Source organism: Ciconia boyciana, chromosome 1, assembly GCF_034638445.1.
Source record: "Ciconia boyciana chromosome 1, ASM3463844v1, whole genome shotgun sequence".
NCBI classification, from domain to species: Eukaryota; Metazoa; Chordata; class Aves; order Ciconiiformes; family Ciconiidae; genus Ciconia; species Ciconia boyciana.
In genome coordinates this window covers 103,379,610-103,451,098 of record NC_132934.1, presented here as the reverse complement: position 1 = coordinate 103,451,098, position 71,489 = coordinate 103,379,610, and the positions used below count along the sequence as shown (strand labels likewise).

Here is a 71,489-nt window from a genome sequence, read left to right as displayed (position 1 = left end):
AGTTGGGATCATTTCACCTTCCTGCCTGGGGAGTTTTAGCCCGCTAACCTCTATGGAATTATTACAGTGGGAAAGGGGGAGTCCTTAAATATAAGGACCGTGACAGAAATCACCTGTGAGACTTGTGATTTTATAAAACCAATCATAAGCTCTATCTTCAGAAAAGAGAGAAAGAGAGATCAATCGATCTTCTTACCTTTGACATACACAATTATCCAGGATATCATGACCACAGCCCACATCTTCTCCAGCCCAGAATCCACCCTCAGAGCTTTGTTCTGTTGCAGGTCACCCTCTCTCCTCTCTGTGGTATTGACAATGCTCACACCTGATACAATGATGACCAACATGCAAATAGAGGTCTGCAGAACTTCATCTTTCTTTACCTAAAACTTAGTGGCAAAAAGGTGACTACAGGTGTAATTTTTATTTCATTTTTAGTCAAAATATGTTGGAGGAAACTTTAAGAACATCTTAACAAAGCTGGGAGAACAGCTTGGAAGGAATACGAGCTGGTTTCTCATCCTGCCTCTGATCAGAACCAACCAACAAAGCTCTAGTAGCTCACCACCACCACAACCACCAGATGAGAACCTCGGCTAGTTAGGCCAAATAGATATTCCCTTCCGCTGGAGGCTTGGAGCTGAAGTCACTTGGCACAAGTAGAGGACACCATCCCATACGATCAGTTAAGTCCTGTGTAGAAATGGTTGCACAGGAGCACTGCCACTGTATGTTTCAGCCCTGCCAGCCTTTCTGCACAATAGTTTTCTCTTCTACGTAATGAAGCAAGAGGAAAAAAAAAGTCACCTCAATAAGAACAAAATGTTCACAGTGGTGGCTGCTGTATCTCAGGTCCCGCTCCCTCTAAGCACCAATCCTCCCTGAGGTCTACATACACTACAATGAATTCAAGAGGCGATAAGGCTAGACTGTTTCCATACACAAAGGTCTCCATTTAAGAAAATACATAGATCTCCATTTTAGAGAAAATAACTTTACCGCCTGTGAATGTAGCTATGGCTATAAACCCAGAACAGGTGCTAGATGAACTGGAGCAGACCTGTGTCTAACCCGAGACTAACATACATTTTCCCACACTGCTTTTTCCACCCAATTCCTTTCAGCTCTGGTAACAGTGCTCGGAGTAGAAATCCCATGGGAAACTATTCCCATTAGCTCAGAGAGATCTGAGCTACACACAGCCAATCTAAAACAAATCCCCAACATTTTTCACATGTCAGTCTTGCATTTAGCATGCATAGATGAAGAGACAGAGGAGTATGAAACTTATTCCACATGTCACAGTGTGGCAGCAATCATTTTTGGTTTCACACCCTAGGAGGAGAAGATACATCTTCATGAACACAGTTTTTATCATGCAGAAATTTCACTTCAGAGACAACCATGTGGTCTCCCAACTCCTCTGAAAGAAAGCTCCTGGACACACAGAGCTTACCTGTTACATTCACGTTAATGAAGTGGCCCACGGCAGTTAGGACAGTATTCTTTATTTTGGCCCTGCACTGATAGCGGCCGCTGTCTGACTGGTTGACTTTCTGAATTTGCAGAAGCAGAAAGGACGTGACTTTCGCCTTGGGGTCTGAGTTTCGCGAGAGGTGCAAGCTTTCCACCTCCTTCCCAAACCCAGTCTCATTTTGCTGCTTTGCTTTTTTATACCAGTGAGCCTCCATTTGTGACACCTGATCCTGTTGATGCCTGATGAGGCAATTCAAATTCAGCGTCTGTCCTTCTTCCAGGTACTTCATGGTAGATGCATAAATGATTTCCAGCATACTGTGTTCTGTGGTGGAAGAGGGCAGACATTAACTGAACTGACCTTTGTGCCAGGCCAACTCCCCCTCCCTCACCATACTTCTCCATTTGTTTAAGCAGGGGCTCTCTCATGCTCCAGATGTGCCCAGAGCACCCAGGATAACAGGTACCACAATAAAAACCAATACTTCTTCCCTCATGTGAGAGGAAGAAAGATCTGTTTCCTACCGTAGATCTTGCAGCAAAGGCATTCTGCAAACAGAATATTCTCTATAAGCTTTGCTGTTTTCATAAAAATGGAAGATGAGAAGAGCGTCCTTTCTTCAAAAAAGAAGGTTAAAGCATCAGGGGAGAGGGGTATCTGGGGAGTTTGTTTTTTTCTCTTCAACTTGAAGAGAAAATTTGCTTTCATCTAATATTGAACTATTCCATGGAAAGATAATATAAAAATACTGATTGGCTCAAAATACTCCTCTTTCAGGATCAGATTTCACCTCCTGGCTCCCTGAGCATAATTCAGCATGGAGAAAACGAAAGGCTGAAAAACATCATGCAGAGCATGCCCCGCTGGAGGCTTATTGCAACAGATATTCTTTCTTTCCCATAACCCGGGCAGCATCTCTCAACCACACCAAGTAACTCCTAAACAGGATTAACAAAATGCCAACAGCATGCTTTTCCGTGCCAGGGCTCCTCCTTACCTGATACCAGCATTGCCAGAGCTGCCATTTGGAACACCAGAACGGGGCTGCTGCCTCCAGCCCTAGGGAGGAACCCTGCGATCAGAGTCATCTTCTGCACTGAAAAAGGAAAGAGAAGAAAAAAATCACAGGCAGTTATCCGTGAGTTCTTCTCATGGTACAGAGGAGAGCTAGTATAACTTAGCTGGGTACCGCAAGCCTGTCCTAGCACTTAGAGAGCAGTGAAAAGTGTGCAGGCTTTCCTCTGAAGCGATGAGCTGGTAAATGACAAAGAAACCCTCTGCATTTAAATAAGAGACATGAAAGCACATCTCACCTTTCTAAAAAAAGAAAAAAAAAAAACCAACCAACCAACCAACAAGACAACAGACCCCACAAACCAGAACACCCACACACAATCTATAAACTCAAGTTGCAGGCAACAGGCTTATTGAGGCCCAGAAGGCACTAGCTAAAACAGCTGAAAGTTAGGACTCAGACCGCAATCACACAGTTATTGCTGCAGTCTACAGTGAACTGAACAACTGTCAACAGATTCCTAAAAGCTAGCAAAATTCCTCTGTAATTGTTTCTCCTCCTCCAGAGGGCACCTGCATCAAATTATTTAGCTAGCACAGGCAAGAGCCTGGCTCCCAGCAAACTGTCTCAGGTCATTAAAATGAACGTACAGAACAACAGGCTACTGGCATCTCTTTTTCAATAATGAAAAAAAAAAAAATCAATTCTTGTTACTAATGTTACTGTATTTGTACTCTGAGTAGAAGAATTTTGATGTGGGCATCAGGAAAAAACAGAAATTCTGAAGAAAAAGAAAAATAATGCTTACCACTACATCCTCCTGTTTCAGTCTAGTATTAAGAGGCAGGAGAGGTTCTTTCTTTACCTCAGAATATAGATTTTCCTTTTCCCTAGAAAAACAAAGCTGTCTTTTAGAAATGTCTTTTAAGTGCCAGACCAGCAAGTAGAGTCTGACACGCTGCTGGGAAGGAGAAAAGCAAGAGTGGTTTGCTTGGCCTCCATTTTCCAAATGGGCAGGTGCCTTGAAAGGTTCTGAGGTTAAATAAGTAACCAAAAATCAAAAGCTTTGGGTTTTTTTGCTTGGTTTTGTTTGGTTTTTTTTTCCCTTCTCACCTACCACCTTAGACCAAGATACGGATGAAAGCCATGGCAGGACTTCTGGTTGTTCCACATTGTCCAGTACTTGTAATCTGTGTACTTGTGTGAGTTAAATCAGTTCTTTTGGGTGTGCTCGGATCTTCTTGTTGGTAGGGGAGGACAGCAAAATGGTGGGAGTGAAAATGACAGCCAAGCATTTATCTGCACTTTTCTATCCTGCAAAGAAATTCCTGTGTAGGCTGTACTTGCAAGAAGTTGAACGTCTGGTTGGTTTCTGTGTTATTTTAATGACAATATCTATTCTTCACTTATTCTTATCTTTCAGCTATTTATTGGCTTCCTAAAAGGGTCCCCATACACTTTCTGGTGTCAAGCTTTCAGTTATGGGTCAGCTACCCAGGACCAGGAGATTTTATTGGCTTTTACCAGCTAAGGCCAGCTTAGCTAACATTTCCTTCTCTTAGATGGCTCAGTAATTTTCGGACACTTAAAAGACTCAGAAGAGGTTTCATTTCCAGAGTGCAGACAAGAAGCATGAGTTCAGTTGCTCTTTTAACAGTTTTTGACATGCGCAGAGCGTAGTGGTTAATGTAAGGGGAATAATCAGAGCTGCCAGTTCACAGCCTCTGAAACTCATTAAAGCAATCAAAATCTTTGCTATTAGCAGAAAGTAGTTCAGTGTCCCAGACACATTTACTGAAAATGTATCCTCTCTGTGCTGCAAAGCCATTAGTTTCCAGAGTTGCTTCCAAACTTCCTTAAGACGACACCACATCCGTGAAAGGTGCTGAGAGCTCAGACACAAACATCAGCCATTCACAAAGCATGCACAATTCAGAGAGCAAAGCAAGATTTTTTTTTTCTCTTCTCCTTCCACTTTCTCTCACATCTCAGGCCAATGCCAAAGCAATGACTTCTCCTGCAGAGCAAGCAATGTGTTCTTTGAAGTCCATTCCGCACCAGGTCTGTCAGCGGAGCGTGATCCCAGTTACTCAGCCTTCACAGTGGAGCCTGTGGATACATATTCACGAGCAAACAAGCAAACTTGTCTCTGAGGTTTCTCCTCAGAAATAGGGCAGTGAACAGCCTTTTTATCAGAGAAAGGCCGAGGGAGGCTTTAAGCCAGCACCATGAGCTGTGCCTACATTCTCAACAGGCATCTGAGATTAGTAATACTGGAAAATACTCAGGGTGCAAGGGAACACCCCCTAGCACACCCACCATGTTAACTTCAAACAGGGCTTAAAAGAGGAAAAAAATCCCCTATTTCAACCATACAAACAAACAAAAAAAAAGCAAGTAGCAAAGTTCTGCTTGCTGAGTAAATCTGAATAGATCTCCATGTGTTTTAAGGCAAGTGAGATCTCGGATGTCTCAGCGTTAGTAAATCCATCAGATTCAATACAACAGTTAACAAATTTTCATTACAAGATTACAAGGCAAGGATATATCAGGGCTAGGAAAAACAGATCACAAGATCAGACAATATATTCTCTGGTGTCCTCATGCATCCTATGTATTTCCTGCTTTAGGAACCGACCTCCTCATGAAAGAAGGAAAAAAAAAATGCTATCAGCTCTTGTGTGTGATTATATTAAATCAAAAGATAAAACCAGTGATAGATTTCAGCTATTGCAATTTTTTGAAATATGAAATATTTTCATCCTACTTTGTTTAACTAAAAAAAAAAGGCAACATGGGAGAAATACATACCCTAAAAAAATGTGTCCTGAGGCAGCTTCGGACTATCACCTTCATGTATACATACCCATGATAATGAAAGAAAAATTTCAAACAAGGCAAATTCCAGGATTTGTCTTAGTGGTATGCAAATCATATTCAGATAGCAAGAGAGAAAGTAAAGTTCAGTTTCACCTAAATCATCTGTTACAAATGAAAAACAGTACAGTCATGAGGAAAAACATACACAGAAGATAACCAAGTCAGATTAAGCACTTCACAGCAACTGACCTATAACTAGATAACACCATATTCTGTATTTGCAACAGAGGTTCCAAAAATGCATTTCAGAGGACCTACCAAGCTTTCCTAGAACCAAATCCTGACAGCTCCAGCTGGACAGCTCTGTAAACGAGATGGTGGGAAAGCCTGGTCCTCATCAGATCTGTGAAGGATGTATCCTCTCAGTGGTCTGGAGCCGCTCTTTCACCACTTTGGACACCAGTGCACCGGGAACAGGCACGACACAGCTGTGCACCAGCCGCTCTGGATTTCTCATAGTCCTCCTCGTAATCTGTACTGGATACCTGTCTTTGCCCTGATCATACGGCAGGACTGCATTTTGGATGCATTGGTCTACAAGTCAATGATGACCAAAAGGCACCCTTTTACCCTCCCTTTTACCTCAGTTTAAGACCTAGTTTGCTGGGTTTGCTTTTGTAGAATACCACTTCATCATTACACATCTTATACATTGGCTTCTATAAATGACAAATGGGCTGTCATTTTTACTTTCTTATATCTAGAATAAATTTAAAAAAAAACAACCAAAACCCAAAACATTAAAACCCAAGAGTTCTATACTGAATTAAAACATAAGGTTTTTTCCGTAGTGATCATTATTTTTACTAATCATGCTGTGAAGCAATTTAGAACTAATTTTGAAGAGAACACAAAGAGCTTACAAATTTTGTACCTCAAGATATACATATTCCGTAAAGAGAATAGGTCCAGGTACCAATTAGTGAAAAGATGTACCTTCTTTTTTTGTTGTTTAAAAATCAAAATAATAAAATTAATAACGTCAATCAAATAACACAAAAGCAAGCAAACCTTAAGAAATCAACGCTCCGCTGTTATCTAGGCTGGTTAAATATGTAACTTCACAGTATTACAGTGAATCAACAGACTAACATAGTCAAGTGATCAAACCCTCAAACTAATATAACAGATTATCACCACTCACAAAGTTATCCCTAGGAGAATTTAAGACAATGACAACATCCTTCAGTTTCAATCCCTTACTTAATATAAATGCCTACCTGATTTAAGTGTCCATTAACTACTTTTTGCTTACACCTTACTGTCACTAAACACCATTACGGAGGGTTCTTATTCCATCATCCTGTTCTTCAAAAGGACACAGCGGGCTTTAAAGAAGGTCTGACAGCTAAAGCACGTAGCAGCAGCTTAAAATACAACCATTAACACAAGAGAATCTGACTCAGTGACAAGTTGTGATTTAAGTTTAGGAAATCATCAAAGGACTCTGTTGGGAATCTCTCATGTGCACAGACAAATGAAAACCAAGAGATAACGGTATAACTCCCTCCCGCAAAGGCGAAACAAAAAGCACAAGAGAGTAGAATAAACTACTTCTGCTTAACTTCTTGTTGTTGGCTATATGGACTCAATACTCAAATACTCAATACAGTGGAGCTTACTGTCACACACACAAGTTTAATTCAGGCTTATGCTGGCTTCCCCAGTGACATAAATCTTTAAATTCTTCCTCCTCTCGATGACCTGCCCAAGGAACAGCTTAACGTAACTTCAGCTATGTCTGTGGATAACAGAATTTTTCTTTTTCTTTCTCAGGTCTTTACATCCTGAGAAGGCATGTCCTGCTTGCTCCAGCTCTGAACCCAGTTCAGCATTTCAGGATCACTTAGTTTTTTAGGCCCTGATATAGTCATGTTACTCAGGATGATCTTCAAGACAGGCAATAAGCTAAGATGTAGGTGGATATTTCCTAGAAAGTTTGAGTGTCATCTCCCAGCTGAAATCAGGGACACAAGCTCTGCCGTCACCAAAACCAGTTTTACTCTTACAACCAAGCCAACCTTATTTCCATGTACGCATTTTATGGAGATTTATTCTGTCCTTAGTACTTAGGCATAGATTTCTGGTAGGATCTGTTGCTTGTTTGGAGGGGATTTTAAACAAATAAATATAAGCTCATAACCGACGCTACTGGCTTTCGCACCATATTAACATAATTTATTTTTATACTAAATTTGTTTTCTCATATTAATCTTGGGTTCAAATAGTGTCTAGTTTTATATTCCTCCCAAAGCTTATAACAATAGTTTTCAATAGTTACACAGGAAAAGGACTGCATTCTGCATTTCTTCAGTGCCAAGCATAGCAGTAGCCGCTTCCTTTTTGTGATAACAGATTACAAGCCTTTCAAAGCCACGAAGTGACAAGAAGTAATAAAGAGCAGGCATTATCCACCCCCACGTTTCTATTAACAGTTCTATAAGCATCATCAGAGCAGAACACAATAGTTCCCCCGACACAAAAGCAAATATACAGTGACCGAGAAGACAGAAACTTCTACAGGAAGTTTGTATTTCTCTTTGCCTTCAAGGCTACGTTCAGACTTTCCATTATGATCACTGATCTCAGAAAGAGAGCTAAATGAATATTATTCCAATTTAAATCCTTCTTGTAGCAAATTTGAAGAAAAAGTTAGGTCCTTGGCATACAGAAGAGAGTCAAAATAATTTTCGCGGATTCTGTGAAGCAACATCATTTATATTTGCTGAGGCTAATGCACCTTACCCCTCCAGACATCAGTTCAGCCTGAGCTTAGGGTAATTAAATGTCAGAATAGTATCTTTACTGACAAAGTGAAATTAAATACTCAATAATATAGAGGTTAATACAGAAATTAGGGACATTTCCTGCATAGATTACAGACTTGGGGAGGAGGGGATGGGATGAGATGAGACGGGACGCAGGCAGCAGGAAGAGGAACGGAAGATGGGAAGAGAAAGAGCTTCACACTTGCTGCTGTCAAAGCCTTGGGCCTGGATACTTCCTGTCTCACAGAGCCGTATTTTGGGAGGAAGAGTATATGCTTTCTATAGCGATTGTATAAGCATCTCTTCCTCATGCTCCTTGAAGAAAATAGTGAAGTAGACATAGTACTTATTATTTATACATTCCAAAAAGCTTAAAAGAAAAGGGACGCAGTCTACTGTCAAATTCAGAAATCCATCTCCAGAGGGCAAGAAACACACATGCAACTGAGATTTAAGTAACTTATTCTGTTCTTTCACAGATCAGAAAAAAACAGTTTTATAAGGGTATATACCCTAGGAAAAAGAAAGCTCCATGTGCTGAATGGAAAAAGCCAGGCTAGTAGATTTATAACATTATTTTTTATGTGTCAGCATCTTGCATGTCCAAAGACTACTGAACGATACAGCAATTAAAAGGCAGAACCGAAGAAATACGTGTCCAGAGAATGCCCAACAGAAGGAGCTGGAAAGAAAAGTCTTCCCACATGCTATGAGCGCCAGAGGGAAGATGAGAATTCCAAACGCATTGCCATTTGAGCAGCATTAATCAAACCAACTTCAGCTGCTCTTATCCAAACAGTCCTGCAGACAGCCCGATTGCTGTGCATGCATGTGAATATATATACATGCATACAGGCATTTACTATGAACAAACACACAGCTCCACCGAAAAGTCTACTTAGCTCACATAATTCTTCATTTTTAAGACCTTTAAATTTTGGCTTCAACAGAAATTTCCAGTTTTTAACGTTGATTTCAGCCCGACATCACAGCAAAAGAAGCTGCACAGACACACCTCACAGTTAACTCTGTAAAAAATTCTGCATCTAAAAACCCAAATTCATGATCAATACAGAATATTTGTTGACTAGCTAAAGAAGAAAGCATTGTTTGTAGCTTATATTCACCAGTAAAAAGGTCACTAGGGAAGACAATTCAATACTTAAAGCACAAAGAGCAAAGCCTGGGGGAAGAGGACTGCCACTATAATTCCTTACTGGCAGGTCTGGGGATAACAGAATACCTTTCTTTGCTGCAAACACAAGGACAGCAAATGAATTTTTTTTTCCCCTCCCCCATTTTTTAGGAAGACATAAGCCCAAAATGCTAGAAGGAAGGGTATTCTCCCCTTCCTCTGCAAGCCTGCAAACCAGCAGGATTGCAACGTCATTCCTGTTTGCTTCCCCCTTTTTTTTCCCTGACTCTCTTTACCGTATCAGGAGCATGTGGTCACCAGAAGAGAAAGAATTAATTACCACTTGGCTATGTGCAGGATGACTGATGAATATTCATTTGGTAGCTCAAATGGACTTTGCCTCATAATTAAGGAGGACTTCAGTGAACCAAATATTTCTATTACCAAATCACATGGTGCTTTATATAATACCTGCCAAACTGGAGTGGAAAAAAACATCACTGGCAAAATAAGGGGCAAAGGGAAAGGGCTGTAGTGATTTTGAACAGCTAAAATACAAGAGCAAATAAAATACGCCTTCGTATTACTCTGCTGAAGGAGACCTTAAAACAGTCCAAGGCTCTGATTCACAGTCCCTGTCAGACTTAGCTGTGGAAGGGAAGACATAGCTGAAGAGGCCGCTGCCCCCTCGGATGGGAACAGCAACTTCTTCAGGGAGCATATCTCTACCTAACAGAGGCTGTGAATCACAGCCTTCAGCCATCGCAGTTCACAGCCTTGCATATTAATATAAATTGAAAGTGACGTTGCCTCTTGTTAATACATTGGGTTGCGGTGGCTTAGACCAGGTGTACCACCTTTCTGGAACTCAGCTGCAGGGGCGTCATTTTCTGCAGGGAGTAGGGGACAGCTTTACAATTGTCCCAGCTGGAGTCAGCAGAGGACACGAATAAGCCTGTGTTCTCCCAACACGCTGCATTTGAAAATGAATTTTCATTAACTACTTTGTTATGAATCCAAGAAAAGGATGGCAGTGCAAGGAGACTAGGGAGCTTGTGGCCAGCAAGGATACAGTAAGCGATATAGGTAAAAAACCACTACTTAGAAATCCTCATTACATCGATTTTTAAGGGATGTACGTGCGTCCGGGCAAGAAAGCTCAGCTGTGATCGGTATAGTCACCGTCATAAAGATTTAAGAGAGGGAATATTTTTACAGCAAAATGTCCACATAAAACTTTTGTCAATAGAACAATGCTGGCAGTGATACATATCATTTGAGCACAACTTTATTTTCAGAATCAAGCAGATGAACTATATTCATTCAAATTTAGGGTTGCACTCCTTGTACAACTGTGTTAATAACAAAAGGCACATTTTTAGTCCACTGACCTTTGTAACTTTACGCTTGTATTATAAACATTAAAGATCTACTTCACCAATCTTTCATTAACAGCTCTGTTTTTTACTCTTCTCATCCAGTGGAACAGCCATGAAAGCGGTTTCTTCACCATCTCTTAACACAACCTCGGTGAGTCACAATTTAAAAAAAAAAAAAAAAACCAAAACCGCTTATAAAAAAAAAAATTAGAAGCGATCCAGAGGCTAGCTACATCATTTTTTTTCTTTTTTTTTTTTTTTTTTTTAAACTCAGACACAAATCTGTATAAACCTGCAGATGTGAATAACTAAGTTAAATAAGGGCCATCATCCTGGCACCAGTGGGCACACACTCTCCTCATGTCTGTGTCCAAAACAGGGCCAGGAAGTGACCTGGGCCACATGCTTCCCGGCAAAGAGCGAGACTTTGGTAAATAGCACTTACTGAAACCATGCCCTGGCACAACACCAACTGCGCCAGGTTTGGCTCTCTCCACTCTGCAGCACTCTGCCAGCACTGTGAGCCTCTGGAACAAGCCACAGCTTCAGGCTACTAGAACGTGTGCAGCACAGCTCTCACCTTATTGCAAAGGCTAAGTAGGAAAAATACCACTACCTTTACTGTCACCATTGCCCATTTGCCAGCAGAGGACACATTTACCCTTCCTTGAAGTTAGGCAGCTCTTCAGGTTGTTGAAGAATGTGTGGACAAGGGTGCTGAGGCATTTTCTCTTACTGCTATGTGCTCAAGTCAACTTCTTTGAAAGCTTTCCAGAGGATCAAAGTAAGGTACCTCGGACAGACAATACCAAAACGTCTCTACAGTCAGTGCTACTATTCCAGGTGGCCTGCTGGAAGCACTAGCAAGTGAGAAGTTTTTGCTTTGGGGGAAGGAGGCTAGGACTTACCAAAACCTGTGAATTTACTAAAGCCAGAGATCCTAGCAAGGACCACAGTTAAGAACACAGGTGCTTCTCTCCATTTACCAACATGCTGAGGAAACCACATGATCACTTACAACTACTAGAAAATGCTTATTTCTGATAATTTTTGGTCACACAGGTAAGTAACACAGAATTTCTTCTAACTGAACATCAGAAAAGCTTTGGCAAAAAGAATGATTGAAAATATTTTGTAAATGTTAACCCACAGGAGAATGCAATGAGGATAGGAACAAAGGTCCTTATATTACTACAACTGGACTATAGACAAAAAGGGACATACCTTGGGGAAAGCAGACCCCCTAAGTCTATTCCCTGTGCTAAAAGAACCACACCACCTAAGTCACTGTGCCAAACTCCTGCAATATAATACTATGAATTCAGAGGTTTTCCCAGGTTTTATCACTTTTCCCAAAGTGTTAAAAGGTAAAATCTTTTTTAGTTAGGTTCCTCATTTTTGTAGCTGTATGAATATGCTTAAGAACACTCTTCCAAAAGGCTCAAGAACCAGAAGAGGAGACATTGCAAGCTGCCTTTACTGTGATCCATTCTGAAATAGTTTTCATTCTGCTGGTGGAAGGATATGAGAATTTCTGAGTTTTTGGCCTCAAGGGCTTGTCAGCATTGGATGCATTAGTATACCTTCCATACAATTTACACCTCAGCCCCACAGATGCAAAGATCAGCTCCAAGACATGCGGGGTCCTGTTCTTGAGCACACATGGAGATACATCCTCCTTGCACCTCGTCATCAGCATCCCCATTCAACCTCCTGTCATGGCCCTAGGGCTAACCACCAGCCTCAACTCAAAGAACCTTCCCCTTGCCATTCGTATTTACTAACATTTCATAATTCACCACGCCAGAAGCTTAAGTAGTCTGTTGACTGCTAGACCTTTCTCCCTCAACTTTCTTTTCAAAGCCTTTTGAAACTGCTGCACAGCCTCTACCTCCTTCCCTTTTGGAACATGACGATACTTTCCCTTCTAGAAACACAGAATGTTTCTGTGTTTCGCTAACATTTTACATTTGTGTAGCACCTTATTCTTGAAAAATCTTGTCTGGACCCAAAATGACCTCAAGTGACTATCACAGTGGCACTACAATTAAAAAAATACATCTTGCTTCAAGTGCTGTGTTGCTTCCTTGTATGCTGACCCAAGATCCTTGTATGTGTTCCCTTCTGCACTGTGCTTAGCTGCAAAGCTATAAGCCACCGTGACTCCCCTTCTCTATGTCCCTCCTCATCCAGTCTTTGTCTTACTTGTCTGAAAGACTGCAAGCAGAGGACAGGGCAGGGTCTGACTTCTCTAGTGCTTACAACATTGCGGCTCACTTCAGTTTTTAGATTGTATGTTATACAAAGAGGAACAACTCCTAGTCACAACAGGCTTGCAAATCCACTTAGAGTAAGTGGATTACAGTAAGGCATTTATAACATCGATGACTGTTCTGTTGCAGCACATTTAGGTTATGCTTATTTCTATTACCTTTCCTTTGACTTAAACAGTTGGAGCAGACAGCCAAGGAAAACACAGGTATTATTTCTAATAATCCAATTCCACAGCAAGTTAATGAGGGAAATAAGTCATTTTAAAGCTTTCTAAAATTGAATGAGATTTTTTAACACGACCTTCACACGGTCAATTCATTAAGTATCTTGGTACACCAAGATCTCAAATTTGAAGGCTTCCCCCCTCATTAGAAACAACATTAGTTCAGTCTTGTCTATAAGCATATCCTGCAGATGCTTTTGGCCAGCGGATAGGATATGCCCTTGCGGTGGGTTGACCCCAACCAACAGCCAAACAGTCACCCTGACTCCCTCTCACTCCTCTCCTGCAGGATGGGGAAAAAATAAAAGGCAAGAAGACTCGTAGATTGAGATAATGACCGTTTGATAGGGAAAGGAAAGCTGCACATGCAAGCAAAGAAAAACAGGAATTCATTCACTACTTCCCATCACCAGGCAGATCTTTAGCTACTTCACGGGAAGCAGCACCTCAACATCCACAACAGTTGCTTGGGAAGACCGCCATAACCACAAACATCTGCCCTTCCTCCTCCTTTCACCGAGCTTTTAATGCTGAGCACAACATCAAATGGTATGGAATATCCCTTTGGTCAGTTCGGGCCAGCTGTCTCAGCTCTGTCTGCTCCCAACCTCATGTTCATCCCCAGCCTACTCACTTGGGAGGGCATGGGGAAGAGAAAGCCTTGAGAGAAAGCAAACACTGTTCAACAACAGCCAAAAAAGTGGTGTGTTATCAACACTGTCTTAGCCACAAATGCAAAGCACAGCACCATGCAGGCTGCCATGAAGAAAGTTAATTCCATCCCAGCCAGACCCAGTACAGTCTCAACCCCTTATTCCATACCATTCACAACATGCTCAGGTCATACGTTAACTGATACATCTAAGTGTCCTCTGTCCCATTCATACATTGTTTAATTTCTATACCCTACTCGAACATTTTCATTCTATCTATTTCTGATTCCTGAAATTCCTTCTTACCAACACTTACAACTTATACTACATACTTAAACCAACTCTACATCCAATAGTCAGGTTTATACATCCTCATTAACCACTATACCTTGTCCCTTGACATACAGACAGATATTATCCTTGCATTCCATGCTCCCCCTCCCCCAAATGTCCATAAGAACAGTCAATGACTTTGGTCCTATCTGTCGAGGAGATCACTCAGGACAGGAGAAGCAGCACGTTGGATTGTTGAGCACCAACACTGCTTGGGCTGGTTCAGCGCTGCACTCATATGGTTACTTGTGAGGCTCATTCTCCATTGGTTCAGGTGATTCCTGCTGTATTACTTCCTATATCATACAAGTCAAATCATGGATTATTTTCCCCCAGGGATAAATCTCCTTGAGGTATACACCAGATTTCCACTTCGTTCTGCACTACCCACCAAGTGCACCTGGGTCCTTGAGCAAAGACAATCCCACAAATGGGCTTTCTTTTTCCCAAGGGAGAGAAACCCACACTGCCTTTCCCAGCCACTTACCTGTATTTACTACGGGGACCTCATCTCCTCCCACAGCACACAGGGCCTTTGTTTGGGCAGAACCAGGGCAGTTAGTAGGTCATCTGGTGTTAACCAGCCAAGTGGCTTCTACTAAATGTATGTCCCACTGCTTCCATTCTCCAGCACCCTATGCTCTCAGCATAGTCTTTAACAGTCCATTGTATCGTTCAGTCTTTCCAGAGGCCTGCAGGTGGTGGGTTACATGATGCACCAAATCAATGCCGTGTTTCTTGGCCCAGGAGTGTATGAGGTTACTTCAGAAACGAGTTGCACTGTCTGACTCAATTCTTTTTGGGGTACCATGACACAGAACTTGACTTTCAAGGCTCAGGATGGCATTTCAAGCAATGGCATGGTTTACAGGGTATGTCTCCAATCACCCAGTAGACGCTTCCACCATGGTAAACACATAGCACTTGCCTTGGCAGGTTCAGAGCAGTGGTCCAGTATAGCAAATTTGCCAGACCTCACCATACTGATATCCCAGCCACCTCCCTCCCTCTATTCCAGGGAGACTTTACTCACATAAGTCACTTGATTGCAGTGCATGTTTCACATATGTGATGGCCTCAACAGTCAGGGCCACCCCTCAATCATGAGCCCATTTTTTCATTGTATCTCTCCCAGTTACTGTCCTTATCTTGAATTCTTCCAGCTTTTTCGTCCTATTTTCTCCCCCTGTCCTGTAGAGGAGGGGAGTGAGAGCAGCTAGGTGGGCATCTGGCTGCCAGCCAAGGTTAACCCATCAGAGTCCTTTTTTTTGGCATCCAACATGGGGTGCACAGATATGAACCGGTAACCTCTTGACCTGCAGTCAAATGCTGCTGGCCCAGGTCAATCCACCACAATGCAAACCTGTTCCCTTTAAGACATTTCTTATAGCTGGACAAGGCTGTTGCCGAGAGCAAAGATTAGCCTTGCACTGGATGACCTACTTGACTGAGTTTTTGAGTATAATTATCAGTAGAACAAAATTCAAAGCTGCTGAGAAATGCATGTGATTAGCACTTCTGCAGGCAAGGACAAGGCAGCTTATCAAGGTGTTGAATGTCTTCAGTGAAACTTGGTTAAATAAATCATCTTTTAAATCAACCTTTGCCCAGTTAAAGTCCAGCCTTACTTATAGGTACAGCCACAGGAGGGGCAGCAAAAGAATTCCTGTGAAGGCTGCTCCACACAGACATACAGGTAAGAAATTCCCTTTTTGCTAATCCCTCTTCCCTTAGAAAACTCCTTTTTATGATCCCAATAATTTTGCTTGTAAAGCTTTCATGGATTTCAAGGAGTAGTATGCAGTGCACTGTAACCTTCCGTCCATTTTATAAAAGCCTACTGTTTCTTCAGCTTTGTGTACCACTGGTTTTGCATGTTAACTTCAGGAATTAGCACAGATTCCCAGTGTTTGTCAAGAACTGCTTTGAGTTGTAGTTGTGATCAGCGTAGTCTGATGTGTTCCAAACAATGTCCAAATAATAGGGCAGTCCTTCCCTATAGGGACTTAGTCCCAGTGCAACTACACAGAGACTGCAAAAAGCACCAGGCACCTGACCAAGGGGAACAAGTGAATCATAATCTGCAGGCTTCCTATCCCTGCATGCTGAAATTCCCCGTATTCTCCAGCTTCAGTGACATCTGTGCCAAACCCCCCCAGATATCCATACTGTTCTATATGCTGCCCAACTAACCTCAACATTGCACTTTCAGCTTCAATAGCAAACAGTCTGTAGCATGCGTAGCTACAGAGGGGGTTCTGCAGTAGGCTATCATGGAAGGATTTGACTGCCACCTACTTCTAAAAAAAGGAAAAGAAAAAAAAAAAGGCCAATTCCCACATACATTAGTCACACAGGTGATATAAAGAGAAGAAAAACCACAGAGTTGCAAAGAAATCTTTACATGCAAACAGATGAATTTTCTTAGTATTTATTAGGCTATAATTAATGCCTAATCTCTGCAACACAACTTTGGCCTTTTGACAGACTTCTGCCAGTGGAGAGAGGTAGACCAGCAAAATACAAATCAAGTTTGCTAATTACCTGGACTTTCCAACTGGAGGAAGTTGTCTTCATTCATTTTGTTCCTCTACCATCATGGATCTTTGGCAGGAGTTCCTAAGACAACTATCTTTGGAGTTGTTCCCTGGTCACAACTATTTCTTACTTTCAGTACATAGTATTCCTGCTGATGATATGCATCACCCAAACCAGAGTTTCATTACACCATAAAAGCATAGAAGAGTTTAGGTTGGAAGAGACTTCTGGAGGTCATCTGGTCCAATGCCCCATACAAAACAGGGCCAAATTAGATCAGGTTGCTCAGGGCCCCATCCAGGTAAGTATCTCCAAGGACGGAGATTCCACGGCCTCTCTGGGCACCTGTTCTATTATCTGACAGCCCCCAAGATGAAAAGCTGTCCTTATGGCTGTCTAATTGGAATTTCCCTTGCTGCAGCCTGTGTCTGTTGCCTCTCATCCTACCACTGTTAACTTCCAAGAAGAGTCTGGCTCTGTGTTCTCTACACAATCCAGTTAGGCAGTTGAAGACATCAATAAGACCTTCTCTTTACTTTCTCTTCCCAAGACTGAATAAACCCAGCTCTCTCAGTCTCCTTAAACATTATGTGCTCCAAAACCTAAATCACCTCAGTGGACTAGCTCCAATATGTCAGTTACTTGGGGAGCTCAAAACTGGAGACAGTAGTCACATGTGGTCTCACAAGTGCCAAAGAGAGGGGAACAATCCCTTCCACTGACCTGCTGGCTACATTCGGATACCACCCAGCATACAGTTGACCTTCTTCACCACAAAGGTACACCATTGACTCATGTTCAACTTGGGCACTTGAGTGCTGTCCAGCGATGCTGCCTTCTGGCCAGCCAGCAGTCAGGCTGTATTGTTGTGCATGGTCTAGACAGAGATTTTTTTTCACTTTTCTTTGCTGAACTTCATGAGGTTCCTGTCAGCCCATTTCTCCAGCCTGCTGCGATCCCTCTAAATAGCAACCCTAACCTCCAGCCTCTTGACTGCTCCCCCTCAATTTGGTATCATCTGTGAGCTTGTTGAGGATGTATTCTGTCTCACTGTCCATTTCATAAATAAAGATGTTAAACAGTATCAGCCCCAGTACCAACTCTAAAGAATGCCACTAATAACCAGTCAACAGTTGGATTATATACCACTGATCAAATGCCTCTGAACCTAGTGGCCCAGCCAATTTTCTGCATCATCTAGTAGTCTGCTTACCCAGTACATATGTCACCAAATTGGCTACACTGACTGTACTAGAGACTGTATCAAAGTCATTGCAAAATGTAAAGTGAACAGCATCCACTGCTCTCTGTCCGTCACAGAGCCAGTCCACTCATCATGTAAAGTTATCGGGCTCATCAGGTATCATAAAAATCAGTAAGTCCATACTGTCTGATCCCAAACAGCTTCCTGTCCTTGGCATATGTGCCTTGACACAGCTTCCAGGAGGATTTGCTCCAAAACCTCCAGAAGACAAAGGTCACTGCATAATAGCAATCTGGTAGCAATCCCCAGCACCAAGTATACTCTTCAACCAGCTGGCCTCAAATTCTCTGGGGAAATAACACAGCACCCTGGAGACTCTGACTGGAAATTCTGCTCCAGTTGTCACAAACGCATTGAGATATCATTTGAATCAAACTACTGCAGTTACTTCAGCAGCCTGTCATTTCTAAACCAATTTAATTTCTTACCTTTCTCACACAACATCACATTTTTATATTGATTACATCTCATGTCACTGGTAAAGTCATCAGGGTCGGAGGGTGTTGCGGTTTAGCCCCAGCCAGCAGCTAAGCACCACGCAGCCGCTCGCTCACTTCCCCCCGGTGGGATGGGGGAGAGAATCGGAAGAGCAAAAGTAAGAAAACTCGTGGGTTGAGATAAGAACAGTTTAATAATTGGAACAAAATAATAATAATAATAATAATAATAATAATAATAATAATAATGAATTATAATGAGAAGGAATACAATGAGAGAGAAAGAGGAACAAAACCCAAGGGAGGGAAAAAAGGGGGGGAAAAAAAAAATAAATATACAACCGCTCACCACCCGCCAACCTACGCCCAGCCAGTCCCCGAGCAGCGATCACTACCCCCCGGCCAACTCCCCCAGTTTATATACTGGGCATGACATCATATGGTATGGAATAGCCCTTTGGTCAGTTTGGATCAACTATCCTGGCTGTGCCCCCTCCCATTTCTTGGGTACCTGGCAGAGCAGGGGGAACTGAAGGGAGAAAAAAAAGTCCTTGACCAATGTAAATACCACTTAGCGACAGCCAAAACATCAGTGTGTTATCAATATCACTCATACTAAAATCCAAAGCACAGCACTATACCAGCTACTAGGAAGAAAATTAACTCTATCCCAGCCGAAACCAGGACAGTATCCACCCCTTATTCTATACCATTTACGTCATGCCCAGGTTCTACCCTTTCTAATACAATTAATCACCACCACTTTTCCTGTCTTGCGAGAGATAGAGATATATATATATATATATATGTACACACAGTTATCATTCCCTTGGTTTATGGGCCATCCTTCTAAAATGTTTATTAAGTTCATTTAGTCCATGACTTTGGGCTCCATCTGTCATAATAGTCCTTCATGGCAGAAGAGATGGTGTGTGGTGTTGGATTGTTGCATGCTGAAGCCAGTTCTGGTTCCATCACCACTGCACTTTGCTTGCTTTCACCGAAGTTAATTCTTCACTAATCTGGGTGATCCTTATTGAAATACCATTGATATGGTATATAGTAACCATAAAAGTGATGACACACAGTATTATATAGCAGTTAACATCATACCATTTAGTTCATTGGCTATTCTCACCCAAAATCAAATCCCCTTGAGGTACACATCGGACTTCCCCATCCTTTCGCATTACCCACCAAGTGTACCCGGGTCCTTGAGCAAAAGCAATCCCATGAATGGGCTTGCCTTTGCCCAAGGCAGGAGTAACCCAGACTGTCTTCCCCAGCATGTTTTTCATGTGCACTAGAGCGACTTTATCTCCTTTGACAGTGCATAAAAGTTTTGATTGGGCAGGCCCAGCTTGACTGGCAGATCCCCTGGTGTTGACTAACCAGGTGGCCTTTGCTAAATGTGTATCCCAATGTTTGAATGTCCCACCACCCATTGCTCTCAGTGTACTCTTTAACAGTCCATTGTCTCGCTCAATTTTCCCAGAGGCTGGTGCATGACAGGGGATGTCATCTACCCACTCAATGCCATGCTCTTTGGCCCACGTGTCTATGAGACTGTTTCGAAAATGTGTTCCATTGTCTGACTCAGTTCTTTCTGGGGTGCCATGTCACCACAGGACTTGCTTTTCAAGGCCCAGGATAGTGTTCCGGGCAGTGGCATGGGGCACGGGATATGTTTCCAGCCATCCGGTGGTTGCTTCCACCATTGTAAGAACATAGCGCTTGCCTTGGCGGGCTTGTGGGAGCGTGATATAATCGATCTGCCAGGCCTCCCCATATTTATATTTCAGCCATCGCCCTCCATACCACAGAGGCTTTAACCGCTTGGCTTGTTTAATTGCAGCGCATGTTTCACATTCATGGATAACCTGCGCAATAGTGTCCATGGTTAAGTCCACCCCTCGATCACGAGCCCATCTATATGTTGCATCTCTTCCTTGATGGCCTGAGGTGTCATGGGCCCACCAAGCTATAAATAATTCATCCTTATGTTGCCAGTCCAGATCCACCTGAGCCACTTCAATCTTAGCAGCCTGATCCACCTGCTGGTTGTTTTGATGTTCCTCAGTGGCCCGACTCTTGGGTACGTGAGCATCTACGTGACATACTTTTACAACCAGGTTCTCTACTCGGGCAGCAATATCTTGCCACAATGCTGCAGCCCAGATGGGTTTTCCTCTGCGCTGCCAGTTGCTCTGCTTCCATTGCTGTAACCATCCCCACAGGGCATTTGCCACCATCCATGAGTCAGTATAGAGATAGAGCACTGGCCACTTTTCTCATTCACCAATGTCTAAAGCCAGCTGGATGGCCTTTACTTCTGCAAATTGGCTCGATTCACCTTCTCCTTCAGCAGTTTCTACCACTTGTCGTATAGGACTCCATACAGCAGCCTTCCACCTCCGATGCTTTCCTACAATACAACAGGACCCATCAGTGAACAGGGCATATTGCTTCTCATTTTCTGGTAATTTATTGTACAGTGGGGCCTCCTCAGCACGCGTCACCTCCTCCTCTGGTGATATTCTGAAATCTTTGCCTTCTGGCCAGTCCATAATTACTTCCAAGATTCCTGGGCGATTGGGGTTTCCTATCCAAGCCCGTTGTGTGATCAGTGCAACCCACTTACTCCACGTAGCATCAGTTGCATGATGTGTAGAGGGGACCCTCCCTTTGAACATCCAGCCCAGCACCAGCAGTCAGGGTGCCAAGAGGAGCTGTGCTTCAGTACCAACCACTTCCGAAGCAGCTCGAACCCCTTCATATGCTGCCAATATCTCTTTTTCAGTTGGAGTATAGCAGGCCTCGGATCCTCTGTATCCCCGACTCTAAAACCCTAGGGGTTGACCTCGAGTCTCCCCTGGTGCTTTCTGCCAGAGGCTCCAGGTAGGGCCATTCTCCCCGCCTGCGGTGTAGAGCACATTTTTTACGTCTTGCCCTGCCCGGACTGGCCCAAGGGCTACTGCATGAACTATCTCCCGTTTAATTTGTTCAAAGGCTTGTCGTTGCTCAGGGCCTCATTTGAAATCGTTCTTCTTCCGGGTCACTTGGTAGAGAGGACTTACGATCGGACTGTAATTTGGAATATGCATTCTCCAAAAACCCACAACAGCTAAGAAAGCTTGTGTTTCCTTTTTGCTAGTTGGTGGAGACATGGCTGTTATTTTGTTAATCACATCCATTGGGATCTGATGACGTCCATCTTGCCATTTTATTCCTAAAAACTGGATCTCCTGTGCAGGTCCCTTGACCTTACTTTGTTTTATGGCAAAACCGGCTTTCAGGAGGATCTGGACTATTTCCTTCCCTTTCTCAAAAATTTCTTCTGCTGTATTGCCCCACACAATAATGTCATCAATGTATTGCAGATGTTCTGGAGCTTCGCCCTGTTCCAGTGCAGTCTGGATCAGTCCATGGCAAATGGCAGGGCTGTGTTTCCACCCCTGGGGCAGTCGATTCCAGGTGTACTGAACACCCCTCCAAGTGAAAGCAAACTGTGGCCTGCACTCTGCTGCCAAAGGGATTGAGAAAAATGCATTAGCAATATCAATTGTAGCATACCATTTGGCTGCTTTTGACTCCAGTTCGTATTGCAGTTCCAGCATGTCCGGCACAGCAGCACTCAGTGGCGGCATGACTTCATTCAGGCCACAATAGTCTACTGTCAGTCTCCACTCTCCATTAGACTTTCCCACTGGCCATATAGGACTGTTAAAAGGTGAATGAGTCTTACTGATCACTCCTTGGCTCTCCAGTCGATGAATCAGCTCATGGATGGGAATCAGGGAGTCTCTGTTGGTGCGATATTGTCTCCGGTGCACCGTTGTGGTAGCAATTGGCACCTGTTGTTCTTCAACCCTCAGCAACCCCACAACAGAATGGTCCTCCGAGAGACCGGGTAAGGCAGACAGCTGTTTAATTTCCTCCGTCTCCAAGGCAGCTATACCAAAAGCATACTGGTACCATTTTGGGTCCTTGAAATACCCTCTCCTGAGGTAGTCTATGCCAAGGATGCACGGAGCCTCTGGGCCGGTCACAATGGGGTGCTTTTGCCATCCATTCTGAGTTAGGCTCACTTCAGCCTCCAAAACAGTTAGCTGTTGGGATCCCCCTGTCACTCCACAAACAGATGGCTTCTGCCCCGATATAGCTTGATGGCATTAGGGTACACTGTGCACCGGTGTCTACTAGAGCCTTATACTCCTGTGGGTCTGATGTGCCAGGCCATTGAATCCACACAGTCCAGTAAACCCGGTTGTCCCTTTCCTCTACCTGGCTGGAGGCAGGGCCCCCCTAATCCTGGTCATAATATTCATTACCCATTTCTTGTGTATATGAGTCAGGAGGTTCTTCATTAAAATCAGAAGTAAGATCAGCCCTTTTACTCTGTCTGGGGAACTGTCCACTGGAAACCGGAGCAGCAATTTTCCTGGAAGAACCCCCTTTGGTGATTGTTTTTCCTTGCAGCTCACGTACCCGTGCCTCTAGGGTTGAGGTAGGTTTTCCATCCCACTTCCTCATGTCCTCTCTGTGGTCACGCAAGTAAAACCATAGGGTGCCCCGTGGTGTGTACCCTCTATATCCTCTCTCTTGAGCAGAAGAACGCTGACTCCCAATAGCTGAGACACTGGTCCGTATAGGTGGGGAGTAGGACATATCTTCTTTGAACCGTTGGAACTCCCAGGACAGTTTCTCCACAGCTGAGACAAGGGAGGAAGAGATACTTTCTTCATATTCCCGGAGGTTACTAGCAGCTTCATTCACTGTTGGACCGTCTCCATCTTTCCAGGTCAGTATTGCCAATGAGTTGGCACACGACGGTGGTGTGTTTCGTACCAACTTCCGCCACATAGGTCTTGTGCACTGGACCTCGTCTGGATCTGTGGGTGACCGCACGTCGTCCAGGTCACCATAAATCACTTCCAGCACAGCTAATTCCCTCAGGTACTGGATACCTTTCTCCATGGTGGTCCATTTCCTGGGGCGATATACAACATCTTCCTTGAAGGGATATCTTTCTTTTATAGCTGACAGGAGTCGCCTCCAGAGGCTGCGGGCTGGTTCCCCTTTTCCAATTGCTTTGTCAACGCCCCCTTCCCTAGAAATAGATCCCAGCTGCTTGGCTTCCTTACCCTCCAATTCCAGGCTACTGGCCCCGCTATCCCAGCATCGGAGCAGCCAGGTGACAATGTGCTCCCCTGGACGACGGCTGAAATCTTTTCGCATATTTCGCAGCTCACTCAGGGATAGGGATCGGGTGGTTTCCGTCTCATTTACGAGTTCTTCATCTTCCTCTCCCTGTGATGGCCCTGCTCTTTCATCTTCCCTTTCTAAACGAGCTGACTTTCGCTTCCAGGATTTCTTTTTATGTATAGGGGTGACTGATACTGGCACGGGTTCATTCCCTGTTTGAACCGCAATGCTTGTAACGGAGTTGTCCGGAGCAGCTGCAGCCGCAGTGCCTGTCGCAGGCGGGGCTGGAGCAGCCGCAGTGCCTGTCGTAGGGGTAATCAGAACAGCCGCAGTGCCTGTCGTAGAGGTAATCGGAACAGACGCAGTGCCTGTCGCAGGGGTAATTGGAACAGCTGCAGTGCCTGTCGCAGGCAGGGCTGGAGCAGCCGCAGTGCTTGTCGCAGGGGTAATCGGAACAGCCGCAGTGCCTGTCATTTTGTCACCAGATCCTTGAGGGTTCTGAATAGTGTTGAACAGGGCTCGGTAGGCATGGGCCAGACCCCAGCACATTGCAGTGATTTGTGTCTCCCTAGAATTGCCAGGGTGACAGCATACTTTTTCCAAATATTCTACTAATTTTTCAGGATTCTGCACTTGTTCAGGGGTGAAGTTCCAAAACACTGGAGGTGCCCACCGTCCTAGGCATTTGCCCATGCTATCCCACACACCCTGCCACTCATAACTATCCAGCCTTGGGGCAGATCTCTGAATGATATTCTTAAATTGCTTACTAACCTTGGACAAGATCAAAACAATATTCCCAAGCAATACCAATAGAAGTATCTTAACTACCCGAGGTTGTTCAAAATACTGAAAAGTTATTGTAATGAAGGAGGAAGCATTGTAGAAGAAAGTAGTGAAGGTACAATTCTGCATTTCCTCCATAAAAAACCTCTCAGAGGAAGAGGTATAATTGCGAATTGTCTCCATAAGATGATACCCGACATACAATAACGGTTTCAGTACAGCACTTAGATACCAAAATAAACCCAAGGTCACTGTTTTAATAACAAATCTCACAGGCAAAACATCACCAATTAAAGCAGAGCACAGCAAACTGCAAAAACCAACACTGATCTTTAACATGTACAGCAAAAAAATGAGCATGGTGCAGATCAGGTAAACCAATGCTAGGAACAGATGGATCAATATCACGTCCCCCAACTACTAACAGATCTGAATTCCTTAATACGCTCTGGTTAATCTGTTATTATCTCAAACCCTTTGTGCCTCACGTTGGGCACCAAAAAGGACTGTCGTGGTTTAGCCCCAGCCGGCAGCTAAGCACCATGCAGCCGCTCGCTCACTTCCCCCCAGTGGGATGGGGGAGAGAATCGGAAGAGCAAAAGTAAGAAAACTCGTGGGTTGAGATAAGAACAGTTTAATAATTGGAACAAAATAATAATAATAATAATAATAATGAATTATAAGGAGAAGGAAAACAACGAGAGAGAGAGAGAGAGAGAGAGGAACAAAACCCAAGGGAGGGAAAAAGGGGGGGGGGGGGGGGAAGATACAACCGCTCACCACCCGCCGACCAACGCCCAGCCAGTCCCCGAGCAGCAATCGCTACACCCCGGCCAACTCCCCCAGTTTATATACTGGGCATGACATCATATGGTATGGAATAGCCCTTTGGTCAGTTTGGATCAACTATCCTGGCTGTGCCCCCTCCCATTTCTTGGGCACCTGGCAGAGCATGGGGAGCTGAAGGAAAAAAAAGTCCTTGACCAATGTAAATACTGCTTAGCGACAGCCAAAACATCAGCATGTTATCAATATTATTCTCATACTAAAATCCAAAGCACAGCACTATACCAGCTACTAGGAAGAAAATTAACTCTATCCCAGCTGAAACCAGGACAGAGAGGAAGTTTTAGTCAGGCAGCAAACTGAGGCTTTATGGTCATTTCAGGATTCACGTGAGAATCGCAAGATAAGCATACTGTCTCAGCTCCTCTGTTTTGTTCCACACAGACCAGGCAGTATGAAATTACCTCTCCTGCAAGTGATTACCTGATGGCACATTCACATTGTCAGTAGGTGTATGCTTGAATATTCCACACTTTTGTTAGACCTCATAATACCTGCATTCGTATCTTACCCAAGTCTCACATATAATGATATACCAAAGTGAAATAACTCTGTTAGCTCCTCTTCATAACAGAATCAAAGAGTGCTTAATTAGGATTCAGAGGAAAACATGGACAGCTCCAAGAACTTTGACTCTACCAGTAACTTCTAAAGGACACAGAAATAAAGCAAGTGCACCATTTTGTATGAAAACTGAGATGTAGAGATATTGAACCCAGCTAGAAGAAAAAAAGCTTTGTAAGTAGAGACAAGGGTCTTCCTCGTTCCTTTATAGTCCTTGCTTTCCACCCTCCAATGCAAACCCTGCACTCATTAACAGTAACACTCCAGTTACAATGTCTTTTCCTGAAACTTAATTTTGTTTAGCTAAAAATAACTAAGAACAGAAAAGCCTAGTTAGGACAATGAGGTCCTTCCTTGATCACACCTGTTCGTCCATCTGCACAGGTTGCCCAGAGAAACTGTAGAGTCTCCATCCTTGGAGATATTCAAAAGGCTGAGAGAGCTGGGACTGTTCAGCCTGGAAAAGCGAAGGCTCAGGGGAAACTTAGCAATGCGTAAAAGTACCTGAAGGGAGGGTGCAAAGAACATGCAGCCAGGCTCTTTTCAGCAGTGCCCAGTGACAGGACAAGAGGCAATGGGCACAAACTGAAACACAGGAAGCTCCATCTGAATATAAGGACACTTTTTTACTATGAGAGTGACTGAGCACTGGCACAGGTTGCCCAGAGAGGTAATGGAGCCTCCCTCCTTGGAGATATTCAACAGCTGTCTGGACTTGGCCCTGGGGAACTGGCTCTAGGTGGCCCTGCTTGAGCTGGGAGGTTGGGCCACATGACCTCCAGAGGTCCCTTCCAACATTGACCATTCTGCAATTCTGTGAAATCTCATTTTGTCACATAACTTTCCTATAGTGTTCCAGTATTTTTGTGCTGCCGTTATTTTCCTCTGTAAGACTTAATTCTGGTATTAAATCCCCACCTCAATTTTCACTATGTTATCACAGGCAGACAACTTCTTTCTTCCAGTTCTGCATCTTGCTTAACTTCATTTGAAATAGGGAGACAAGAAAAGTGAGGAGGGAGAGGGAAGAGGGTTTGGTTTCTTCTCCCTAGCCTTGTTAACTGGCTTCAGCTTTGCACAGCTGGATTTCCTGGGAAACAAAAACCCAAGAATTCTGAAGCAAACTGTCTCAATAAGTATTTAGAGGGAACATGTCTAGGTAAGCTTACTGTTTTTACTCACACGTATCTTTTCCATCCTGTCTGGTAGAGATGACTTCTGTTCTCCAGCCCCGAGAATGTAAAGTGACCAAAAAGCCCCAAAAGAGCTACGGATTCTACCTGCGTATTGAGAAAGACACAGCAGGGCATCTCATCCGGAACGTGGAAAAGGACAGTCCAGCTGAAAAGGCTGGCTTGAAGGATGGAGACAGAGTCCTCAGGGTTAATGGTGTGTTTGTAGACAAGGAGGAACATGCACAGGTACATCTCTGTTTAGTCTGGAATCCACACCACTCCCCCATTACCCAGACCCACTGCCACTATGTGAGGCTTTCTCTTTGAGTTTTTATGGCATCTTCGGCTAGGAAATACAAGAGCTAAGTCAACTGTTCCGAGTATCTCCCTGCATCATTCATTACCCACCATGGGCATGAACTGTCTTTGAGGTGCCTCCATAGTGCATAAGGAGAGGGATGAGACAACAAAAGCAGTAGACAGTGCAACCCTTCCTGGGGAGAGCTTTTAGGTCAATCACTCTAGCACCTGCTTGCCATTTCACCTTGTCCACTACAGGTGGTGGAGATTGTCAAAAACAGCGGGAATTCTGTTGTACTTCTTGTTCTGGATGATGCATCCTATCAAAAGGCAGAAAAGGAGGGAGTGAACTTGGAAGAGCTGGGTCAGAAGGTGTCAAGAGGACAGCAGCAGGAGCAGCAGCTCCCACTGCCCATGGCCAATGGAGCAATCGCTGCAGTTCCACAACCCCGGCTCTGCTACCTAGTGAAGGAGAAGAAAGGCTATGGCTTCTCTCTGAAAACCACAGAAGGTAAGAGCCAGGGGAGAAGAGATGGTGTGTGTGCATGTGTGTATGTATATATATATATATATATATGGCAGCCAGCAGCAGGAACAGAGGCAACCACAGTTCACATGTGGGGGCCAATGGGGACACACAAACTGCTCTTGCTAACAGAAAGAAAGCGAGAAGCAGCAAGATGAGTTCAGATCTCTCTCTAGTCCATTTCTGTACAGCATATGCAGTGCACGGTTTTCTGAGGACCACATTTCTTATGGGGTGGAGAAAAGATTAAAAAAAAAAAAAGATAAAAAGAACAAGCTATTTTCTGCTTGTTATTTAAGACCACTTACCAAAACCAAATTTGCACTCCCTGCTCAAATAGCAGATACACACTCAAGATGCTACATTAAGTCCTGTTCCATTCTTCCAAATCACCTCAGCAATCAGCACACAAGGTTCTAGACAGCTGTAATAAACCATTTGCCTGAATTGTAAGTTATTTCATTTAGAAAGCAAGGTATTTTGAACCTCTTCTCATATGCCTTTCTTCCAAGGGCGGTCAACAGAATAGGGAAGTCTTCTCGAAAGCATCACCTCTAGAGAGGGTATTTTGGAATGCAATATAACTGAAAGACCAAACATGGAAGCCTTCCAAACACAGGAAATTATGAAATGTATAAAACAACAATAAAAGTAGTTCCTCACTTCAAATTGGTGGGGGCGGGGGAGAGGGGGCAGGAATCAAATCCCTTTCAGCTATCTTAATCAGCCCCTTTAGCACTCTTGGTAGAGAATTAAAAGATTGTTTGAGCTGCAGATAGTGAACAAATGCCTCCCTCTCCCACAGAAGTGATTTTTTCAGGACAGAATAAGAGATAGAGGTGTGTCTATGTGGAAGGTTTGTGGTGGCACTGTAATCTGCACATAAGCAAAGACCAAGAGTCTCTAAGGACATCAGTGCTGTGTTTCCTTAACCATTAAATTCAGGCATATTTCAGTGACTTATCCTGTGTAATGAGTTTTCATTTATTTTAGGACAGAAGGGGTTGTTCATAGTAGAGCTTTCATCACAAGGAGCAGCTGCAAAGGCTGGTGTCCAAAATAACGATCGCCTGATTGAAATCAATGGAAAAAATGTGGAAAATGACACACATGAGGAAGTGGTAGAAAAGGTATTTGTTTGTATACTGATTCATCTTCTGTTCTGGCCCACTTTCACAGCAACCTATCAGGGTTACTGAGGAGGCAGGTCTGGCTGATTTGAATGCTTCACAGTAAATCTTGGAAGCTACTGTTCATGTATCATCAACATGGCAGAGTACCCCTCTGCTTTGGCTCTGTTGTCAAGCAGCCTCTTGAACTGACTCTGAATGAATACTGCCATCAAGACAGGCCAAAGAATTTTAAATAACAGAAGTATACTGCTGCCAGGAACCCTATTAAATAAATCATGCTCTGTTCCTAGAAGCCCTGGAAATACTCCTAATGGTAAGAGGGCAAGTCATCAAATGTGGTTTGCAGGGCAGGAAGAGGGGGAACTCTCTGATGATACAGTTAGCATGGAACTGGGAAAACAAATGATCTTAGACAGTAGTTCCTTTCTCCTGTTACGATTACTGTGCAAGTAATTTCACTACCTGGCCTCAGCTGCAAAGAACATTGCTAATGAGGCTTCCAGCTTTCCACTACTGGCTCTGCTAAAACGCAGCTGGAGCTGAAGAGATTTCAGAGAGCCATGAGACAGGCAGTACATGCTCCGGCATTCCAGCATCACAGTTCAGTGCACACTACTATGGAACTGTGCAACACCTGTGTTTTGTTGAGCTGCTATAACATCAGCAGCAGAGTGACATTGGTTAAGATGAGTAAAGAGGGCACCCATTAGACTAGAAAGGAATAAGAGAAGGATGGACTCGGAGAGGTTGAACAGAAAAAAAAACCCAAAACCTCAGAATCAGTAATACAGGGAGAGTAATACGGGGAGATGGAAGAGGACCAAGAGCAACAGAAACTTGACTCTTGTCACTGTAATCGAAAATAGTGGTATAGATGGCATGATATGTCTATATTGTAGAGTTCCACATCTAGATAAGCCAAGCACTATCTACTGAGGCTCACTGGATTCTACTGGCACTGTATGCCACCCTCATGGCACTCTACAGCTAATTCCCTAGAGGTCAGCAACACAGTATGAAATACAGAAAATTTCCTCATATATATGCTGGATCTTACATGCTTGAGATCTTGCCATGGTCCAAATTTCTGACTGGAGGGACAAAAAAAAAAATCAACTTATAGTAGCATGGCCTACACCTTATGGCTTATTCATCAACAGCACCCACACACCACTATGTATCAGTTACCCAAGTATCTACAATTCCCACGTGTTGTTGAAGGGGTGACATCTGAGACTGTACATTACTATCACAGGTAAAGAAGTCTGAAAATCATGTTATGTTTCTACTTTCAAATGAAGAAACAGACCACTATTACACAAGCCAGAAGATGGTACTGAGCAAAGAGAGCGCCAACCTAAGATTGCTTCCCCTCAAACCACGACTTACTGAGATCCTGAAAGGAAAAAACGGTTATGGCTTTTATTTACAGATGGAACAAAATACTGGTGGTAAGAACCAAGTTAACACACAGACCATTACATTTGCTATACAGTTTCTTCCTGTACAAGGTTTACAGACCTCATTCTCTATGGCTTCTTACTGGTCATCTACAAGAAGTCCTCTATAGCTGTGTTGCAAACAGGGCTACATGATGGAAATGGTCTCAACCTGAAGTGCAATTCCGACAATTAGCCTTTGCCATGCATTTTAGTATCTTTAAACTTACCAAGCATACACCTTCACATCAATCTTTTTTCCCTTCTGATCTTAGATCATGTAATCAAGGATGTTGATTCTGGGAGCCCAGCAGCCAAGGCAGGTCTCAAACACAACGATATCTTAGTAGCTGTCAATGGTGAGCAAGTGGATGGTCTGGATTATGAAAGCGTAGTGGAAAAAATTAAGCAGTCTGAGGCAAAAACCACACTATTGGTAGTGGATAAGGAGACTGACGCCATGTATAAACTGGTAAGAAAATGCAAACTACTGCTAAGAATTGATAATTTCTCATTATGAAGATATGTATACAGCAATGAAACAGCGAGTCTACTCTGACAGACACTTCTTCAACTTGCAGGAAATGTCTAAGATACACCCATATTTCAGCAACTCTCCTTGCACTTGTACAGCAAGTCACTAAACACCCATATTTTTGGCCTCTTCCAGATTTTTATAGGCACTATTGGAACAATTCTAAATTTAAACACACCACCAGAAAGTTTAAGACAGCAAATTCAGAGCTATACAGCTGTGTAGCCATGTATGAACAAAATGAGTAACAAAACTCCGTTCTCACATAGATCAACACTGTAGTTTTCTGCTCAGCCAGAAATTAAAAGCAAAGAGTTCTTCACTGCAGCTCAAGTCTGAGTCATTAAAAAGGTTTCAAACAAAACATGTTGAGCGTGAAAGCCTAATACAGATTTCACAACAGAAGTTTTTATGTTAACAAAGTTTTAATTGTCACTTTTTTCAGGCTCAAATTTCCCCCTTCTCATACTACTACAAAGCACAAGATCCAACTCCAGCTAAAATGGAGGAAAGAGTGGAGTTACACACTGAGCAGAAAGCGAACCACAAGCCAAAAATCTGCAAGATGGTGAAAGGGCCTACTGGATTTGGCTTCAGTTTAAACATGATCAAGAACAAGCCTGGACTGTTCATCAATGAGGTACTAACGTAGAATGACGAACAAGGAAAAGCTCAAGTAGTCTGTCAGACAGCTTCCTCCCTTCCATCCTGCAAATACATTCAAGAAAAGCCACAGAAGACAAGTCTCTTCTCCAGTGCTCTCAGATAAGAGCTGTAACTGTTAAAGTCAGACTGACATTGTAGGACTGAGATAAAAAATAAGCACCAGAAAACATTCCTCATTCTGTTAGATGTCTAGAGGGAAGGGGAATCCAGCTTTTGCATCATTTTTCCTTTTATTCATGAGGCTGGCATGCCAAAATTAGTATTGTAAATAGATTTATTTTTTTACTGTAGAACATCCTAAATGTGAGACAGACACCTTTGCCCCACTCTACCCCCATTCTCTGAATTCCACAGCTGGTAAAAGTCAAACTGCTACTGTCTCAAATTATGTCTGTGCCTTTAGCATTCTTGAGAGGAGGGGTTCCACTCACTGCTAAGGAATACGTGAAATGTAGTAAAGTTAACGTTAAAGTTACTGGACAGGGACCTGCAAATAATAAGAAAATTGGTTTTCCACCTGTCTTCATGATTCTACCATGCCACATTTCTATAATGAAAGTCTATCAAAATCAAGATGCATCATAAATCTCAAACTGATGGGTTCCATGTTTATTATGTCTAGGCCTATTGCCTCTCCCAATTCATTTCTGCCCCACAAATCTCCCCTTCCCCATGCTTATTTTGCCGTCTTGTAAGGAAAGCAGTAACACAATAGTCCAGCTAACCATCAGTTGTTAATGCATCTTTCCAAGTTTTATGCTAATATCACAGTTTGAACTTGCCTTTGCAGGTAAAAAACCATGGGCCAGCTGACACAGCAGGTGTAGAAAATAACGACTTTTTGGTGGAAGTGAACGGGGTGAATGTGATGAATGAATCCTATGACAAAGTGGTGGCAAGAATCCAAGACAGTGGTGACAGACTAACACTCCTGGTGTGCAGCAAAGATGCTTACAAATACTTCCAGGGCCAGAACATTCCCATCACAGCCTCTATGGCAGATCCAGTCCATGACACTTCTGAATCTCCTGCTTATACAGAAAACCATCTGTCAGAGCCAGAGAGAAACTCACCTGAACCAAGGGAAAGGGTGAGTAATACTGCATTAAGTAGATGTTGAGGGATCATCTAGGGGACAGGAAAATAACTTTTTTCAGCTAGGATGTATTCCTGAGCTAGGATTTTTAACTTGAGCCTGGATTTTTACAAGTCAGTCTATGTTATTAAAAGAGAAACAGTGGTCTGATTATCATAAACAACTCTTCCTTTTCCCATACATAATACAGGCGAGTATCTTTAATGCAAGATTAAATCACAGAAAGGATGCACATACAAGAGATTTCATGGAACAAGATAATCCAAATATGGTAATCCTTAATGAAGATGGGAAACAGGCAATACAATTCTGAAAGTGCAGGGAAAAAAGTGCTTAAATATACCAAAAAGCATAAACCACTTTTGAGGAAATCAGGTGAAATATTTCAAAACTGATGATTTTGTAGAAGGAAGGTCAACTGATAGGTTATGATGACATTTTCTAGGAAATGTGCTGATTTGAAATTATTTTACTCACTTCATGCCATTAGAAAGAATCTGAAGCATGACAGAAGTCAGAAAAGCAGGAAGGTATTTCTTCTTGAAACAGTCATTTTAAACCCTCTGGGTGGTCAGCCTTAAATATTTAAATGCTTCTTTTCTGATCATGCAAGAGAGACAGACAAGGAAGAATAAGATAAATGCTGTCTCCTATTCATTTTTCATTAGCCTTGTCTGCAAATGTCCAGCTGCAAGTTTTTTCAAAAGCTTGTTAGTCACCAAGCTGCATTTTGCAGATCTGAAGTCAGCACCACTTTTGTGTGCAAATTCAGCAGGTATGGGAATTAAACAATAGGAAAACTCTATTGAACAAATTTATCTCTAAATGTACTTAACCAAAAAGCATTTCAACAACAAAAATCACATTTGTTGGCTCATTCTTGCCATCCAAACAAGTACATGATTAGTGCAGATGAAAAAAGGAGTCCTTCGTAACACTGCAGACTATCAAGCATGTCTACAAACTAAAAATAATCAGAATGTATTTGTTACTCCTCTGCAGGCAAGCTCCTCCTCCTCTTCACAATCAGCTGCCTCTACAAGAGCAGACAGTGACAACAATGACGACACAAAGTTGTGAGGAGACAAACTATGCCAAGAACAAAAAAGAAACCTTCCAAATCCTCTTTCTTCAATCATTCTTTGCTACTACACCTCCCAGAACTTGACTATTCCTAGGAGTGCCATACCTGTAAAGGACTACAATCTCTTGCTGAAATGCAGCTGCCTGAAATAAACACTTCAGTGTAACTTCCATTCATTTAACACACTGCAATTGTACTTCATTGGCTTTCTGCCTTGTAAAGCGGGCAGTTAGTCACTTACTTCTGTAAAGGCTTAAATAACTAGAAGTATATAATTAAGTATACTGCAGCAGAAGGCAGAAACTTTTTATAGATTCGTAAGCATCTTAGCCTTTTAAGGATAAGCTCTTAATAAAGAGCAACTGACTTCTCCCCATCTCCCAGGAGAGGCAGTTCTCCCCCTAATCCAAGTCCATCAACTCAATCTCTGTGGCGACTCTTCTCTGCTGTACTTCGAACAGTACAACTGTTGTGAAATGGCATAAGCCAACGTACTCTGTGCATTACGCTCCCTTCTCCTGCTAACATTGCAGAAGTTTCTTTCAAACATTAAGCTAAGTTCATAATTCATAACTCAAGATGTTTAAGCCCTATTCCCGCTCCTCTGCATACAGTTGTGGATCATGGTAGTTAGAACAGCGTACACAATTCAGTCATGCAGGTTTGTCTAACTCCAAGTCAACACCACATTGTCTTGAATTAGACTTAAATGGCTCTGTAATACTGCCGCTGTATACTTTGCCTCCTTGCTGTACACTGAAGACAACACAGAAATAAATTGTTTAGAGTGGCTATTTCCCCCCGCCCAGGTCTTACTCTTACCACCTATGATTTATGTTCCAGAACACTTTTAAAACAAATAAAGCCTAGGAGAGTGGCTATGGGAAGCTACAAGTTTAAGTCACATTAATAAAATTTACTTTTACGCCTTGAATTACATCAAGAAGGGGAAATGGGCTACCGTAGAAGAATACACAGGTTGTGGGGAGCAATTAAATTTACAGCATATAAAGTAAACAATTTTGTAACATATAAGGTAAACAAGGCATAGCTGTGGTCTTTGACTTCACACTGAACTCTAGCAAAGAATCCAAAACCTCAGTTCCATTTATGCAGGGAGAGAAAACAAAGTTGAGACTTGAGACAGCAACAGAAAGCTTATCTCCAGCTCCTAAAGACAGCAGGTACTAGTGATACACACTAGCATACAGTCCATACAGAAATGGAGTGAAATTCTCTCCACCTCACTTCCAGCAGGCAGTAAATCCTCTAGCTCACTTCCAGACAAATCTTTGGGGCTGACAAAAAACAACTGTGATGTTTGCATGAGATATAACAAAAGCTTATTTAATTCCACAGACTCAAACATTCAACTCCAGAATTGCTGTCCTCTGAATCCCAATTATGAGTTGATTTTCAAAAGAAAAATCACATTTCCTTGGTGCCTTCTATGAAGATGTTCTTCTAACAGTAAGAGGTCTTACCTCAGACAGCCTACTATACAAGTTCCGATGCCCCTTGATATTGGTGTACCAAGGAGTGCCCTTATTCCTTGGCAATTAACTCTCTCACATTCAATACATGCATCCCCTCTCCTTCAAGCTGTGGCACCTTAACAAAATGAGCCACAGAGCTTGATGATGACACATGTGGAAGTCCAAAGAGCCAGTTACACTGCTGGAACACATAGAATAGTCCTGGCCCTCTTCAAGTTCTGCAGTCCACAGGAGTTGCAGCAGTGCAGCTGAAAGGACAGAGAGCAGTGCATGACTGCAGTCCTTACTTAGAGAGCCATATGCTTTTCTGGGGCTTGTTTGTGTGCTAAGTAGAGAAAGAGGATACTGGACAGCGCACTAACTAGGAATATCACATCAAACCAACGATGATAAAAGTTGAACTGGAGCTCTCCCAGGACTTCTGTAATAATAGTGCGATACTCTAGAGGCATACTCATCCGTATCAGGAGCACTGATGACACGAAGTACATACCCTGTAAATTAAAAAAGAAAAAGTAGTTACTGTTTCACAATTGGCTATGTGGCTAACATGGGTCAGCATACAAAGATTTTATATGTGTATATGTACACACACAAATACGTATGCATGCATAAATATATACAGGCATGCCCATGGTTCTACATACTCACCATTATTTGTGCTAAAAGCAGAACAATGACATTGGAGGACTTGCTGCTGGAAATGGCATAGAAGAACTTAGAGGGGGGGAAAAAAAAAAGCACTGGTCAGGTAAGTCTGATGTGCCTTAGGACAGCATGAAAGGTACATACCATTCAATACTTTTTCATTTAAAAAAAACAATAAAAAGCATACTTTCTGGAGTGGTGCCTGTACCCTACTTTCAGAAACCTGCAGTCTTAGTCTTAAACATTAATCTCCCTAAGCCAGTGGCACCATGTGGTAAAAGTCATATAACGATATATATTGAAGTTTAAGCTTAGGTACCAAAAGCCAGGTCAAGACAATGAGTCATGTCTCTTGAGTTAATGCCTTTCCAGTCCTAGCAGCAGTTCAAATTAAGCAGTCTAAATTCTTTTAATCACCATCTCATCAACCTTACTAATAAGCCCTGGCTACAGCATCATTTTGAACCCTTGCTTACATTTAACATCTCATTTAACTCTACATCTCTTCCTGACAGTAATAACAATAGAGACTGAGTGGGGAAATATACTGCAGAAGGTATTTTTCCTCCCTTCCTCCCTCTGCAAGTATTTCTATTCAGATATTTAAAACATAAACGTGTATTGAAAGTTTATACAGTATTTGTCCCATCTAAAGTTAAAAGATCCGATAACAGCTTTCCTGGTCCAAAACCAAACAAGAGTCCTGGCTCTTACCTTTGTAAGCGTGATTAACAATCCTCTGATAGAGGTAACAATGATTATTCCAACAAGAATAAAGGAAATGTGCTGAGACCAGAATTTCACCTGTATCAACAAGAAGAATACAGTTAAATCTCTAACGCTAACCCCATTTACACCACATTGTATAGCTGCCAATTCTTCAGGGTCTTTATATTTTCTAACTGTACAGGTATCCATTGTAGACAGGTTTATATAACAGACATTTTCACAAATATATTAGTAATTGTTTACTCCAAACTCACGAGAAAAACAGATTTAGCTTACACCAATCACAAAGAACCCTGTATTCACAGGGATGTATTTAAAAAGTGTAAATGACAGAACACCTATGTGCATGGGCAAACATAATTACTCTGTAGTTAAATGTATTAATCTAAGCAAATTGACTAATGTGTTTCCATTTGCCCAAAAACAAACAAGCAAATCACTGCCTCTCTGGCAAGACCACATTACCATCCCAGCATAAAATCAGTGTGAAAGCAAAGTTCATGGTGCGTTTTCCCTTCCTCCTCAGTAAGTCAAAAGTCAAAGACACATTCTCTCCCTATCAGCAGTATGATTTTATTTACATAAGATAGGAATTGCTGAAAATGCTACAAGAATTAATAAAGTCTCACATCAAACTGGATTCCCAGATAATTTACAGTGATCTCAATTCCTCTTGTGACTGGATCAGTCTTCCCCACACGGTCAAATACAATATTGATGGTTGCCTGCAAGAGAGAGATGGATTTACATTCAAACAAGAAAACAAAAGCATACCTTGCTGTTACACGTGAGACACTTACATGACTCTTACTTTGTATCACCAAGGAAAGGGGCAGGGGGCAGTCGGATTGTTTAAGAAGGTACAAAATGCATACATGTAAGAATTGCCTTTCTAATGCTCTATACAAAAAGAAAGATCCAGAGGTTTATTTCAACTGAGGGCCAGTTTCTTTCAGAATTTCCAGAGGCAGGATTTTAAGGAATCTGGAGCATTACTTGATGAACTGCATGTATAGCGTAACCTATGCAGGGTATGACATTTGCATATATCCACATAAAACACATTATAACATTTACATACCATGAAGATTTTCCAGACACAATAGATGGAGAAAAAATAACCCAAAAAATTAAAGTATTTTCCCTGGAAAGTTTTGGAGTACTCTATTCTCTCCTGGAAATACAAAAGGAGGGAGGGGGAACAGAACACAAAAAAAAGTATCATTTCCACAGTCACCCAAAACACAACATTTTAATGGAGCACCAATAGCAGCAAACACTGCTTTATCCTTCTACACCTCTTAATTCAAATGCTTCTGAACTTGAAAGTTTTAATCCAAAAGTTCCTGAACAGCTTTAGGGACATGGGGCATACTCCAGTATGTATCTGAACTGGAAGGAACCTGCCATCTAGACCCCAAATTAAAGAAACAGATCCTCACTTCACCGCATCACAACATTTCAACAGTTACCTGCTGAACAGCTTTCAATTTCTTGTAACATACATTCTCTTTCAAACTACTCTGGCCTCCCAACACCCATCTGGGCAGTTATTTTACTATGTACCTTTGTTGCATGCAAGTCAGCAGTTTCCAGAAAAAGCTGCCGACTCAGCTCTTCTAGGGCATCCACTTCTTGCTGGATAAGGGACAGATCTGGCAAACCAGCATAGTCAAGGCTAGAATACATCACAAATTCTTAATTAAAAACAAAACATTCCCTACCTTCAGCCCAAGGACCACACCTAATGGTTTGACCACTTTTTTGATCCAGATCAGTTTTTTGATTCAGTCTTAATGGTCCCGGTTAATACTGCACCCAAAGAAATTGCAAGGATACGTATACTGCACACTACTCCATTTTAAGAAGGCAGGCAGTACACAGTATTTAGGCAGTCACGCAACAAGCTCTTTATTCCTCTGCCCGTGGAACACATCGCAGAATAGAACCAGAGCTCTCGAAGACTGCTGCTCCGCTTTGATCAGTGTCCCTGGTCACTGAAGTGCATCATCGTATGTCACTCTCACATCATCTTCATAAACAAAACTGCTGAGTAACTGCTCCAAGACATTAGTGAGTATTATGAAAAGTCTAGTCAAATAGCCAAATTCCAATTTTAAGAGCTAGTGGGAAAGGGGAGGAAGAAGAGTCCTCAGCCTTAAATATGCAAACTGCACACTTTAGGTGGTCTGGCAGAAACTGTTGATAGGCAACTGTAAGTTACAAGGGTCTGTATTTCTCTAATTCCCAACAGATTCACTGGGTAAAGAACTGGCTGGATGGCTGGGCCCAAAGAGTGGTGGTGAATGGAGTTTACTCCAGTTGGCAGCCGGTCACAAGTGGTGTCCCCCAGGGCTCAGTATTGGGGCCAGTTCTGTTTAATATCTTTATCAATGATCTGGATGAAGGGATCGAGTGCACCCTCAGTAAGTTTGCAGACAACACCAAGTTGTGCGAGAGTGTTGATCTGCTTGAGGGTAGGAAGGCTCTACAGAGGGACCTGGACAGGCTGGATCGATGGGCTGGGACCAATTGTATGAGGTTCAACAAGGCTAAGTGCAAGGTCCTGCACTTGGGCCACAGCAACCCCATGCAACGCTGCAGGCTTGGGGAAGAGTGGCTGGAAAGCTGCCCAGCAGAGAAGGACCTGGGAGTGTTGGTTGACAGCCGCCTGAATATGAGCCAGCAGTGTGCCCAGGTGGCCAAGAAAACCAATGGCATCCTGGCTTGTATCAAAAATAGTGTGGCCAGCAGGACTAGGGAAGTGATCGTGCCCCTGTACTCGGCACTGGTGAGGCCGCACCTCGAATACTGTGTTCAGTTTTGGGCCCCTCACTACAAGAGAGACATTGAGGTGCTGGAGCGTGTCCAGAGAAGGGCAACGAAGCTGGTGAAGGGTGTAGAGCAGAAGTCTTATGAGGAGCGGCTGAGGGAACTGGGGTTGTTTAGCCTGGAGAAAAGAAGCCTCAGGGGAGACCTTCTTGCTCTCTACAACTACCTGAAAGGAGGTTGTAGAGAGGTGGGGGTCGGTCTCTTCTCCCAGGTAACAAGTGATAGGACAAGAGGAAATGGCCTCAAGTTGCACTAGGGGAGGTTTAGACTGGATATTAGGAAATTTTACTTCAGTGAAAGGGTTATCAAGCATTGGACCAGGCTGCTCAGGGAAGTGGTTGAGTCACCATCCCTGGAAGTATTTAAAAGATGTTTGGATGAGGTGCTTAGGGACATGGTGTAGTGGTGGACCTGGTAGCGTTAGGTTTACGGTTGGACTCGATGATCTTAAAGGTCTTTTCCAACCTATACGATTCTGTGATTCCTTCTACCCCTTTCACATGGGCAGAACAACTTCTGTTCACCTGTTCCTAGCCACCTTTGTCACACTGGTATAGCACCAGTGGCCAGCCTGTATCATGAGAACAATTTATTTTGTCAAGAAGTTGCTTCCTGTCCTTCTTTTTCTCACAGCTTTCCATGAGAAAAAAGAATAGTTAGCCTTCGTCGCCAGAAAGCTAACTATAGGCTAGGTAAATTGTTCCAACATCTCAGCCAACCCTGTTGTTTTGCTCAAGTACGTCACAAGTTCTCCATCCTGGAAGAGCATATTTCAAGTTACGAGAAAAATATGCATGCAGGTCAGTCATATGAGAAGAGGATACATCAGAGTAGAAAGTTGCCTCCCACGTCAGTGATGTGATGGAGTAGACATCTGCAATATGACACCATAAATGTGCACATCTGTCCTGCAACCTGCTGTACACCTCAACCACAGTGATGCAACAGCACATTTATAGGGCAGGGCAGCAGCATAGGACTCCCAGCTGTGTCACAGCAAAACTACGTGTCCAAGCTCTTGGCAAGAGTCAGACAGTACAGTGCTAGAGAGCAAACTTCCCAGGAGACATTAAGCCTTTTGCTCAGACTTCTGAAACGTGTTGAAACACAAATGCTTTGCAACTGGCCCAACTAATACTCCTCCTTTCAAAACAGAAGAAAGCTGGAGCCACCTCACGAGGCAGGTGCCAGCATGCAGATGAAGGATACTTTCACTGCCTGCAACAGATGTTGTAACACTTTTTATCATTCCCCAGAAGCCAGTGGGTTTGTTATGCACTTCTCCTCTCTGGAACATTGTCCTGTGAGCCACTGCTATCCTGAAAGAACAGAAAACACAAGTCCTTAGGAACAAAGTATTTTTATAAAAAAAATCAAAACAAAAAAACCCAAGAAAACCCAAAAACCAGTTCCTTAGAAGACACTATTAAACTAAATTCACTGCAAACAGATGCCTCCTTTTTTTTCCCCCTAAGCACCAATCTTGCTTCATAACATTATCTGGATTAGCTCTGGAGTAGAGCCCAGATCTAATCAAGCGAGATTCAATGAGACACTTCAAGACTTTCATTCAGGATCCTGCTTCAATCCTTAAAGGGATTTAAACCCAATTAAAAATAAAAATTCAAATGGATTTCTCAGTCATATGATTAGCCACTTTCCCTTCCTCAGACACATGACTCTGCTATCTCAAGTTCAGAAATCGGAAGACTTCTCATGCTCCTCTCTCCCCTTGAACACCTCTTCTTTATCGCTGCACATCTGCCTCCTCCACAGAACTGTGAGCGCTGGATGGTATGCAGCAGCACTCTCTGATATGTTGTCACTCACTACTGGGCTGCATGACAAGCTGTTATGAAGCAGAAACACAAATCCATTATTGGACTGAACCACTGGATGCTTCAGGCAATCTGAACGTGACTCCTAAAGCTAATTCCAACACTACAGCAGAAGCTGCATATTGTCCCTCACACTGCCATGTGCACTGCAGCATAATCCCCACAAGCAGTGCTGGCTTCTGGCCTCATTCCCTGACATTTCTCCCCATTGAAATTTGTGAGCCAGTTATCCACTCCTAAGCTGAAAACTATTCATAGGATTGTCAAGGCGATCCATGATTCGACAGCATTTAGGCCCTTTCTTGTAGCCGCAGCCAGTATTGCTACACTTGGCACTGAGCCCTCTTCAAGGTTGTTGATAAGCAGTGTAATAAAAAAAAAAAATCACTCCCCCTTCACATCCAGCAAAAGAAACACCCTTGGGGCACCCCACATAACACACATAAAAGCACATATGGCCACAGACTACAAATAACAAAGATCTTAGAACGATTCAATTCATCCCGATAGCTGCCAAACACAAGAATTGCATTTTTAATCCTTGCTTTCTTCCCAGTATCCAACTGACATGTTCCACCCAAAATAATCCACAGCATTGCAGCAAAAATGCAGCTATGTCAAGGTGAAGCACAAGGCTGTAAGTATACAAAGGCAAATCTTTTCTTTTGAGAGGTGACAGGGATCTCTGTACCCACACAGTAGTTAGGAGTTCTGAAGACCTCATAGAAAGGGTGATATATCTACATCAGATAGGCTGATTTGACTCTAATATGAAGCAAAGTGAAGCAATGGTATCACAGAATCTAGGTATTTCAAACCTGAGGCCTAGTTACGTCATACCTGCAAGGATGAGTATAAAGAACCTGCCAACCTTAGAGGCGAATTTCCATAAGGCTTTACTTGATTACACTCAGGAAGGACAGAACAATAATTCCTGTGCAAAAAGCATCAGGGAAAACAACTTTCAACAACTATCTCCTACTGACAAGAAGCCAGTATGAATAAAGGCTGGTATGAGAAGAAACATCAAGATCAGCTTTATGTTCTATTGCCTTATAACCCTTGTGTGCACTGAGAAGTTCTGAGTTATGAGTAGTACTGAAAAGGTGGCCAGCAAGTAACTGACAGTTTATGGAACTATAGTGTTTACCCTACGCTGTAAAATACTCTTATTCCTGCTTGTTCTGATTTGGATTGCATTTGGACTAATACAAATCTAAATTTTTAAGCTCTGGTTTATATGAGCAAATAGTCCAATTATGCAAGCCACTGCTCCCTGTCAAAGCAAAAAGGGAAAAAAATCTACAGAACGCAAGCTTCTGCTATTTCTTGCACACTTCTGAGACTACACAGTTTTGGGTTGTTTTTTAAACACAAATACATGAACTTCAATATAATTCCCAAGGGATTAACACACATTACGTGGCTCTTCATAATAGTTCGAGAGTTGCTATAGTCAGGAGATTTCCTGACCATAGGAAGGCAAGAAAGTACTAGTCATTTACAAGTCCCAGACGTCCTTACTTTTACCCCTACATTACCCTCCCTGGAGCAGTGGTCCAAAAACACTGTACAAAACAAAAGAGCACAGAGTCAGAAGCAGCAGCACACAATATATTTTAACTCCAAAGCCAGTATTTTAGTATGGTCCTAGTCAATCAAATCAATTAAACCTGAGTAATTAAATTTTCTCACTACTTACTGTCTCACATATGACCACAAATACTGAGTTAACATTTGTTCACCACTTAACATTTTCAAAGGGGAAGAAAATAGTTATGCTCTAACTACACTTTCATATGCTAATACTGATCAGCAGATACGCACACTGGTGACTAATTCAGCAAGGTTAGACTACGTAAAAGCTCCCTTGTCATATGTTAAAAGGGTTCATTAAAACATTAGTGTGCCAAAAGTAAAGTTTGGGGGACTGCTGTGAGAATTCTGTGTCAGACAGTCAAACCTTTGAAGAGACTACGGTGTATTTATTCCACACAATTAGTAAGGCACGTAATATGTAATTTGTAACAGTACACAAAAATCTTTTCAGTGTAAATGAAATCATATTGTTTCCAAAAGTAGCTTTTTTGCTTGGGGTACATGGAATAAGCTAAACCAACAAAAGCAGAGTTCTGATGGCATAGTTGTGCACTACACCACATTCACATTAGCAATGTTTTGCAATACTGCAAAACTTAAGTAATGTAAACCTTGCCATTTGCAAGAATATAACTGTGTCCACACCAGCTCGCTAGCCTGCTTCAGCTTTGACCAGGAAACACCAGATCCACAGAGCAGGAGAGCGCTCAATATGTGTGAACCAATTACTGTACTGAAACTGCCAGTAAGAGAGCCAGCTGCGGTGGCTTAAGGGTCACTTACTCATCAGGAGAGAAAGGTACCCATCCTACAGACCAGGCAAGCTGCGATCAGAGAGTTACAATTTGTCTTGGAAGCCTAATCTGTGCCACTGCAGTAAGAAAGGGTGCAATTCAGTGCACATCTGGGAAAAAAACAGTGGTTTTGATCAGTCCAGAATGAGACACCACAAGGTTCAACCCAATTCAGCCACCGGTTTCACCGGAACACATAGCCCTGATAGGACTAATAATTTTGGTAATTTCAAGAACCATCTTATACCATACTGACTGAAAATCCTTGAAATAAATAATTTTGTGCTACTGCTGCCTTCTCACCTCTTTTTCTTGCTAACAATCATGTCCATAGTCTGAAGGAGTCGTCGCTCCAAAGACAGAATATCTGCATCTGTCACATTCCTGCAAAATGAAGACACCCAATTAGGCCTGCTACCCCATTTCAGAGGAAATATGCACATGCCCACGAAACAAAGAGGAGAGAAGCCTGTACAAGTAGAATATGCTTCAGCAATGGAAATGGTACTAGCACGTAGACATGGCAATAGCTAGATTCAGAAAAAACTTGAATCAATGCCACAGGAAAAGCAGAAGAATAATCTCCAAAAGGTGGACAAAATATTTAACAAGGCTGCAGTTACCTGAGAAAGTAGGACATGTAAGTGTATGGACAGTTGACAGCCCCAAATCCTGACAGCAAAGCCATGAGTGTCACCCCAATCACACCCACACGGCTGATGAGCTGTTCTATAGACAGGATTCCTGAGGGAGGAAAAACACAGCATTAGTAACCTTGCTCTCTTCGCTCTGCTCCACACTTGGTGCCTTCACAACGTAACACACATACAGAGCTGCTTAATGAATCCAGCTGCCTTCCCACTGCAATGACCAGAGGTAATATGAAGTACAGACAGGGACTATGAAAAGAAAAAGGTAGAAAGTCTCCCTCAGAAAGCACGTTACCATGCTTAAAAACACGGATGGGAAACTCTACCTATGAAGAAGCTTAAGACAGATCTGGAGGGGACTATCAGTCAACATTTTGTTTCTAAATTAATAAAACATTAGTGATTGCACTTTGCTGAGGTGGGAACACAGATCATCCAGCAGACACTATAAAGGAAGCATCTTCTACAAAGCAACTTCTGCAATAACCAGGATTAGAGCTACCAAACCAGTTAGTCCTGGCAAACTGGCCCAGAAATGTCTGGACAATAGAAAGGAAGCCCTATCCTGTCAACTATCATTAGAAGTGACCCCTCCAGATCAGATGCAATTTGTGCTTATGGGACAGTGGAGTTATGACAGCATGGGAAGCTTATGCTGCTCCTGGCTGTTCAGTATTCATCTTATAGAATCATAGAATCATTAAGGTTGGAAAAGACCTCTAAGATCATCTAGTCCAACCATCAACCCAACACCTCCATGCCTACTAAACCATGTCCTGAAGTGCCATGTCTACACGTTTTTTGAACTCCTCCAGGGATGGTGACTCCACCACCTCTCTGGGCAGCCTGTTCCAATGTTTGACCACCCTTTCAGTAAAAAAAATTTTTCCTAATATCCAATCTAAACCTCTCCTGACACAACTTGAGGCCATCTCCTCTTGTACTATCACTAGTTACTTGGGAGAAGAGATCGACACCCACCTCACTACAACCTCCTTTCAGGTAGTTGTAGAGAGCAAGAAGGTCTCCCCTGAGCCTCCTTTTCTCCAGACTAAACAATCCCAGTTCCCTCAGCCACTCCTCATAAGACTTGTGCTCTACACCGTTCACCAGCTTCGTTGCCCTTCTCTAGACGCACTCCAGCACCTCAATGTCCTTCTTGTAGTGAGGGGCCCAAAACTGAACACAGTATTCGAGGTGCAGCCTCACCAGTGCTGAATACAGGGGGACGATCACTTCCCTACTCCTGCTGGCCACACTATTCCTGATACAAGCCAGGATGCTGTTGGCCTTCTTGGCCACCTGGGCACACTGCTGGCTCATGTTCAGCTGGCTGTCAACCAGCACCCCCCGTCTGTCAACTCAGCACATCTTGTGGACACATACATGTTGTCGAGGTGACCACCAACAAGGCATTCCACCTGAGCACCAAGTGGACTCTAAAACATATATTCATGTAATACAGCATGAACATCAAGCCTGTGCTGAAACCAACACGAAGCACTGAAGTTGCATGTATTCTTCTCAGCCATTAAACACAGACCTCAACCCGTCTTCTCAGGATACAGTGCCATGTGCTACTAAACATCACTCACTTTTTAGGGAGCTAGTTATAGAGCAGCTGCCACACACAGCACATTTGGAGCTTACATGATTGCAAAGCTGAGATGGCCAAGCGCCAAGCCACATTTCATGCTTCAGAGAAGGGGAATAAATGATGAAAACAAGGCAAAAAGACTTCACAAAGGGAGACCGAGACACCCAGTCATGTGCAGCTGCATAGAGATTTACACCAGCTACAGAATGTGCTACAATACACTGGCCTTTTGCCCCACACACTGTCAGACAGCAGCAGTTAAAAGAGAGGTGCCTTCAAAATGACATGACATTCTACTGGTTAAAGGAATGCTCCCCCATAACACTCATAGCAACCCTACTCTTGTGATCAGGTCAGATAAAATGTATGTTTTATCAACTCAGATAAAGACAAGAGTTTTATTAGAATACTAGCATGTAACTGAGTAAAGCATAACCTTCCTTCTACTACAAACACCCAAACTCAGGTCAATTAAACAAACGGCACACCAACCAGGGCTCCTGAGTTGGAGCCCTGATTGATGGTGCATTTCCCAGCTGCAGCACACTGCCATCACCATCCCCAGGCAAGGCACCCCCTGACACAGGATGCCATGCAGGTACTTGAAAGGGCCCCACTGGTCAGCACAATTCCCCAGCGGCACCACACCACTGTACATGCAGGTGAGCAGGGTGGGGCACACTGAGAAAGACACTACAGGTAGTGTACTCCAGTGTGAGGAGCTCATTAAGCATGGCCTCCTGTCACGTGTCCCTCCACAACAGGATCCTACCTGTCTGAATTGGGCCACCGCCACACAACAAAACCCTGCAGCAGCCTTGTCAGTACATGCAAGACAGCAGCACCCTAGCAGTACAGAAGGGGAAAAAAAGCCTAGAATCCTTTGCTCTAACCTTATGTCTACACCTGGTAGGATAAGGCACTGTACAACTGTTAAGTGGAGGTATCATCCTGTAAAGCAGAAGGTAAAAATAGAAAACACCCCACTACCAGTTCTGGAAATCTGCAGTTGTTACACAGCTTCACAGAACCTTTTCAGTGATCTGAAGAGGATTACCTGAACCCCATGGCTAAGTTCCCATTGGGTTATTATATTTTGCCAACTCAAGCACCTTCTGCAACTCAAAGTAGATACATGTTTTTCTTGGCAATGAAAGACTGGGCAGAGGGATCTGCACTATATACTAGCTGTTGTATTTCAGTGGCAAATGACACAACTACACAACACAGATATACACTTTCTCTTAGGAAAGTTTTAGGATCACAGATGAAAGCGTGAGCAGACCCTACAGAGGCTGGTATCCTTCAATTTTTCTCTTACAGATTAGTACAGAGTAAAGTAGCCTCCTAGAGAACAAAAAGATTAAGCTGACCGTTATTTATTCAGACAGACATATTCACCATTTTGAGTGAAACTGACTGAATTTCACCTGTTGAGCACAATATACAAACAATTTTCCAGTGCAGGGGATAAGGGCAACATAAATTACAAAGGAAACCCAGGTGACAAATAGTCTGGTTCTACAGTGTTATAATCCTTCAGCACACTTAGGTGCCTGAAGGATTCAGTACAGTTTGGCACATGCTAACAAGCTCTGTTGGTCCCAAACTAGCCCAAGTGCACGCAGTATCTTCACACTATAAATACTCTTGGTTCCATGACCGCAATGCAGAGATACCCAAGCAAATTCTGCACATAAATAGATCTGGCATCCAGCAGGACTTACCAACTCACGTTCTAGTACCATACAACTGTACTGCCTCTAGGCTCAGGTGGTGTATGAAGCTATACTGAAGCTAGCACACGCTGCCAGATGCGTTGCTGGCTACAGTCTATACAGCTCTGGTGTTTAGGCACCCTGCCATGTTTTGTCAACTGGACAGCCACCTATGCTAAAGTGATCTGATTTCAGTTACAAGGAACAATAATCTGACTGAAAAAAGTTGGAGGAAGGACTGGTGTCGATTCTCTTCTTAAATAAATTAGCTTTAGTCTCCACAAGAAAAGAAACAAGTGAATAAAAACTGTGATCAACTTTTTGTGGAGATTAAGTTTGTGTGTCCTTAAAAGTACACTGTGTTCTTACATAGGCTAGGTTCAGTTAGGACTCATCCACTTTCCTGAAGTTTTCCTGTGGCATTGGAAGAAAACTAATGCAAATAATTCAGATGTATCCACGCATTTCTGTCAGTCTGACAACCTTCAGATTGCAGATTTCAAAGCAGAGCGGACCCTCAGTTGCAAGAACTACTTTCTACAGTCCCAACTGTAGAGCTGAGATAACATAATAATAGCCCCAAGATAAAAATGAAATAAAAAAGCCTATTTTCAGGAGGGAAGGAGTGAGCAAGAATATGAAACTCACCATGTTTTGGGCTGAGGATAGGAAATGGATCCCCCAACTTCCAGAAGAAATACATGAATGTCAACCACAGAACACACGCAAAAAGCAGTTTCTGTCTGTGCACTAACAGAGAGGAAAAAAACAGTATTTTAAACACATTCTTCCTTTAGGGCTTTTTCTAGCTTGCAAAATTGCTACATTGGTCCAAAGGCTGGTTTGAGCACATGTGGCCAAAACAGGTGTCAACTGACAGAGCTGCAGCTAACAGTATGCACCCCTTCACTTCCTACAGAACGAGCTATTTGAGACACCACCATTTGCAAGCGCTAATGCAGCGACACACCACTTTGGCTTTTCCCTATGGATGTATGAAGAGGACTGCACTATGAACAGGGTTCACTTAGCTGCATCTTTCTTGTGTGACCCTGAACATGAAACTTCATCTTCATGCCAACACTACACATTTAATACTCCCAACCTACATGCCTGAGCTTAATACAAAAGGGCAGTGAATATCAACAGCTCAAAGGTAAATGCCCAATAGCGCATGGAAGAGGCCCCATCCAGACAGTAGTAAGCAAAAAAAGCAAAAGTAATTCATTGAGCTCTTCTGCCTCAGGAGTAATTCATTGAGCTTCTCTGCCTCATTTCTTTTAACCCCTAGCAGAACAAACACAGCCTTCCCAAGGGTTCTAGGCTTTGGCTGCAAGCTTAAAATTCTAAAGGAACAAATTCCAGTAACATTACTCTGAAGTGCTCAACTTTGTTGAAATCCATAAAGAAAAGCTACATTTGCTGGGGTCACGTAAAGTATCTCCTAACTGCTCAATAAACAGTTCATGCTAAAGCATTAAGTACCAAAGAGAAGTTACCTAGCCAGAAGAAAGCCAGAGGAAGGAGGGAGCTATGGGGATAGTGGCCAACACGTCTCTCTCTCTCTCTCTCAGAAAAGTTATTTCTCATTTGTATGCATAGCCTCAAGTTAGCAGCCCCACTGCCATAAACCAGGTACTCACATAATCTGATATTGCTCACAACAAAGTAACCAATGTAGAAGGGTACCATGAAGACTAGGATGAGCAAAATGACGCACAGGTTCAGCTTCCAGTGAAAATATCGAGAGCTAAAATAAAGCCAAAATACTGATTAGCACGCTATCATAATACAACAAATTTCTCAAAGACAATCGCAAGACAATCCTTTCAACTACATCAAACATTGGATAATATTGGCCTAGCATATAGAATATTCTGGATTTTGGTTGTTGTTTGGGTTGGGGAGGGGGGGTTGTTTGTTTTGGCTTGGTTTTTAATACAGAGCTCAAGAATGTGTATTTCAAAATTAACAACTATCCAGAAAAACACATTGAGCTATTTTATCAAATACTGTATTTTCTACAGTGACTAATGCTGGTTGCAGCACGATTCATTTGATTTACTGCTCATCTAGTTGAACAATAAATCAAAACTAAGTATAAGCAGAATTTTGTAATGAGTGGCTGAGTCAAAAAGGGGCTAATTCAAATTTAAAAGATTAAAAATATTTAATGTTCATAATTCAGTATGTTTCACTTCAAAGTGAGTTGTCTCATATGCAAGACACTGCAAAGCAAGAATTTAAAAATACACATATATAGCAAAATGATCAATACTCCTCTGACCAAAGGAGATTAGTCAACTGCAGATGAGATTCATCTTGGCTGAACTGACTTTTCACTTAGCTTGAATAGAAAAAACACATGTCCTGTTCTCAATATTAACTCATATCCTCTTTATGCCTCGGAGAAGGAGAAATTATGAGGATCCTTGTCACTTTTTCCTAGCTAATTCAGAGCCAAACATTTTCATCTATATTGATGTCCAGCCCTTTACTGAACCTTATAAAAGCATTCTGCTCAGTGACCTCTCTGGCTGCAAGCTCTACAGATTAATAACATACAGTCAGAACTAACATTACCTTTCATCAGTTTTGAACTTCTTGCCTTTCAAACTCCTTTGACTGCTCTCTTATACTAGTATGATGAAAGAGAATAAATAGAAAACCCAGCTAGCCTCTACGTGTTACTGTTCTATCTTCTCTTTCCTACTGACTTCTGAAGTAGACAGTTTTTAACATCCCCTTTATGTAGAAGTCTTCACCCTATGTCAAGGGAGAATGCGCCTTTGATTCACAAATACTGTATTATTACAGAAGTAGTTTTCACTCCCTAATTAGCATCACATCTTATTCGCTGCTCTGACCACCACAGAAAAACTAGTGCTTATAGTCTCTATAGTCCCTAACATCTGAAAAGTGCTCTTCAGCATGATCTGAAGCTTCACAACACTCCCACAAAAGAAACCGTTTCTTTTAACTTCACAAATGGAGAAAGTCAAAGACTAAAGCTTTGCCCTAAGGACCTAGACCACACTAATAGCAACTACATGGAAAATCAGGAGCTTATGGCTTCTAGTCTCATATTCTGTCAAATAAACATATCCTGCTGCTCAAACCTCTTTGTAGAGCTGTTGACAATTTCCTCACAGTTTCCCCAACCCAAGACTAATCCATTCATTTAGAAGTTGGACTGAAGCTGCTGAACACAAGGCAAGCTAGTCCTTGAGTGAACTCCCAGACTCACCTGCTGTTCAGCACCCCCAAAATCTCAAAGATGATGAGTTCAAACATGGTACAAGAGAAGGCAAAAGTCACAGAGAAGATCACCTGGACCACATACTGTCGCACCTGCAATGGAGAAAACAAGCCAGAGACATCAGGCATTTCCATTCCCAGAATGGCATCCTGATATCTCTCAGGTAACAAAAAACAAACCACAAGGTACAACTGGCACACAACTGGGTCTCTTGCTTCAAGGCACCTTGCCCTTTATCTAAACGGGAAGAAACCAACAGCCTGTTAGGAACAGAGGACAAACTTGTAAGTTGCTAAGGATTACACTGATTGCAGCTATCGGCACTTTTAACAGAGATGCCTACACAGAAGGGAAGTCAAGCATGCAATGCCCTATGTCAACTTGACTAACGATAGACCATTACTAACAGAGCTCTTTGGTCTTAACCCTAGATTTAAAAGTAAGATCCATATCAGAAAAACTTTTTGGGTCTGAATTTGGCTCGCACTTAAGCCATCTCTGACCTAGACTATATTCTCTCATACCCCTCTAAGGATAAGAGAATGTGACAGTTTTATCCCATCCAATCCTCACAAACAATTCAGCCACAATGAACACAACTCACTGAGTTTAAAGTTAACCACTGAATTTGATTTTGTCTCAAATATTTTACAATTACGTAAGGCAGGCTTACTCAAGCAAAAGGCAAAATAGTTTCCTATTATCCCTGCACCTCCTCCACTTCCCCCCCCCCCCCCATTTATTTAACGGTAGCCAATATAGAAACTTTCATTGGCCCCAGGAGAACCCATTTCCTCAGATATATAGGAGCCTTTTGAACAGAAGCACAAGAGGAAATGAAAAAGAAAGTAACTGTAGAGACAATTAAAAATAAGAGGGCTTAAAGAGAAGAAAAAGGCCAGAGGCAGTATTTAAAATATTTCTATAACTGGGAGTAATTTTTAAGATGTAGAATTGTAATGAAAGGCCCCTTCTCACCTCATAATCCTTGAAGAGCTTACGCATGAAGAATAGCCACCCAAATCCAAAGAACAGCACCTGCAAAAAAGATAAAGCACTTAACATTTGTATCCAGCAAGTTGCAAAATACAGAGCTGCTTCACTACTGACTGTAGAGGAAAGAAATGGAAGAAAAAATGCTGAGCCAAAGTACCCAAGATCCACAAAAGATTAAAACTTGCCACAGTACCATGGAGAGAAGAATATTTTAAATATTCAAGTGTAGCAGACACTGAAGGCTACGACCTAACAGAAGATCCAGTCAAGACAGCCCCTTTCTGTATTCCCAAGTTCTCAGCATTCCTCAGGTGTTTCTTGTTTCACTCTTCTAATCTATAGAATTAGCGCTTATAGTTTTTACAGAACACACAGTAACAGAGGCAAAGTAAACACACGAATGTCCACAACATACAAATCTTCTAGGGATGAGCAAATTTTATAAAAATATCTGCTGTTTCTTTAAGACTAGAAATGCATTTGATTTTTCTTGAGAGGTCTTAACACTAAATCTAGTTATACTCTGACACAATGCGAGAGAAAGGTATTACAAGCATCTCTAAGATAAGGAAAAGGCAGTGTTGAATGCCTCAAACCACAACCTGGAGTTGCAAGAAAGCCACATAGAAAAGGTAGGTGAAGCAGGACAAGCCAATAATGCTTTGCATTTCAATGGCTCTGAGCACTTTACAAAATTTACTTAGGTTTCACTTACTTAAGAGTGTGTGATTGGTAACAGCTGTCAAAACTTGTTTGAGGACGACTTCAGACTTTAAAGTAATTGACAGCAAAATGGAAAAGGTAAGCTATTCCACAAGCCTGCTATCTACAGGTCATAAGTCAAAGAAGTATGATAAGCAAGTGATATTTACATAAAGTAATTCCACATTTAGCAGTGTAAAGAAGGAAAAAGGTACAGACAAACTCTTCAAAAATAAGTAAATAAAGTAAAAGAAAGAGATGCAAGTACAATAGTTACAGAGAAAGTTATATATGAAGATTAGATTTCCCTTGTGTTAGGGAATGTACAAAAGCATAGAAAGACATTATCTTAAGAGTTCAGACTCTAAAACACTGCAGATGAATGTGACACAGTAAGTCAGAAAATTCTTGAGCGTTTGACAATTACATACAGCAATTTAAATATCTAACTTGATACTTTTGAAGATGATGGGAAGATGCAAAACTGCCACCACAAATGAAAGAAAAACAATTAGGTAAGTTAGATCTTGGGATGCAAAGCAAATGATAGGAGCAAAAATCAAAGCATCATCAAGTAGGAGGACATTGTACTTCTAATAGCCAAAAGCTGTCCTGAAAACCGTCAGGAAAACTACAGAGTTGTGCATGAAAGTCTACATAAGATAACCAACTGCTGTTGAGGGGGTAAAGGTCCTCTTTCTTCAGCCCATCCATCCCTCCTCATTACAGAACAAAAAATTCACACCAGCTTGGAAGTTTATCAGATCCCTCTGTGATCCAGTTAAACTTATTTAAACCAAGTACTGGAGAGAACACAAATAAGAGAGTATAACTGTGCAGCAAAGTGGAAGCGAAGAAGGAGCAGAACCTTCCCCTCTTGGCAGAAGCAAACAGTTGGACCATCTCAGTTGCCAGCAAGGCAGACAGGAAGAAACGGTATTTAGATGCTTACTGAGGAGGGAGCAGGGTAGCAAGGAGGAGAGGAACGTCACAGAGAACACAATGCCAAGATAAATTACTAGCAAAGGAAGTTAATGAAGAAGGAGGGGATGTTTCCTCCTACACAACAATAAGACAGTTTCAAGTATGTTAAGACCACAACTCACTTCGCAATGATAAAGATAGGATGACACGAAAAGGTTTAAAGGGCTCCTAAGTGAATTCAGCTGGTGTAAAACAAAGACTAGTTGAAAGATTACTTTGATGGCAGCAGAAAGAAAAAGCTGAATGAAGTGCTGCATCACAGATGGATCAATAGAGATGGAGGCATTTAAGATAAAACAGTGGTGTCTTTTTAAGATTCCTTAAAGCAGATCACAAAAAATCTTCCAAAGTTGTAAGTGAGCAAACTCCTCGGTAGCCAACCAGGGGTAGAAGACACAAATAATTAGTCTTCTTGAAGAATATCAGAAACAACATAAGTACTATGCAGAGAATAGCAAAATGAACTTTGTTGTCTGTTCCAGCAAAGAAAATTAAAGTTTATAGAAGTGATGCAGCATTACAAGAAAAGCTCCATTCCCTACAGCCTTATTTACTGAACCTTTTTATGCATTATACTCTGACTTGGCAATTGCACGAGAGCAACGGTCATCGTGACACGTAAGGAAGGAGTCCAAAGATGCGTACACCTTATCTTCTCCTGCAGTAGCGGCTTAGGCGATAGAAAAGGGCGGGCAGCCATAACGAGACGAACTAGCAGCCTCACGCCCCTAAACCGGCAGCGACGAGGTGTTTTTCCACCTGGCTGCTGAGGGGCGGATGGCGAACGCATTCAGGCGCGGAGTCACCCCCTCCGCTCAGCAGGCGGGGCCAAGGGAGCCCGGGCAGCGAGGCCGCACGCCGACGCCGGTACCGGTACCGGTACCGATGCTCCCTGCCCTGCCGCCGCGCAGCCCGCCCCGGGGCTCCGCACGCCCCCCGCGCCGGGAGGCTGCGCATGCGCGCCCGCAGGCACCGCCCCCCACGCACTCCCAACGGCCGCTTCCGGAGCGACGGCGGCGGCGGGCGGGCCAGGCCGCGGCGAGACCCACCTCGCCCCCCTCACCCCTCCAGGGCGGGGGGGCCGTGCCGCGCCGCGCCGCGCAGCAGCGGGGTACCTGGGAGGTGACCATGATGCTGGAGTCGATGAGGAAGCTCATGGCGGCCACCGGCCTCGCTGATGCCCGCCCCGGTTCCGGCCCCGTGCTCACGCCGGCGGCTACAGTGCGCAGGCGCGCGGGCGCCTGCCTCAGCCCGGCGCACCGCCCTCCCTGCGGCGGGGCGGGGCAGGAGACGAAGCTCCGCCCCGCGTGGGGGCGGTGGCGGCGAGGAGGGGGGCGCGGCCGTGCCCCTTTGCCGCTGCCCCCCGCCGGCGGCAGGGACTGGGTCTCGCCCCACCGGGGAAACACGAGTGGGCGCAGGGGCTGGGATTTGCGGCCGCAGGCAGCCTGCCGAGCGGGAGCCCTGGAGGAAACCTGGCCCTTTTCCTGCCCGCTGTCGAAACTGGGGAGGGATGGTGCCCCTCTGACCGCAGAGGGAAGCCGAGGGAAGGGGACCTGCTGCCGGCCGGGAAGGAGGTGGGCGGCTGGAGGTGCAGACACCGTTCTGCCATTTTACCACCGCTTTGAGTCCTGTGCAAGAGTCGGGCGGCAGTGGAGCAGGGCACGCCACGGCCGCTCCGGGGCCATCTTCCCACCGGAGGGGAGATCGGTCTGCCACGATCTCCCCTTTTCGTCCTCCCTCTGGGCCGAGAACAGGGCCGGGGATATGCCTTTCGGGCCTTTCAATTATAATGGACCACGGAATGGGGCCAGAAGGGAAGTAAAAGTTCAAAGAGGGAATTTCCTGATGCTTATCGGTGTGAGAGCCAATTCTTCATGTCATAGTCATGTCCCCGCTTGAACTTAATGGCATCGGTATCTTTTTTTTCCTCTTAAAAACACACCTAACCTTTGCCACTCGAAACTCTCTATATGTGGAATAATAAATCATATTGGAAGAGAAAGAATCAAGTGGGGTTAGCTGGGAGTTTTAACAAAGCATGGAGCCCTTGCTGACTGAAAATCAGGAACCTTTATTCATTACAACTCATTTCACCAGGAAAACAAAGCTACATTTGGTTGTGCTGAGTCACCGCTTTAGTCCCACAGTCTCCTTGATTGTTTGGCTTTCTGTCTTGCTGTCAGTCATCTTGGTTTGAAATTTGTCTCCTTGTCTACAGCATTGCAAAGAGAAAAAAACATTCAGCTTTCACGGGGAAATGAACTGAGGGAGCAGATTACTGTATCTGATCTGAGGCCTCTTTTTTTTACAGCTTCTGGTATTGCTGCCAATTAATGCAGAGCTGAGATCTGAGCTTCCCTGCTCTTCCTTTCTGCATCTGCTACTTAGAAACTGATCTTTCCTAAAGTGATGAGATTCCTGAGTTTGGAGGGATTTGTGGTTGTTTTGTTCTGTGTTGGTAGGTTGTGGGGCAGGGTTAGTTGCTGGTTGTTTTTTAAAGACAGAAGTTAGCAGGAAATCCTTTAAAAAATAAATTATACAAAGCCAAATTCTGCTCTTGTTTACACCTTGGCCACTCCGCTTACTTCAACACAAGGTTAAAAAACAAGGCAGAGTTTGGTCATAGGTCTTTAAACTTTCTTCTTTGCATGTGTTTATAAATAGGCTTGAAACATGCCTCTACTTAGCTGTAAATTACTGATCCCTGAGCCTTGGGAAGAAACACACAGGGAAGAAGATAACTCCTACTGGAAAAACTCAGTTCCACCCCCCAGCCCCAGGATTTCTCCTTCAGGGAAGACAAAAAGTGTAAAAAGAAAATGGGAAATTTATTCCGTGTTGTTCCTCCTTAGATAGCCGCTGATGTGCATGTGTGGGGAGAAGGGTCCATGGCGCTTCACAGATACAAAGGCAACTTCTCCGTTGTGAGAGGCTGATAGTTTCATTAAACAGAATATAGATGGAGGTGGCCAGAGAGGAGAGGCAACGCACGAGGAAGAAGGGCTGGTCAGTACATTGGCAGGTTTCTGCTCACTTCCATATTTTATTCTTCCACATATTAAAGTGTGAATGTAGCTATTTTATGTTCAGTTTGTAGAGGGAACTAAAGTCAAGTCTTTCAAGTAAAGCGGAAAGGTGGAGCATATTGAATTAAAAGTTTGTTGGCCAAGAGTATATTTAGAGATAGCACAGGTTTCCAGAAGGTGCTACAGGGCATATTCATGACAAATAGGCGCCGCTGGCAGCCGGCCATCCATTTTCTTTTCTCTCCAGAGGTTTGCATAAACAGGAGCTCTGAAGCTGGGAGTAATCTGCCATCATTCTGAATTTCTTTTGAATTTATTTGTGGTGAGTTCAGGAGGATGATGTTCACTGGCAATAGGTGAATTCCTTTATGGGGTTGTCTATGACTTTTCTTTGAACTAACATGTATGTACTGAGAAACTAACCTGAACATTTTTGTGCCAATAATTCTTCATATACTTAGGTAGAAGGATTGGGAAAAAAAAAACTTTGCCTATGCTAGTTGTGGTTCTCAATTCTACCAGGTAAATAGAGGAACGAGCGCATAAAAGTTCAGTTAAATTATTTTAAAGTTGCTGACCTTCTTAAAATCCAGAAATACCGGATTTGGTAATAGGCTGGGTTTAATTCATGTCTCAAGGTGGCTTTCCTTACCCTTACAATAAGGTACTCGGCCGATGAGATCGCAGGTTTCTTCACTTCGGCCTTTGGCTGCAGCCTGCCCGTCAGCTGGCGTGCTGCGCCGCTGCCTGCGACTCCCTGCTGCCCTCCTGCACGGCCTCTGCCCGGCAGCTGCCTGTAACCCAGGATTTTTTGGTATGCTCATTTGTAACTGGATTTCATTATCGCCATCATCCTTCAATCCGTCTCTCCCCTGAGCTTCAGGGAAACACCATAGGAGCCAACTTTTCTGTTTAATGTTTTGCCATAAATTCTTTGCTGTGTTGACTTAGAAGTTTTTTGGTAGGCTACTCCATGACTTTTCCAAGCAATATAGCCTTCCTCCTTGGAAACCAATAAATGGCTTGTTTTGCTTTTACTATGCCAGGCTGGATCTAGCAAGGCGAAGGCCAACAGTCTTTGTTTTTTTCAAAATGTTCTGTCAGTAGGTCTGTAATCACCATTTCTATTCAGTTCTGCTTCATCCCAGATCAGCAAGCTTTAATATACACAGGTTTTTGTTGACAGAACGTTAAAATGCAGTCCTCTGCACTTTCAGATGGATTTAAAGGCACACTTGACACTGAAATTAAAGGGAGCTGGAAAGACCTAAGCCCCATATATTTCCATGATTTTCTCTGTTGACAAGCACACACCTTTTTTTTCTTTTTTTATTTGTCATGCTTTTTCCAAACCAGTTACAGAACACATGGTTCTGGCCTCAAGCAGCTTTTGTAGCTACCAAACATCAGTTGACTCTGTTTGTGCATCGGCCTCTGCTGCGGTGCCCAGTTAGTTGGTGTTGCTTGCTGGGACAGTCTAAGCAAGCTCTAGCAGAACACCCTGGAGAGGCAGAAAATGCCCTACAGCTGTTGTTCCACCACGCAGTGGCTGCACTGAGCTTTCAGCCTCCCATGAGATGGATAGTTCGGGCTGGAAGGGACCAGCTGGCCAACCTTCAGCTCAGTGCAGAGTCAGACCAAGGTGCTCAATGTTTTTCCCAGTCAGGCTTCATCTGCCAAGGATGGAGATCCCACCATGTCTCTAGGTACCTGCAGTAGTGCTGAACCACCCTCCATTTGAACAATTTTTTTCCTTGTCAGGATTTTTTAGTCAAAATTTTCCTTGCAATCGTTGCCTCTGATCTTTTGCTGTGCACCTCTGTCAAGAGGCTGCCTCCATTTTCCCTCTAACTCCCCATTAGGTACCTGAAGACAGCAGTTAGGACTGAACAAACCTTCAGTGTCTCTTTGTACATCAAGCTGCTGAGCAAAAACTTGAATTGTTGACAGAGACACGAGTCTTGCCTGTTCTACTGAAATAGGTGCGTGCCAAGCTAGATGCAAGGAAAGGATTGTGTGCCAGGCTACGTCTTGGCAAGTCAACACACATTTATTTGCCATGGTTACTACTCAACTGTATTTGAGTTACTACTCACTGTATTTGCCACGGTTACTACTCAGCATTTGGTGTTGGAAGAAAGCCTTTCCTGAGCCATGTTAAACAGTGTAGCACACACAGAGCCTAAGAAATGGTAGTGTCATTCTGTTGGGGAAAAAAAAATTATTCCAATACTTAGACAAGTCCCCCAATTTTCATATGCTGCTTATCCAACCCCAGCCCTCAGGAAATCTGGCACCATATACCGTTTTATCACAACTGCCTCAGGCTTATAGGAAGGCTTTAGTCTAGGTCTCATGGATGTTCCTGTCTTTACTAAACAAAACTATGCCTAGGCTAGGATTACTTTCAGTTGTCAGCCTGAAAAGCCATTTTCTATACAAAACAGCAAACTGCCACTTTTTTTTCAGCATTGTGTGACACAGCTGCCCTTTAAATGTAAAACTGCACAGTCAGTGAGTTACTGAGTGGCAGGAGAGACTTTCCTCCCTCCCTCCCTATGTAAGTAGATTTCATGCCCACACAGACCTAGAGAGCAGAGATCCCCCCCAAATCTCTCCCCTCCTACAGGAGGAGGAATCGGTACCTCATTGTGTTTCAGTGCTAAGAGATCATTGGTGTCTGTCTCACTTAGAGGAAAGAATCAGTATAACAGGATAATTTGGGTGTCTGCATTCATGAAGGGTGGCTTTTTTTTCCGTGTGCCATAAGCAGTTGTAAACTCTTCCATGGAGACTCTGGAAAATTTACTTGGAGTTTGCACTGAGTGGTTTAAAACAGAAACCCAGCAATATTGTGCATTATACAACCCTCTCCCACATGCCTTGCAAGGCCCTTAAAATTGTTAGAGCTCCACAAACCTGCACCCCTTTCCAGGATCTGTGTTCTTTAAGCATAAATGCTGCCCCAGAGTGGATGCTGGGGATGGAGAAGAGGGGTCCATGTAACCACACTGTCACCAGTGCTTCATATGGCCAGGCCAAGGCTTAAGTGGGAGAAAGGGGTGGGGATCAATAACCTCTTTTTTACTCATGGCAAATCCACATCTGTGTTGATGTTGTCATTGCAATGCAGCATTCACATTTTCAAACTACTGCCCTTCTGGTCAAGGAGTCATATATTAACCAAGTTAGCAGTTCTGCCAGGAAATAACAAGGATACCACGCATTTCAGCAGTGCTTTTCATCAGATCATTCCTACTTACTTTACAAACAGAATTAAGGAAGCCTCACAACATCCCTGTGAGGTAGGTAGAAATTCTTACACTCATTTTACAGGTGGAGGAAACAGGCACTGAGAGGTAAAGTGGTTATCACAGCAAGTCAGAAGCAGAGCTGGAAATAAATCTAAGATTATTATCCTAGGTCCACTGCTCTAGACACTAGAGAACACCAACTCCCACATGCTATTGTAAGCTAAGACACTACCTTTCTCTTCTACTTTCACCTCCTTTGGTGATTTTGACACTTGCACCTTATGCTCCTTGCAGAGAGCCATGTGATCAGTTAGTAATTTATTTGCACAGGGAGCCAAGGGGGTACACACACCTTTAAATGATCCAGGCATAGCTTTAATTGTCCAGTGACTTCCCCCTTCCCAAGAAGATAATTTTCCCTGTTTTTTACATATAGATCTATGTTTTGCTTAATTATTTTTTTGATAGAATCATACACTGAATCCATAGCCCTGAGGCTGTTATGCAACTTCACCAGGAATTTCTGGAATAAATGATTAAATTTGTCTCATTGAGAGGGAATAAAACACATTTATATGCTATCACATCCAGAAATAGCCATAATCCTTTGCTCATCTGTAGGGCCTTCCATCCAAGGACCTCCCATTCTATTACTAACACAATATATCGAGCCTCACGTCGTCTTTGTGAGGTAGAAAATGATTCCCAATTCTACAAGAAGGAAGAATGACTTGCTGACAGTCCCACAGTGATTTCATTGCAGAGATGAGGCTGAATGCCAGAAGGCCGGACTGTTAGTTCCCTGCCCAGTTTGCCGAGAAGCGCTGTCTTGATGCCGTGGCTCGTACTTGGTGGCTACAGATTCACTAGCAGCCTGGCAGGGTACTTGGAAACTGGCTTGAAAAAAAAAAATCAACAAGCAGTTGACGGGATGCAGGAGGAAAACGCTGGCTTGTTTCATTGTGCTGTCGTGACCCAGAGGAAGAAACGAGCTTTCCTGCGGCAGCTGTGAAAGAACTACAGAGTGTCCATTGAGTATGCTGCATATAGTGCATTTTACTGAGGCACTCCAGTGAAAAAGAATGACATACTCAACATCTGATGATTGAAGACTGGACCACCCGGCAGCCATATTGTGAACCATATACCTCTGATGAATAAGCACTCATCTTAATTAGTCCAGTGATCTAATGAAGGTATGCATGTCAGAGGCCAGGAACAGGGAGGGTTATCAAAATACTTTGTATGTAAAAGGACTTGTCAAGTAATTAGAAGTAAACAAGGGTGGGGGTGATTCATCTAGTCCATTGGTATCTGGAAGGGTCAGATGCTCTGAAGAAGGTGGACGATACCTCATACTGAACCGTTACAGATATATATATATTTTTTTACCTACAGGAAAGTGTGTTTCCAACCCCCTTCAATGAGTGGGCTGGTTTATGCTTAGAACCTTTAAAAGTCTTTTATATCTTTCTGTGAAGAAAATAAAAAGTAATAGTTCCTATCTCGTATAAGTACGGTGATTTTGCTGTTCATCTAAATCTTTGCCCTTGCTTGAATTGTAGTAGAGTATTGGGCACAGTGGACCCTTTTCCTGCCGAAAAACATTCTCTTTCCTCAGTTGCCTTCATTTGTGTTAACTGTTCTCCTGTTTCTGTATTAAGAGAGTGGATAAATGGTAGCCTCCAGATTCTCTCTCTGCATGTTCCTTTGCGTATGTTGCTTTGTCATATTCCTTCCTAAAACTGAGGAGACACCTTCCAGTCTTCCTTCACAAGGAAGGACAACCTAACAGCCTTTGTCCAGGGAGCAAAGATTTTAACCTCAGGCTGCAAACCTTGGGAAAATACACAGGCCCAAGAGGAGCAAAAGGATTAATAGTATTAAAAAAAAAAAAAAAAAAAGTGGCACCGCTATGGTGCTGAAGAATCCCAATGCACCCTACAAACTTTCTACATATGTACAGATTACTTCACTCGGCAGTGAAGTCCAGCCACCTTTGCGCCCGTATAGGGCAGCTGCATAACAAGGCATGGGAGCCCCACCAAACAGGTTAGATCAGCGAGTGCCAGAACTGACTGTACTGGTGGCTGCCTGGGCTGGGACGTGGGGCAGCAGGACTGGAGATGCGAGCCCAAGCCTACCCAGAGCTCTCTCAGACACCCATTTGACTTCAATGGGCTTTGAGTCAGCCTGGGAGACCGCAGGGGGTCTTTTCTAGCTAACGGCGGGATGAGTTTTATGCATAATGCCAAAGACCTTTTTTTTCCTGACCTGGATTAGAGCCTGCCCTGGGAACAATGGGATGGGCTGCAGCCCAACAAAAAGAATTTGCTGAGCTGGCGGGGTCTGAGGTTTGCAGAGCAGAGCTGATGAGAGTGCATACCTGCACTTTTCTGGCATGAGGCTCAGTTTCGGGGGGACGTAGCTGTTAACCTGAAGCTTTTGAATGCATTGCTGCACTGTCCCAGCCAAAAGGTGCTGCTGTAGTCCTGAAATTAGAAATCCACAGACATTTAAACATTTGCAAGCACATGCTTTTCTGCCTTTTGTAACAAAAAAGATTTTGCTGAGGCTCTGAGAGTTCTGTACAGACCCGTTGGCACAAAAGGTCTAAATCATCTTTTGAAAGCCCTTGTTTTACTTGAGACTTTGGCATTTAATATAGAAGTAGACCACTGGATGGCTCTCGTCTGTCAAATTAAAACCAAAGGATGTCAAAGGACTATTATCATATCAGACTTTTCAAACTTGAACAACCAGTTTTGTATTTTGAGGTTTAAATAGTCACATAGTTACCCAGACCCCTGGTTTAGGTTCACACGTGCCTTCAGGACTCTTTACCTGAGACCTGCTGAGTGCCTGTAAGTCTGGGAGCTCCAGGAACTGAGCACATGTCAGGATCATGCCGTGAAAGCTTATATTTGGTTTCATGCTCTGGGGGCTGTAGCTGTTTCCTCCTTTCACAGAAGCCTTCCCACACTTGCTTTGCTAAATCAAGTTTCAGATCTTTAAGTCACAAGACTACAAGTAAAAAATATCACTTAAATTTATTCTTTCCAGTGCTCTGAAATAGGCTTGGGGCTGGATGACCCTCTTGGGAACAAATAATCCATCTGTGGGCATCTGCTAAATCCTAGTAGAGAGCTACTGTTAACTTTGCCCGCTGTCAATGTCACTTGAAGGGCAGAAATATTTTTGACAAAGGGAAAATATTTTTACCTAACTCAGATTTGCATTCACAGAGAAATTGGGGACATTTTAGCCTTTCTTTTCTGAATAGAGAGGGGAAACAGTGCTTACTATTTTAGTGTGGTGATGCTAAGCACAGAATTCACTTTGTGAATTAAATAACTGCAGTTCCCAGCCAACAGCGGAGGGGAGATCTGCTCAGCATGCCATAGGTGGAAACAGAAAAAGAAATACTAGATGCTGTTGATCAGTCTTCCCCCTGGCTGGATGAAGGGACAGATCCTTCCCCACGTTCCTAGAGAAACGTGGAACACAAAGCTTCCAGTAAATACGTTCACAGTGGTGACATTTGGGTTTCGCTGCCACCTTGGGTTTTAAAAGACGTCGTGTACAGTGTAGATACTACTGTAAGGAGTGAGCTGGCATGTGGAAACAGGGAAAATGTTCCTCTTCAAATGGACATACAGGGCAAATAAGGCACAGTTACCATGATAGTACCTTTCCAGTTGAGGATCTCAAGAGGAAATAATATTCAAACGGCCATTTTAGCACTTTGCTTAAAAATATCTTGTGATTCTTTCTCTATCTCTCCTTTTCTCTTCAACCTTTTCTTTTTCATGTGCTCCCCCATATCCTGCACCTTCATACAGTCAAATCGTCTGACCTGGCCCGGCTGCTGGCTTTGCTTAGCCTGCTGAGGGGTCTCATATCAGTGGCGAGTTCAGGAGGTGCTGAAGGCCCTTCCACTTCGTCGCTCACCACCTCCTCTGCCTTCTTCACCCCTGGCTCTTCCTGAGGTGCCGGCTGCTCCTCTTCTTGTTCCTCCTCCTCCTCTGCTCTTACCTTCTCCTCTTCCGGTTCCTTCGCTTGTGCATATGACGGTAACCTCTCTTCAAACGCCCTGGAGAGATCTTCCAATGGTCCCATCCCAATCTTCTCCTCAAACTCATTGAAGGCTGATGGAAGGGGACTGGGCTCAACACCTACTTCCGTGAGAGGGAAGTAGTGGGGCACCGGCTTCTCTTCTTCCAGCAGCTTGTAGCCTTTGGCCTTCTGGATGGAGGAGACTGTGATGGCAGGGAGGGGCTTCTCCGGGACCTCCCCCAGCTGCTCCTCTGCTGGTCTTCTCAGAGCCCTCCGGATCCTTTTCAGGATCAAGTGACTGATCTCCACCAGGTTGAGGAAGAGGGACACAGACGCCACCACCAGCATGAACATAATAAAGATGGTCTTCTCCGTGGGCCTGGAGACAAAACAGTCCACAAGATTGGGGCAGGGCCACCGCCCACAGCGGTAAAGGGGGAGAATTCGGAAGCCGTACAGGAAATACTGCCCTACTATGAATCCCACCTCAAAAAGGGTTTTGAAAATGATGTGGAAGATGTAGGTTCTCAGGAGGGTACCCTCCAGGCGAAACTTCTTGGTCCCATCAGGGTTGTTGCCTTTGTTTTGATTTGGAGCCAGAGGCAGCTTCTCTTCATCCACCTCAGCTTGCTGACGCCTCTCAGCCTCCTCTCTCTCCCTCCTCTTCTCCTCCATGCGGACATGGTGCACCGCATGCCCAAAGTACATTAGCGAAGGCGTGGATACAAAAATGATCTGCAGGACCCAGAGCCGGATGTGGGAGATGGGGAAGGCCTCATCATAGCAGACGTTCTCGCAACCAGGTTGCTGGGTGTTGCACACAAAGTCTGACTGTTCGTCTCCCCACACTAGCTCGGCAGCTGTTCCCAGGATCAGGATGCGGAAAATGAAGAGCACTGTGAGCCAAACTCTCCCGATGACAGTGGACTGCTCGTTCACCTGCTCTAAAATGTTCCCCAAGAAACTCCAGTCACCCATTTCTTACTGTCTAAGGAAATAAAAAAGAAAGAGAATGACCACAAATTATGCTAAATTTAAAAGATTTCAGGTTTTCCCACTGATGCCCGGTGTTGCTTTCAATTAGTATTTCCCTATTATGCTTTGAGAACAGAAAGAAGGTTGCTTGCTTGCTTATTTGCCTGATCACAATGATTTATTAGCAGAAGAAGGGCTGGGAAGCCAGAGCAAACTGCTTGCTAAATTCTTTCTTCCCTGGCTCTAAATGGGCAATTACTTTTCAGCTGGGGAGTATATTCAACTCCTTTTCCAGGTAAGATTCTTCTGTGGTGCCTCGTAGGCTCAGTTGCGTGAACCTGCTTAGATTTTGTACACGTACAAACACTCGCCAGCAGTACAGAAATACAGATTTATCAGCATGCAGCTGCAGTGGTTAGAAAACACAATGAAGCTTTCAAGCACCCAAGCTCTTCTGCAGCAGAACCACACATGGGTCAAACGGATCTCGAATTGGTGCCCATCTTGCACCTATACAAACCTGAATTCTCTATAGGTTGCATAGATTAATTCTACATTAGAAATCACTCTGTTAGGTAAGAATAGCAATTACAACACCATTACTATGTTAGTAATACTGTGTAAGCTTAATAACTACCATATATACTAGTTTTGCTATATAGCATGCATTATATACAATATCATTATTCAGTGTTATTGACACTATTCATTGTATCCTCTTCTGAAGTCAGTTGCCACACTGACACTGGAACCAACCTGGAGAAGAACACAAAGGTCTATAACTGGGACCTAAAATACTATTTTCTCTCTCTAAAATGTCAGTGCTGCTATCTCAGGCTAACACAGAGCTGGAAGCCAGCTACAGATATCCTATTGGAAAGCTAAGAAAGTAGTCCATTTCAAGTAATGCAAGTAAGTCAAACGTTACATCTGTCATTATTTTTGCATGATAAGAAATTATTCGTAGGCCAGGACTTCATCCTGCATATCCTAAACTTCCCACTATATAATCTTAGGCAAGGAAAAATCTATGAATGAGGGAAATAAAGAGGAAATTTGGGGGGGATGGGCTAATTTAACACATCACAGCAGTCTGGAGTCTCTGAGGAATGCAGAATATTACAGTGATCCAGAAAGACCGACTTATGGACATGACAAGTGAAATGGAATATTATTCATAAAATAGCTGTTCACAGGGATCTAGAAGTTCATCTCTTAGATACTACCTCCATCTATAGTTTCCTAAATGCAGACACACATACACAAGTGCTGGGAAAAAGAAGGTACAGTCAACAGCATGGAAATCTGAGTATCTAAACTTCCTTCCTCCTTCAGATACCACTGGGATATATTTGTAATGCCATATGTTACGACACACCAACGCATACCAGTCTGTTTCAGCTACTGTGTGTACGTATTCACACATAGACAAACACACAAAATATTGAGAGTTCTGTGGCTCTGGGGAATATCACAAATTTTCAACCAAAAAAATCCTTCTGATGTTATTTTTCTAAAACAAGACGGACTCGTTTTCGTTGCCTTCAAACCGTGTAAAATTTTAACCCTAGACACCCATGTTAGAAAACAAAGAACAGAACGCAGTCCTTCAGCTTGCACAAACACCTTGCATGCGTAAGCGGCAAACATATAATTTAATCACCGAAGAAAATTGCTACTTTCTCAGTCATTAAAGTTGTGTAAAAGAGTGTGTTAATGTCAGCACTTACATTAACAAGTCTAGCAGAAGATTATGCTGTTTACATACATTATCTAAACTGATTTAAACATTCTCTTTCTGCAAATTCACAGAGCAAAGTACACCCGACAGTTACATGTGCAACTCTGTAAAAGACACAATATAAACTTCATTGTCCCCCAGGCACCGCAGTTAACTCCATCCCTTTCTTTCTTTGTGAGTCGCACTGATATCCACAGCCACCATTTGAACGTTTCCACTGCAGCACGCAAGAGCGACATTCTAGATGTGATAAACCTTAACATATGGAAAACTCACTGTACAAGAGAAGGAAAAATGTTTCCTGTCCAACTCCATTAAACGCCTTGCTTGCGGCTTGCTACATTTGGCTAAACTCTTCCTGAGATCACTTCCAAACTAGTCACATTTTTCAAAAATGTGCCATGACCACCCTCTCTATTTTCTGCAAGTGAAGTGGTTCGAGGTTGCTCAATCGGTTCAACGGCAAGGGACAATTTTAGGTGGACTGAAGATGAGTGGTACAACCAGTTCAAATGTCTAGGATTCCACCTGCAAGCAGTCGGCCCCTCAAGTCTCAGAAAAGGTGCAAGCGATGAATTTAGGCAGCCACCTTTTCCCCTAAATTGCCTGTCATGAGGAAAAGAGCAGGAGACTGTCTAAGCCCACTCAGAGTCAACAGGCTTGTGTTCTTAACTCACGTGGACTCGTTGCAAACCCCTACCCTGCACTTCCAGACGTTGCAACCTGAGCACACTACCAGCGAAAAAGACTGTATAGATTAAGGACATTGAGCAAGCAACTTGCCGCTGTGAAAGGCTCCACCGAAGAAATGTGTCCCCCTCCTCTCTTGGCACTCTGCAGGGAAGAGTGAACTTTTGTCTCTCTTCTTCCCTACCCTAAAAGTCCCAATCTTGTCGCACGACTGAGCAGATATGACTGAATTGGCTCTGATGGTGGGTTTTAGTTGCCCTGCAATATTTAAGCTCCGAGCCAGACGGCTTTATGAAGTGAGTGACAGTTAGTGACGTGAGGAACAATAGGGAGAAAAAAATAGAGAAAGAGAGGCAGAGACACAGAGAGGAGAATCCACTGAACATGAAAAAGCAGAGGGGGGAGAGCAACAGGCGACAGGCAGTGAAAACCTAATACATGCATAAATGGGAGTTTGCACAGTTAAGCAGGGACCAAAGCATCTCTGCAGTTCTGCCATGGTTCAGCACAGCTCTGTGTGTGTCCCCACTCGCCAGTCTTTAGGTGTCGTGGTATGGCAGGTGAAAAGGAAGTGCCAACATCTCTGATGGTGGCAGAACTAATTGAATTAATTTGTTACCCTACACCCAGCTCTGACAGCCAAGTCGCATTGCTTATTTCCAGCACAGGCAGTCACTGAGGTACTGGACCTGTACTTGGCATTGTCAGATACTTTGGACTGCTCTTTAACATCTTTTACCAGGAAAAAGAAGCAATATGGGAAAACTAGATCATCAGTCAGTATTAATCAAAGCTGAGAAATACCAGTTTTACAACCTCACCTTTCAGTGTCTTAGTTCTGCTTGGTTTTTCCTCCAAATGCATCTTGCACGTGCACATGCATCAAAAATGTCTAAAACAAACTGTTTTGTTAAGGAGCGTAGCTGAATTCCAGCAGCCCAGCAAACAGGAATGTTACCCCAGGCGCACTCGCCTACCCGCGGCCATCTGCAAAAATGCTAGAGAGCCTGCAGAAGAGAAAAATCACATCTACAAGTACAACTAACTGCCCTATGAGATTTGATTATGAGCCAAAGGATATAACTTTATTCTCAGGTGCTATTTTTGTAGTCTTTCTGTATGAATTGCTCAGGATGTGCTCTTGGTGCTCAGCTCTGACGAAAAAGAGGGTTACTGGAAGCAAGATCTGCTAAGCAATGATACAGATACCAGGCTCATCAAGTGATGAAGGAGCAAGTAGCTCTCATCCCTCTTTATGCAGACTCAACACTGAATTTAATTCCCCCGAATGGCATTGGGAGATGCTCTGTCTCTAGAAAAGCTGTCATTTGAATGAGATATTACAATATGAGGGCTGCAAAATTTTGTATCTTCAAACCAATGGTTTCAGGCCTCTCTTCAGTGTTTCTGGGCATTTGTGCCCATGTAAGTTCACAGCCTCATTCCAGCAGTTGTCTTCCCAAACAGCTTTTAAGCTGAGTTGCATAGAGCTCCAAAGTCCAAAGCACAACTGGAGGCAGAGATGATGTTTTTCAAACTGGATTTCAAAAGAGCTAAAGGATAAGTGAGAGGTGGAAAATATTCACCTTTTGCAAGAGGGACCAGTTTGGAGACACAAAAGAAAAATCAATCTCTATGCATGCAGTTGGAATGAAGGTCATGTTCTGAACACCTTAATAAATCACTCTCAATAGAGAAGTAGTAGAGGTCTATACATGACATTTTTCAGCCAGTGCTACATAAAGCATGGGAATAGTCTTCCTGGAGAGAGGACACATAGAGGAGAAGATACAAGTCCCAAGAACATGAAGGGAATAAAAACAGGCACAGTTTGATCAAGAGGAATAAGGACGGTAGGGAAGAGTAAGTAATACCTTTGTTGCTTTGTTTTGCTATATGCTCCTGAGATAAACTAGGATTAATACACGAGTGACTGGTCATCACTGCCACCCTCATCGCCTCTCTGGGAAGCTGTAAGAGAGGGAGGACTAAATGATACCACCAACTGCTAACACCTTTAAAGACTGCCTGCAAGCTGCTGCATCACAGAGGCCAGATGGTTCAGATGTTAAACTGCCCATCCCTTTTCAGACTGAAACTGTCTTTTTGGAAAACTCAGCTCTGGCTGAATGTGCATATCCCTTTCTGGGCCTTATCTCTCTAATAAAAGGAGCCAAAACCCAAATCTGGTATGTAACTACATGGCTGTAGTCCATCTCTAAATTACATCCAGCTACTGTCAGAGACATTTCCCATTAACCTTCTATCTGCCACTTGCAAACACTATCCAAATATCAAACACTATGTGGGAAGTTGCAGAACAGCTTGCAAGATGCAGCTGATGCAGAAATTATATTCAAGGCACTGATCATTGGGTATTTGTTACCTTCATCTGAATGATCAGGGTGACTTTCGTGGCTATCACTAGGATGCAGAGCCTTTAACATGGGGCACACTGAGTTTGCTGGACATTTCTGCTTTGGGGAAAACCACACAGTCCCTTCAACTGGGTGCTTTTTAAAAAGGTGCCACTGAGCTCTGGGCCAGATTCTCCAGCTCACTAGGGCCTCCTCCCCCTGAAGAAAATGGCCACAGAAAATGGCCTAAATGAAGACAAAGATGGCCAGTGAGGAATTCCTCTTGTAGTGGGGCTACACCAGCAAGTGGTTGTTTGAGATAGGGATGAAGAGGAGAGGACAGAGCAGGAGAAGAGCAAGAAGAAGGGGACTTTATTCTTCCAGGCATCAGGGTAATGCTGGAAGTCAGGGCTGCCTTTGTAATATGAAAGCAATGGCTGTGAAAGAAAGGAGTAAAGACCTTAAGGTCTAGAAGGCTGGACCTCACATGCAGCATGAGACATTATCTGAGTCTGCAAAAGAACTGCAGCACTGGCAGTTCCAGACTGATAATGGCTAGCACTTCCAATGTGTGGCCCAGCATTTACGCTCTCATTAGAGAAGTGCTGAGTACTTCCATCTCCAAAAACCAGTGCTAGAAATAGTAGCAGCAAATGAGAGTGACACTGTTACTCACAGTGACTTTTTCTTGCCTTCAAAGAACCATGGACATCTGCACTTTAAAAATGTTATTTTCTTTGGAAAGAAGTTTGCTTCATTGCTGACTTCTCACCCTTTAGCTGCTTTGAGGCTGGTGACTGAGCTCCCATCTCTGGCACCACTGAGACTGTACAGTCTCCCCACTGCAACTCAGCCTTTTGGTCAGAGACTACGAGGTCACTTGGGGAATGTGGGATTTTTCATTCCAAACGGATTTCTAACACAGACATGATGTCAGGACAAGGCAGGGCCATGCTATTGAACAGCTCTGTTCATGCATGATAGCAGATTGTGCAATTATATAGCGCACAACCCTGGATAATGATACCTCTCCCTCAAACAAAGTTATCTTCTCCTGATCTGCTTAGCTAGAAAGTGGCACATGCTTCCTGTTCTTCTGCTGAACACACAACCCTTTTGCTCCCGGCTGAAGCTGAACACTAGATATATTCAGCCTCCCTACAAGAAGCTGGGAGCTCTACCAATGCTCTTGTTTGCTAGATGCTACCCAACTTAGCAGACACCTGCTTTCTAGTAACACGTCCCTTTGTCCATCCTAGAGCCAAAGCAGTCTGTTGGTCTGATCACTAGGACCAGAGTCTCCCAGATTTCACCTTCTCTCTGCCACCTACCGGTCTCAGAAATCACTTAAATGTAGCTAGCCCTGGGCAAATCTTTAGGGAGAGCTTCCGATGTCCCTGCAAGACTGGTAAATGTCACTGTCCACATATTAAGGGCAGAGCTCTGAGATTTTTCCAGGACTCTCTTCAGAGCCCTCAGGGCACTGGGGGATACAAATTGCTGGGGAGTATATTCTGCTAGGGAACTGCAAACAAACCATAAAGAAAAGAGAGGGAGAAAGATCTAAAGCATCAAGAAGGAGGGAAATTGGGAAGTATGTAAGTTAACAGGAATGTTTGGGCAAGAACACAGGAGAAGAGGTGAAGGCAGGGTTGGATTGTGCTGAGCCTCAAGTGGAGAATAAATACTTATGGGAAATGTGTTTTTAATTTAAGGGATGGAACAAAACTAGACAATGAATAAAGATAAGCAGGGCAAAAGTGGAATGTCTTTCAATATCTATTTAACTTAAATGCAGTTCTTCTCTGAAAATT

The 71,489-nt window shown here is 43.2% G+C and overlaps 4 protein-coding genes across 9 annotated transcripts in view; 1 reads left to right on the top strand and 3 right to left on the bottom strand.

The window, feature by feature from the left end:
- LOC140647280 (CD160 antigen-like) overlaps positions 1-9,618 on the bottom strand; it is a 10,997-nt gene extending 1,379 nt beyond the window's left edge. For 2 of the 6 annotated variants that reach the window (XM_072851695.1, XM_072851642.1), the window contains exons 1-4: positions 3,304-5,298; positions 2,478-2,576; positions 1,460-1,804; positions 197-328 (exon numbers count right to left, since the gene is read on the bottom strand). In XM_072851695.1, the coding sequence (XP_072707796.1) occupies positions 197-328; positions 1,460-1,804; positions 2,478-2,568 (568 nt within the window). In that variant the 5' untranslated portion in view covers positions 2,569-2,576; positions 3,304-5,298. The other 4 variants (XM_072851674.1, XM_072851684.1, XM_072851653.1 and 1 more) reach the window with 4 other exon arrangements.
- Positions 9,619-26,991: 17,373 nt separating this feature from the next.
- PDZK1 (PDZ domain containing 1) lies at positions 26,992-33,730 on the top strand. The gene is made up of 8 exons (XM_072885872.1): positions 26,992-27,201; positions 27,514-27,766; positions 28,775-28,911; positions 30,170-30,365; positions 30,629-30,825; positions 31,334-31,528; positions 32,345-32,644; positions 33,653-33,730. Exons 1-8 carry the CDS (start codon positions 26,992-26,994, stop codon positions 33,728-33,730), a joined length of 1,566 nt encoding a protein of 521 aa, XP_072741973.1.
- GPR89B (G protein-coupled receptor 89B) lies at positions 30,340-54,830 on the bottom strand. The gene is made up of 14 exons (XM_072885860.1): positions 54,692-54,830; positions 51,873-51,932; positions 50,883-50,986; positions 49,279-49,385; positions 48,284-48,385; positions 44,294-44,414; positions 43,974-44,054; positions 40,649-40,758; positions 38,174-38,262; positions 37,689-37,781; positions 37,237-37,332; positions 36,593-36,682; positions 35,882-35,947; positions 30,340-35,724 (listed from the first exon to the last, which is right to left on the bottom strand). Exons 1-14 carry the CDS (start codon positions 54,731-54,733, stop codon positions 35,518-35,520), a joined length of 1,368 nt encoding a protein of 455 aa, XP_072741961.1. The 5' UTR covers positions 54,734-54,830; the 3' UTR covers positions 30,340-35,517.
- An 8,860-nt stretch (positions 54,831-63,690) lies between these two features.
- Positions 63,691-64,890, bottom strand: GJA8 (gap junction protein alpha 8). The gene has a single exon (XM_072851632.1). The coding sequence runs from the start codon at positions 64,888-64,890 to the stop codon at positions 63,691-63,693; it is 1,200 nt and encodes a 399-aa protein (XP_072707733.1).
- Positions 64,891-71,489: the final 6,599 nt, after the last annotated feature.

Bases quoted from the DNA above. Each gene is read 5' to 3' on its own strand.
- GPR89B (XM_072885860.1), bottom strand. From the start codon at position 54,733: ATGAGCTTCCTCATCGACTCCAGCATCATGGTCACCTCCCAG. The intron at 51,933-54,691 runs GTACCCCGCTGC...TCTTTTTTGCAG, and splicing joins GCATCATGGTCACCTCCCAG to GTGCTGTTCTTTGGATTTGG. The intron at 38,263-40,648 runs GTATCCTTCATC...CTGGTTTGCCAG, and splicing joins ATCTGTTGCAGGCAGTGAAA to ATCTGTCCCTTATCCAGCAA.
- GJA8 (XM_072851632.1), bottom strand. From the start codon at position 64,890: ATGGGTGACTGGAGTTTCTTGGGGAACATTTTAGAGCAGGTGAACGAG.
- PDZK1 (XM_072885872.1), top strand. From the start codon at position 26,992: ATGACTTCTGTTCTCCAGCCCCGAGAATGTAAAGTGACCAAAAAGCCC. The intron at 28,912-30,169 runs GTATTTGTTTGT...TTACTATCACAG, and splicing joins ATGAGGAAGTGGTAGAAAAG to GTAAAGAAGTCTGAAAATCA. The intron at 30,366-30,628 runs GTAAGAACCAAG...TTCTGATCTTAG, and splicing joins GATGGAACAAAATACTGGTG to ATCATGTAATCAAGGATGTT.